This window comes from Pieris napi, chromosome 8, assembly GCF_905475465.1.
Source record: "Pieris napi chromosome 8, ilPieNapi1.2, whole genome shotgun sequence".
Classification (NCBI taxonomy): domain Eukaryota; kingdom Metazoa; phylum Arthropoda; class Insecta; order Lepidoptera; family Pieridae; genus Pieris; species Pieris napi.
The window spans coordinates 3,803,040-3,863,987 of record NC_062241.1 but is presented as its reverse complement, the minus strand read 5'-3'; the positions used below and the strand labels follow the sequence as shown (position 1 = coordinate 3,863,987).

Here is a 60,948-nt window from a genome sequence, read left to right as displayed (position 1 = left end):
GTATAATCCTATACAATAAATTTGTTTACAGATCCGAATTTTAAAATAAAATTGTATTCATATTTTAAATGTGGAATATAAAAAAAGTAACTATTTATCATCCATACTAATATTTTTTTTTAGCAGTTTGAAATAACTTTAATTATTTTCAAAATCTACGACGAAACGAAAGCCTTACAAATTTTTCAACAATAAATAATATTTACTAACGAAAATTTCGATAAATGCCAACTTAAAGAAAAATACTGGTCAATTTTCTATCACTGTGTTGGTATTGTTTGCGAGAAGCTCGCGAGAGCATTCGTTTTGAGAGTGCTCAATTGTGCGAAGCGTTGCTGTAGTTGGAACACTCGACGTTGAGCATTATGCCGCAAAATGCGATCTAGTGCTGTAATTGGAAAACGCACTTGGTGCTATCGTGCTGTCAAGTGTAAACTGTAAACTATCATATCTGTCAAACTTCAGAATGAGCGACGTCACGGGCTAATCATTTTCATTTCATCGTTCATTTTTGTGGAAAAGAATGATCATAGTGGTCTCGGCGTAGTTTTATTTTTATTCCTATTGGTGTAGTGAGTGAAAAGTAATAAAAAAAGCTTTGATATTGTAACTCAAAATGTTTAGCTGGTTAAAAAAAGAAGGTGAAAAGACAGAAAGTATTGAAAATGTAGTAGAAGGTCTCAAAAGGATATACAGAACTAAACTTTTACCGCTCGAGTTACACTATCAGTTCCACGACTTTCATTCGCCTCAGCTTGAGGAGCCGGATTTTGATGCAAAGCCTATGATACTGCTGGTCGGGCAGTACTCGACGGGAAAAACCACATTCATCAAATATCTCCTAGAGCGAGATTTCCCCGGCATTCGTATCGGGCCGGAACCCACCACAGATAGATTCATAGCTGTTATGTTTGATGAAAAAGAAGGAGTTATTCCGGGAAACGCACTTGTAGTTGACCCTAAAAAGCAGTTCCGACCACTTAGCAAATTTGGCAATGCTTTTTTAAACAGATTTCAATGCTCTACTGTCGCGTCACCGGTGCTTCGTGGTATTTCTATATTAGATACACCTGGAATCCTCTCCGGGGAGAAGCAACGTGTTGACCGAGGATATGACTTTACCGGAGTGTTGGAATGGTTCGCAGAGCGCGTCGATCGTATTATATTGTTGTTTGACGCCCACAAACTAGACATATCAGATGAATTTAGGAGAAGTATAGAGGCATTAAGAGGTCACGATGATAAGATTCGTATTGTTCTTAATAAAGCAGATATGATTGACCATCAACAGTTAATGCGTGTATATGGTGCACTGATGTGGTCATTAGGTAAAGTACTTCAAACTCCTGAGGTGGCTAGAGTGTACATTGGCTCATTCTGGGACCAACCTTTACGCTACGATGTAAATAGACGGCTTTTTGAAGACGAAGAGCAGGATCTTTTTAGAGATATGCAGTCCCTTCCAAGAAATGCTGCATTACGAAAGTTAAATGATTTAATAAAACGAGCACGTCTAGCTAAAGTCCATGCATATATAGTAAGTGAACTTAGGAAAGAAATGCCATCAATGTTTGGTAAAGATGGCAAAAAAAAGGATTTAATAAAGAATCTGGCGCAAGTATATGACCGTATTCAAAAAGAACAACAAATTTCACCAGGAGATTTTCCTGATATTAAAAAGATGCAGGAATTATTAGCAAATCATGACTTTACCAAATTCCATCCATTAAAGCCTAAACTTTTGGAAGTAGTGGATCACATGTTAGCTACTGATATCGCCCGACTCATGGACATGATCCCACAGGAGGATGTCAATATTGTGAACGAGCCACTCATTAAAGGTATGTAATTAATTTTGATTGTAAAACTATATACTAACAGTTTCTTTGACCCAGCGCATCTGTCAAGTGACTTAATATCTTTATCACAAGTGCCTTATTAGCTTTAATGAAAAGTATATTATATGAACGTATTAAATATTTCCTTAATAATGTTATCTGGATTATGTAATTTATTCTTAACACAAATAGGTTTTAAATGGAAACAGAAAATTTATGACTAAATTAACACAACCAGTATATAAGTACTATTTAACATGTTCCCAACAAGGCTATGTAAGCCAGGCAGTGTTAAAAATATGAAATCATAAGAATTATCACATGTACCTATATGTTGTTATCAGTTATAACTGTGGGACAGCTATGTTCAGGAAAACTTATTTTAAATTGACTAATGAGTTTTAAAATTTGACTAGATATGAAGTATGACATTACATTATTGCATGGTATTAATGTTATAAAGAATTTTCTCATCATGTTAGTATATTTTAACAATAGATAAAAAGAGGTTTCTGACACAAATTGTTTCATAATGATGCTTCATCACATAGTGAAAGTAAAAGCGATGTAGCTTATATTTATCTCAATAAACAATTGCAATTTAATCATATAATTTTTTGGAATGTCATGAAATATATAGTTATTACTTATGTTATTAAAAAGAAATACTATTCAGCATAGTATGTTTGATTGCTGAAATACTGCCCTAGTGCCTACAGCAATCTTTAAAAGTGTTAAATAACTGCTAAAAAATATGTTTAATTGCTAAGCTAACTGTAAGTAGTTCAAAAGAATCATTGACCTCAGTACTTTTAGAAAAATGGGCACATTGCTGCCGTTAATTCATGCCACAGTAGTTCATGTAAAAGTTGACCTTTTTTGTTGTTGATGCCACATGCTAACTTTGTTCCCATTTGTTTTTACATCTAAAATTTATATGTACATATCTGGTAAAAAAAATTAGTCAAATAGTAACAAATATTTGATTTTAGTCTTATATTTTTTAAGTAATAAAATTATAAATATATCTTTGTTATACTTAACTAACTAATATTCACACTGAACATTCGCCAATGTTAAATTCCATTGTGTAATGTAAATTAAGCCAAACTAATTAACTGACACATGCTGTTGTTTAATATTATCATGTTCAAAGATGGTATGTAGTCATTGACTAGCCGATCAAATATTTTTCAATTCAAACCAGTTTCTGAAAACAACCAAATTAAAAATATATATACACTTATGGATTTGTTGAAAACAATAATAATTATTTTAAAATTACCAGTGAAAAACATTTAATAGACTCAATAAATATATCGGCGTATGTCCTCGGAAAAAGCTAAAGGTTTTTATTTAATTAATAAAAATAATAATTCCTGTATCCAGCCGTGATTCACGCACTGACGTCATGCTACAACAAACTCCTATAAACTATAGTATACTTCATCATGTTAAACATGAACATGTAATTTCGAGGTCGCTATTAATTACAATCAAGTACTTTTACGTTATTTTTTTTAACAACGGGCGTGGTTATTAAATTTCAGTTGTTAAACTTCGTTATCAAAGTGACAGAGTTGGTTGTTTGATAAAATAACATCAATACTTATTAATACATAGGATACGGGCGCACCTGCGTTGGCCTTGTGTAGTGTACTTGAACTATATGTCAGTACTAATATTCTATTGATAAATATTGAGTACCAATCAATTGATTTGAAATATATACCTAATCAGTTGGAGCGATTTGTAGAATAAACCTGGTTTTAGATAATCAAATGTGCCATCGTTTGAATATCTTAACTAAGCAGTGGTTGATTACTATAACAACTCATTTATATATGTAATTTGTTAACTAGAACACGAGTTGTTCATTTCAACTTGTATGCTAAATCCTGAAATGTTTGAAGTTGTACTTTTTTTGGCGCGTTAGGCAAGAATGATGAGAGTATTTTTTTCTATTGTTGTTTATTCTATTAAGGGAGCGTTCAACGTTGGGAGGTAAAACGTTCCTTTTGTAAAACGTTACGATGCGGGGCGGGGATTGAATTACGGGTTATTGTTAATATTATTTTCGACTTCCAGTACATTACACCACATAATGGTAACTTTTAGGTATAAAAAGTCACTAGGTGGTTACGAAACGTTTTACTATACTTGGGTACCGTACTGTAGAAAAACGTTACGGCGCGTTACATGGGGGGGGGATTCAAAAATTGCGTGACGTAATACTTGAACGCTCCCTAACGTAGAATAAGGCGAAAGTAAAAGATTTTATCTAGTTACGTCCAAGAAGTATAACTTCTAACGCATGTACATAAGTATACACACGTTTTTTTTTTGTAGATGACTCATAGAATATAAATTTTATTATAATAGTTGCATGCACCTAAGTGAACGATTGATGTGGTACCTAATAATCAACCTAACCTACCTATGTCCCTATGAATTGGTGTTAGCATGTATGCAATAACATAAACTTTCCTCAAGGCGAGCCCGATGGCCCAGTGGCTGCGACTGTGGCGCGATTGCATGACAGACGCGGCTTCTTGGCAGGTAAGATCATTGTTCAGGGCTGGCTTTCCCTTGATACTACTCATTCATTGATGACATTTTTACATTCGAGTATTTTGTAGTTAAGTTTGTTTTAACATAAATAATATTCTTTTGTCATCGATGACTGATCGTGTCAAGGTTTGTGTTGTCAATGATCTACCTATGCCGTGACTAATTGACTTTTCACCTTTTTGCTTAAGGTAGCGCTTTGTAATTATTTACTAAAACTTTCTTTGAACCTCTTTTTTGTCTATTATATATACGAATATTTAACTTATAACAATAATTAACGTTCAAAATCCTTCAAGTCGAATACTATTTATTATTTAGGTTAGTAGATAATACAGATGGGAATCTAGGTTTTAAAAGGTTTAGTTCGAAATTTTATCAAAATTTCCCTTATCGTTATTATATCTGCTTCGTAACTGTCACGCTGTTACAGATAAGTTTCCAAATGATAAGGCACTCCGAGATAACACTTAAGTTATCTGCGGTAATGAGCTATTATACACGACGTGAGCAATCAACGAATCATTAATTAGTTACATTATAATGTCGCACTATTACTTAAAATCCTATTTGGATTGTAAGTAATAGTAATTTAATGATAGTTCGTAACGGAACAAGTTTAGCGATGAAAATTACCTTTGTTGCAAAGGTATGTAGAACCAATTACACAGCTTGAGTAATAGGTATATTCAATGAGAACGAGTGCACTTTCTCCTTCGTGTGATCAAGCCGATAGCTGTCTGCGCAGGCGCTATTGCAGCTGATTTATGTTGATGTCGACGCCCACAGCTTTATCCAGCTGTCTAACTATTGTCTTTGTGATATGAAAGATGTGTTTTGGTTGTGGTTTCTTCGTTTTGATTTATATGGTGATTACTACTTGTTAAGTAGTTCACTGTTATAATTCATTAAAACACTATGTTTTACGAAATTCAAGAGAGCACAGTGAATAGCGTGTGGATGGTAGATTGTATCGACATGGGAAGTGTCGCAAATGGCTGGCTCGTCGTTGCAAAATGACCGGTTCGACGGCCGACCACCCGTGACCGCGTGTATCAATCTATGCAGAATAAGGTTTTTACTATCACATTTTTGATAAGGGAGCGTTCAAGTATTACGTCACGCAATTTTTGGAGATTATTGACACCCCCCCCCCCCCCCATGTAACGCGCCGTAACTTTTTCTGTACCCAATAGTAAAACGTTTCGTGACCACCCAGTGAATCTTTATACCTAAAAAATACCATTATGTGGGGGAATGTCGAAAATAATATTAATAATAACGCGTAATTCAATCCCCGCCCCGCATCGTAACGTTTTACAAAAGGACCCCCCCCCAAAATTCGTTACGTAATACTTGAACGCTCCCTAAGCCCATAATGGCTTTTTTCCTTTGCTTAAGTTCTCTTCACGTTAATTGACGAAATGTAATGTTCAGGAACGGACTTTTAGTAGTATCCTCTTAAGACATTAAAAGTGGTTTCAGTACAAGAATAACGCGACTCTATTTACATAATCGTTTAAAATTGCTAGAATATTATGTGGGACGAGGCGTAAACACGCAAGAGATGCATTGATGCAGTTGACGCTATAGTGAGAGTTAATTGTCGCACGGTCATTGTTCGCACGTCCGTTGTGACATCACAGCAGCCCATTGAGACACCCACAGCTCACTTACTCTAATAAACGCATTGTATGCACCCTGCTTTACCAATAACATGTCTTTTGTGGTCACACGTATGCTTCTGAGACGTTTTTGCCTCGGCCATTGACATTGGCACCCCTATGTAATATACGCTAGTAAAAGTCCGCATTGAAGTATCTTTATCTCACTTCAGACTCATTAAAATTATTAGTTTAAAGCGGCAGTTAAAACTTTATAATTAACTAGGTGCCCCCGCGAACTTCGTTTCTCCTTAATGTGATTTTACTATCATTTAAGTACATAACATGGAACATTTTGCTATGCTACCCCAGAGACTGTTTGACAGTTTTCTTGAATGAACACTCAGAGATGTTAATAAAAAAATAAAAAAATTGGGGTTGATCATAGAGGGGTGAAAATGAAGGGTTATAAGTATTTTTGTATGCTGTATCATAAAAAATAAAAATGTAGGGGTGGACCAACTTTAACATTTAGGGGTTTGAAAGATAGTAGCCGATTCTCAGACTTACTGAATATGCATAAAAAATTCATAAGAATCGGTCGAGCCGTTTCGGAGGAGTATGGAAACTAACATTGTGACACTAGAATTTTATATATTAGAAGATACATACATAGGTCACCGTCCCCTATGTTGTAAAAATTATTACGAAATGCGTAAATACGATATTTTAATTCAAGTATTGAGAAAAATTGTCAGTGCGTCAATCACGGGCAGGCGTCAATCACGGGCAGGCGTCAATCATGAGCAGGCGTCAGTCGTCTTCTAGAATTTAACGAAAGCCTTCTATTAAAATACCAAATATTTTCGTTGAGGTTATTTCGAATTGTCTTGAAATTTTCTATTGTTGACGTATCTATTTACGGACAAAACAAAACTCCTGCCTCTTCAGTCTTGTAATAGTATCAATGAACAGTAAGAGGTCTCGATGTCATCTCAGTGCACTCAATTGTCATGTGTCTTTGTGCTCAGATCGCGGTCACAGGGATTGTGAGCTCGGTAGTGAACTACTGTAACACTGCTCTATTTGTGACTCCATTCATTGCTAATGTTTCCTGTTATTTTTGTACTTGAAATTGGTTGAGTTATTTGGAATTGGTCGTTATGGCAACATAAAAATGCCACATTCAATTACCGCTTTTAATGTATACATGTTAAATTAGCTATAGGTTTCACGTCGTATTTATTGTAAATGTAATTGGTTACAGTAATTATATACCATATATTTATTAAATAACAATAAAGTTAGTGAATGATTTATTTCATCCGTGAAGTAAAAATCCGATAAGCTGCGTATCGGAAGTGTTATGTGTGTCGCGCGTGCCTTGAATATTATAACGAATTGACATTCAAATATTAGCAACAATATTAGGGTAGGACGACCAGTTTGGCCTAGTGGCTTCAGCGTGCGACTCTCATACCTGAGGACGTAGGTGCGATCCCCGGCTGTGGACCAATGGATTTCTTTCTATGTGCGCATTTAACATTTGCTCGAACGGTGAAGGAAAATATCGATAGGAAACCAACATGTCTTAGACCTAAAAAGTCGACGGCGTGTGTCAGGCACTGGAGGCTGATCACCTACTTGCCTATTAGATTTAAAAGTGATCATGAAACAGATTCAGAAATATGAGGCCAAGACATAAAGAGGTTGTAGCGCCACTGATTTTTTTATTTTTATTTGTAGGTTATTTCCAGGTTACTATTTGTATAACCCGATAGGAACAGTTTAAAACCGTAATAAACAAACGCAATAGATTTTCAAGGTTGTACACAATAGAAACCATATCAGATATTAGTGCATTCCAAATATGTGCCGTGTAGAAAAGTAATGCTGTAGTTCGCACTTTCGAAACAATTTTCGAGATCCATATTAATGTTTAGTGCGCATCACGTCGGCAATGAATCATTGTGCGCTTTCCACGCCCCATATTTTGTATGCTCCACTCATCGTGGTTTAATCATTGGCTATGTTCTAATTACATAAACTTAAAATATAAACCTTTTAAATATAGAAGATATCGTCTCATGTCAAATATATACGTTGACATATAGACTTTAATCAAATATGATTTTATGTGTTGAAATAAATAAAATAAAATTTATATTCTATAAAATAACAGAAAGTTACATAACGCCTTTACTTTCAAAATTCAAAAATCATTTATTCATATAGGTAACAAAATGTACCTACACTTATGAACGTCAAAAAAAATTATAACTTAAAATCTGTGTAGCTTACTCATAAACATAATCCTCTTTATAAACATCAAATTACTAATAATGACATATTCTTTAAATTAGGATTATATTACAGTTAGGAATGACACGTCCAGTGATTTTTAAACTTAATTAATTAAAATTTTGAGAATATTTTATATGGTCCAAATATAATAGTATATTTCTTTTTATGTACGTTATTGAGAAGAATTATTATTTTCCTCATGCAAGTATGCATTATTATTGACGTTGATTACACAGAAGAATGCCTAACGGTTGTGAATGTTGCCTAGAGGTACATCATATCTTCAGACGTGTTCGGAATCGAACCGAACATCGATGTCACAGGAAAATAATCAGTTATACGCCTGCCCAATAATTTCGTTGCTATTAACTTTTAGTAATTTTTGACTATACATTTAAAATATGTAGGCATTTCCCTACCAATTCATTGGCCTGCTACTGTATCGTTAAGGTGCAGTTGAAGACTGAAATATTAATGGCGATCTACTTAAAACATCCAACTTGTTTAAAACCGATTCTATTTGACATTTTCGTTTGATTTTGTTTTTACGTGATGCACGCAAGCAATCCTCAAATTAAATCTTTGTGATACAGCTTTCTTATAAATGAACTATATCTTCGGCGGTCTAGTTACAGTAGCAAGTAGCGCAATTCTTATGTAACTGGTTTCATAATGAACGTGCTTGATCCGCTCAATTGCTTTACGCGTTTGTTTCCTGTTACTGGCTCGTGTCCGGTATTTGAGTACACGTCACTCTCTGTACTAGTATTATCGCCCAAAATATAAGTACGAAGTATCCACAACTCAGCTATAGCTTTATAATCTTACAAGAGTACATATTAGTCCTGGTCAGTCGACCTTTGATTAAATTATAACCTTAAATATGTGCAGCATTGCGATTTTTTGAAGTCTACTAAAAATTTTCATTCCTACGCTTCTTTGACATTAATTAGTGAATCGTATAGCTGTACTGATTAGACATAATTTATTTCTGTCACCTGTCAGGCGTCATTCCTAGCTGGCTAGGAATTCTATATTTAAACATTTATGTTTTAAATTAATGACGTTTATTAGAGGTAATTTTCATACGACTCTAATATCATAATTAATTTCTTTTAATGCTCTGTCAAAAGGCGTAGTGAGCTTATGTTATGTTCTTGGCGTACAAGTGGCAACCTTACCTATAAACAAGTTTACTTTCGCGAATATTTTCACTCGCCACATGTCCTGCATCGCAACCACCCTTTTCTAATGCAATCACTTTGTAATAAAATACTTTCGCTGAATTTTTTGTTGCTCTTGTTTTGTTAATGTTAATTACACTTCCGGTTTCACATCATGAATGCTTAAACAGGCGTTGGTGCGTGTTGTATTTAATTCTAGTAACAGTTTAAATGTTAGGATATATTTTTTTATTTAATTATCTTTGATTACATGTCTTAATGTTTAATAGTGCAAGAATTAGGTTTAAACCAATTATTAAAAATATAAATCTTTGGTTCAATAGGCAACATTGTAGATTATTATTAAATAAATACTTGCATAGATTTTGTTAAACTATTGGCTAATACTAAAGCCTGTAAGTCCGTTATCAAAAGTCAAAACCAAATGTTTGTCAAAATGTTAGTGCTATCGCGGCAGACCGAACAAATTTACACTTTTCAATGACAAAGATAAAACTAAAGTGATACTAAGCTGATTTCATGGAATCACTGACCGGAGTCAGGCTATTCAAGAGTCTACAATAATTTTTACTGTGAAGATATTATGATGATTTGTGCAAATAGAAGAAAATTGTAGTCTCAAGTCCTTGTCGTTATACAAGGACACGGCTGCAGTGATGCAGTGGGTGGCGGATGCGCTTCCTCATCACACCTCTATCCTGCAGCCTCGACCTTACGGTCACTCCACAATTGTCTTGTCTCCGCTCCTAGTACATGATACAATTATTTGTCAAATTGGCTCTACAATCTATGTAGGTATCTTAGATAACATTATACAATTCTTGTTCATACGGTCAACGGCCTATTGTTGTGCGTTTTACATTCCCATTTGAGATAGGTAATGTTATATCAACTGTTTTACTATACGGTGACTGACACACCGTAACGCACCAATGGCATTAGACACATTTTTACTTCAATAATATCTCTATATTATATAAAATTCTCGTGTCACAATGTTCGATCCAATACTCCTCCGAAACGGCTCGACCGAAACGTTTTTGAACTGTTTCAATGGTATTTTTGTGCATTTTAAAATGTGACCAGTAAAGTAGCATATTCTAAAATATTACGTTCATGTGTTTTGTAAAGAGTTAATGTACTTTGAACGTTTGTAAAGGTCGCAGAGGACCTTAATTCAAAACCTAGCATTTTATTAGCTTTGTTGGCGTGAGCTCAAATCAATCAAATCTAGAACCCATGTTTTATACGAATGCGTGTTACCAACTAAGGTTAATTAAACATATTTTAATTATATCGTTAATACAAATTAGTAGTGTATAGCATTTTCGAATCCCACTAAAAGACTCCGGCTGTAAGTCTAGACTAGACAAAAATAATTCGGTCACGAACAATAAACGCGTGACGTCATATTATTACCTCATCAATAAAGATTCTGAAATTGTATTTAGTTAAAGCCATATGAAAGACCAAATGTATTGTTTAAGTTCACCCTTTTTTGTTTTTCTTCTAGGCTGGTTGTGACCTCCGAGTTTTCCGAGCATCTTTGTATGGTTTCTTGCTTGTGTTTGTTTTAATTGGTGAATATAATAACGATTTCACCATATTGAACTTTCTAAAAGAATATATCTGAGCGTTTTGGTCAGCAAGAAATTCGGGGCGGACTATCTGTTTACACCAGTTTCTGTCTAGCCTCTCTTATAACAGTATAGTTTTGAGGACGATGTCTCTTTCACATGATCAGTCTGGTTAGTGAACGTACCACCACTATGTGGAACCAGCTGCCCACTGAAGTATTTCCGAACCAATTCGACTTTGGATCCTTCAAGAAAAGTGCGAACCAATTATTAAAAGGCTGGCAAACTTGCGAGCCCTCTGGCATTGATCGTGTCCATGGGCGGCGGTATCACTAAACATCAGATGCCTCCTGCCCGTTTGCCCCCTGTTCTATAAAAAAAAAAGTTTAATTTTTGACAGCGGGAGTTGTGTGTGTGTGTGTTATGTGTCAACCGCGTAATCCATATACTACCTTCTAGTTTTATTCCCTGTTCTTATGAGATATTAAAACACATCTCATGTGCTAATCTAAGTTCCTTACACCGGACGCCCGACGCCTCTTACATAACTCACTTGCATTCAACCGGTTTAATTTACTCTCCATTCGCCTGTTATGACTGGAGTACTTTTTACTATGAAAAGTATTTAATACAATAAGGTGAATGTCCTAACGAAACCATATCGTACAGACGCAAATTATTACTCTAGGGTAGATGCTACAATCTCACTTGTTCTCACCTTGTTTACCTGCGTTTATTTGGTGATAGTGATATCATATAGCCTTGATAAATGGACTGTCTAACATAAAAAGAATTTCTTAATTAGAATAGTTAGCTTCCGAGTTTCGCGCGTGCAACTAAATAAACTTCACTTTTATAATACTTGCTTTTCGAAGTTGTTTTTCTCACGACTATGTATTACGATCGAGATTTATAGAAAATTCGAAACAGGAACTTGAAAAATCAATACAGGTTCTATAAGTTGACGATAAACGCGAATTTTCCGCGAACCAGCGCCCAGTCTCAAGTGGCTCTCAGTTGCATAAGATAAACATTCCTTCGTAACTACTCGAACACTTACTTGAGGATATTACTCATCAAATTCTGTTGACTATTTCTTCCCTTTATAAAATATATCGATTTTTTAACACACAACGTCAAGTAGACTACAAAAATCAACCAGCCAAAATATTGTGCGGCAAATTCATGTTTCGATTTACTTTTTCTAAACGCACTTTTATTCTACATAACGTAGGTACTATGTGCGTGACTAACTTTTCTATTAGCGCGTTTATATTACTTTATACCATATAATATATAATTATACAGTTTCGACGACACAATAAGTAATAAATTTTATTTGTATAATATTTATAAATGTTGTTTAACAGTAGTCAAATGATACAATATTTCTAACTCATTCGCATTATATTCTGTTCTATAGAAATTCTTAATCATTAGCTGATATCATGTAGTTATTTTAGTTGGTATAATATTTACACTTAGCTCAGTAAATTTTTGCTCCATAAGAATCTGTTGACAAAGATCACGGTCATAAATAATTAATATTTATATTAAGTCTTGCTCTTTAAATATCAATCTTGTCTACCAAGGTAGTAATTACGATTTTCTATATATATAAAGGATTGTATTACTACCAAACATGTTTTCCGCATTTATTAATTAATAAATACTTGCAAAGCAAGCAAGTTTTTTCAATATACGCATGTTTTTGCAATGCAGTTTAAATTTCTTGCTTTTTTTATTGTTGTTGTGGTTTTTTAAATGTACGTCTTTATCATGTGTTCGTCCTTATTTTGTAGTCCAAATAAAAATATATTATAGTCTAACTTTAAAGATTGTGAAACATTAATATATTTTTGAGCTGTATTACAAATCTTACTTATAAAATATATCCTTTAATAACGAATTAATCTATAACTGGCCATTGATAAATATGACCCAAATACTCGAGAGATATTAACTGCAATCGATCATGTTCATCAATAAATGATGTATTCTGAGAAAATGTATTTGATATACATTAAAAAATTACGCAGTAATACTAACCAATATATATAAAATATAAAGGTTGTTTATTACGATGGATGGTTTCCACAATAAAAGTAAAAACACTACTAAGAAATTGAGTTGTTCCTTTGATTTGTTACTACTGTTTCCATACTCAAACTATACTTTTCTATTCGTGAAAATCTACACTTAGCCATTTCTATGTTGCTATATTCTTTGTCTTCCTTGGAAACAATAATTTATGTTACGGAGAATAATATTTTTCAACTTCGCTGAAGTCGAGCATAATATGCTCAATTATTGCATAGGTCCTGATGCTATGGCCTAATAACTGTACTGTTTTGACTAAAGAACTCTTTCGTTTCTTTTAATCAGACCTGTTAACGCTGTGATGAAAAGAGACAGAAGTACTTAGTTAAAACAGTGCAATACTGACGTATATTGTATGAATAGGATGAATTGTGTTTTATTACTATTACACTGTGATAAGTCGAGGTAAACCTACCAAAAATGCGTTTTACGGTTTTTTCCTTTGAGGTATGTGTTAAAACTCGAAGTACAGTCATGTCGATATTAAATTATTACCTATAATTGATGAATCATGTTTTACATATATGGCCAAAGATATTTGCGCAACAGTTTGTCATCTGTTAGTAAAATAGCTGATGTGCGGTTTTGTAGTCTGTGTACCGTTTTTCGTATGTAGAGCATATCTTTTGCTATAAGATCACGTGCTTGTGAAGAGAAATTAGTAATTAAATTTGTTTAGTTACAAGATTCGTCTTGGTATTTTTTAAAGGCAAGGTCAGGTCACGTGGCTTATCCTCGTTGGTTCTCGACGTTGATAAGCCGGTTTCGGTTTCAACAATTACACAGAGTAAGCAGCATCATCAACACCTTGATGGCTGGAAGTCTTCCACAGTCCGCTTCAGAAGACATTTTCTTTTGCGAGCGAGTTCTCTAGGAATTGTAGAATCGTTTCGGGGATATTCTCTGGGAGATACGACGTCCAATTGTTTAAAGAAAGAGTATACTCCTCCTTCAAAGGCCATTGGCTGCAATGGTGGCCGTTTTTGGGCTTCCCGTAGGCTCGTTTGTTCCCTTATCCTACAAAATTGTGTGGCTAACAATGTTGAGATAACAATTGGAATTTTTTACTTTTGCTTCAGGTGTATTTGGAGTCTATATTCTAGTACTGAATACTTTGCCAAACCCATTGTGTACTGCAGTGCGAGAACTTCCGCTAAATATAGTAACCATTGATTTCACGGTTCCAGACGAATGCTTTAACTATATATAAATGTATAGATGAACGAATAAATACGTAAACTGCTCGTAGTGTGTAATAAAATGAAAAATATTTTTAATAAATAACACGGAATATTATTACTCAATAACAATATTTTCTATCCGCAACCACACTGCCTGGTACATGTTATATATCTATATGGATATATGTATGTATATATATGTTATATGGATTTTTTTGGATTCGATTTAAAGCGAAGTAATTTAAAAAAAGTTAAAATAGATGATTTAATGGATCAATGTTTTAGAGTGTGTCTGTTCCATGTTTCTATTAAGCATTCTCAATACTTAATTCAATAGTTTAATATTTTAATTGATATAATTCTGAAATAACGTGCAGACTTATGGGTTTTCGGATTTGGCCCAGTCGTAATGATTAATATGTTTTTATATGAAATAAGGAGTACGTAAGTGCAAGGCTGACTCAATGTAGTGACTTTCAACTAATAGGTATTAATTGTTTTGTTATTCACCGTAACATATCGCGTATTCTAGGCTAGGCAGTCTTTATTCTAAGATATATTTAGAATAGTATAACCATTATTCAGATCTATCACGAAAGAGAGTATTTTTAATTGAGTAAGTTTTTAGTATAGAAAAACAAATGACTATCGCCCATGTGAAGCCTTAATTATGATATAATTAAATATTTATATGATGTAGAGTTTTTAGTTTAAATGTTTATATTTATAATGCAACTTTTCTCTGTCAAGAGTAGTGCATAAGACTAGTGGTCTAATGTTAGGATCTTTTTTAAGCCAAAAATACTTTGCTCGTGTAGACTAATAAATAAAAAACGTGTGTGTACTTATGTACACGCGTTAGAAGTTATACTTCTTTGGCGTAACAAGATAATTTTTTTATGTTTCGCCTTATTTTACGTTTGTACAAAAAACTACACTAACAATAGAAAAAAATTTACTCTCATAATTTTTCCCTAACGCGCCAAAAGAAGTATAACTTCAAAAAACTAAAATGTTGACTAGCTAACTTCAGGGTGTTGGTTTTGTTTGTGACGGTGTGCGCGCGCATCATAAATATTTATTTTCATCATTTTTCCTTAACGCGCCAAAAGAAGTATAACTTCAAAACTAAAATGTTGACTATAGCTAACTTCAGGGTGTCGGTTTTTTGTGACGGTGTGCGCGCGCCTCGTAAAAATTTGCTCTCATCATTTTTCACTAACGCGCCAATAGAAGTATAACTTCAAAAACAGTTAAACATAGATGATTCCGTCTCGGTCTGTCGCTCCGCAAAAAGCGTAAACTATAAAACTGTTGGTTTTTGACAGGGGCGGCGGCCGCGTGACGGAAGCCTTCGTTTTTGCGTCTTCCGGGCCCACTGACCCAAATACTATCAATTGTTTGTCATTAACACTGAATAATTATTTCTTTTTGCTACAATTTTCTATTACCATAAGGTCATGAAATTATTAAGAATTAGCTGTCTCGTATCGTATTAAAAAGTACGTTTTAAATCCTTGTTTTTGACTGTATAGAGTTACAGATTATTTGAAGTAGTTAACTGCAGTCACCTTGTGAGATAAGCGACACATTTATCACACTGTCGGGTCGTCTCACCTTCGAGTTACTTTGCGCGGACAATAAAACGCATTTGAGGACCATTTGTTATGCGATTCTTGTGACAAATCACACTACGAATTATCATACTGTATATTTTAAATTTGAATATTATGGAGATAGATGTAGTGTGTGAGACAAACATTAAAGCGAATTTATTAGTTGATTCGCAAGACCCAGATTATATGCTAGATCAAATTAACTAATTGACTAACTCGAAATTAGTGTTAGACTATTATTGAGTGTCTACAGCGTGCGACTCTCATCCCTGAGGTCGTAGGATCGATCCCCGGCTGTGCACCAATGGACTTTCTTTCTATGTGCTCATTTAACATTTTCTCGAACTGCGAAGGGAACCTTAGACCCAAAAAGACCACGGCGTGTGTCAGATAAATGATAAATGGTCATGAAACAGATACAGAAATCTGAGGCCCAGACCTAAAAAGGTTATAGCGCCAATGATTTATTTTTATAATATGCATTTATTGTTTTGAACACAAATTTATACATTAACCTTTATTATTGGGAGACGTAAGTTAATAATGTTTTAAAAAAGTTCATCGACATTTTAAACGAAGAATGAACTTCCAATAAAGTTTAGTTTTACGTGTCGGCATTCGAACGACCCAACTGTACCACCGCACCGTCTGGAGTTGCGTGCTATCAATACTAATATGGTTCGGCATTTGCTTCAACAAAATATATATTTTACTAAATTCTTCTTCGTTATATGGAAACAAAGTCCAGATTACGTAATCATAATAAAGCTTTTTCGATATACTTAATGCGTAGTACTATTGTTAAATGTAACTTATAAGTAAAATTAAGGATGCCTTTCGAGTTACCGCCTTCTCAGTCTTCTTCCTTCTGTCTTGCTTGTATTTATGTCTTCCGATATTGTCTATGGTATTCTCAGACCAACTTTATGATCTACCATGTCGTGTTTTATGACGCGAATACATATTTAAATAAGATTTTTGTTTATTATAATTCAGAACATACCAACATTGAAATTTATATACAAAATACAATAACATTGTGTTGCGTTTATCAATACGCATTTGAAATAGTTATTGTTATATTCATACTTCGCATTACGTGCCGTTTCGTTTAATTTAGTTCCGTTTACTGAATTTTAATAATAAAAGGAAGCGTATAGACAGGAAACAACCAGCGCCCTCTACGCTTCAAAACTAGAAGGTTTTGCCTTTATTGAAACTGTGACGCTACAACCCATATATAGGCAAGTAGATGATCAGTATACATACCTTGTCTGCTAAATGCTTCTAATTTTACATTTACTGCCAGTTCTCAAATCAAGGGCGTAGAACGGCCGAGAAGAACTGGCAATAAACTCTCCGCCACTCTTTTTAATCGCCAAGTTTTTTATTTTACACAATGTTTGTAAGAAGCTGCCACCATTACACCATGTCCAGGATTTTTTTTATTGTTAGACGTACTGGTTTACACATTACTTCAATGTATAAGTATTAATTACGTACATATTTTGTTTGTTGGTTGCATTGCTGGTGTCTTACCTATTATATTAAGATAATGAAACATAATTAGGGTCATATTAATATTTAAACCAAATTCAACTACGTAGAACTATTAGTCTTTATCTTTGTTCAGAAAATAGTGCCAAAGATGCACGAGTCCCAACCAAAAATACTTAAATCAGATTCAGGCGACTTAATAATAATAAAGCCTTTTTTCAAATATTTTAATTAAATAATTATAATACAAATTCTTATCTCTAGATTCTTCTTTTAGAAGCCATAGGGCATAGACCTTCACCAAACATAATAAGTCTTTTTATGTCAGTTACACCGGTTGTTGTCTTGCGTTTCTAAAGGTCTCCCCTAGAGTTAGCCAATACTGCATATTATAAGTCTTCTTTGACTAATTAATCCTTGCTACTTATACTCTTTCACCTACAACATTGTCTGCCATAATTGTATGTTGTTAATGAATCGTATATATTCTATTAGATATTAAAAAACTACATATATAAATCTAAGAATTTGATCTGTCTTCACAGTGTACAGTCGTAATTAAATGCTACAATGCGATCGGTTTCGTGAAGTGTACCATCTCGTTGCATCATACTCATTTCTTTTGAAATCGTTCCGGTAAATTTGTTGCATAATTATAATTACAACGCAGATAGCGATCGATTTGGTTCCCTTTTGCATTAGATTATAAAGATGATTTAAAATTATATTTTTTTACACAATCATGATGAATGCATCAATTCCCTTTTTTTCTACAATACTGATTCCCGTGTTGGTGTTTGCAGGTGGTGCATTCGAAGGTGTTGAAGACCAGGTGTCGCCGTTTGGATACGGCCGCGGCGAGGGCGTAGATGCAGGCCATGGTGATCCCGAATGGATCTGCAGCAAGGAGAAGCCGCGATACGACGAGTTATTCCAATCACTAAACCCCATTGATGGAAAAGTCACCGGAGCCGGTACGACCCTATCACTCGCTCACCATTCACGCCTCTCAATCACAAATCTTACGCAAAATTTATCTTTGGCAAACCATTCACCTCTATCACTTACACTTCTTGCCGCTAATACTGCCTGCGCGAACCTCACACGTCTCTGTCTCACGACACAAGACCCACAAACATACATCAAACTCACGGACACTGTGGCCTTGGCTTTACAGAACTGCTCAAATATTTCCCAGCTGTTACAAGCAAACGACGATGGTGTCTCGATCCACAGTATTTACGATACCAATGTAGATGACAGGCGAGATAGTCAATATAATGATGACGAGAGCGTCTCGGAAGCGAATATTGAATCGCCCACCTTTAGTTTTCAGTCGATTGTTTCTTCTCTGATGTATTTCACTAAAGCTGCCTGTATACTAGTTCTGAGTTTTGTAGTCGTTATAATTCTTGCCGACGTAATGTTTGTCAGTATGGCGTATATATTTACGGGCAGATTGTACTTAGAGTTCAGTGTAGCAAAGTCACCACAGGGTTTGTTAGAAGAGGCGAAAGTGTTAATGTTCGGGCCGCAGCAGGAAATTGTTCAGATACACTCGATATTTCAGCTGCTGTATCGACACACCGTTGTCAACGTTCTTAAACATTTCCTGCATGCTCTAACCTGAGTTATTAATTTTCATCAGCCTGTTATCTATTTGTTATTATGGTTTTAGCGGGAATACTTACATTTATACATTTCATTATTGCCATTGCTTTATAAACTTCTTTTACCTCCAATCCTAATTTATTTATGTATATTAGGTGTAATATAAATTTTCTTTCCCTATTTTATAATAATCCAAAACGTCGGTGTTTAGTGGTGGTATTAGTAAAAAATATGTATCTAAAATAATAAATCAATATTTTGAATATAAACAGAAAGCACGCACTTTTCTGGTCTGAAAAAATAATGACTTTATATGATATATAGTATTATTTTTATCCTCACTTCAGTAAAAGAACAATTCTGTATCAGAAACATACTGTTTTTTTTAATGGAAAAAAAAATACTGAAAATTAAATTACATTTCAAAATGGCGGCTGTGGATTTTTTAAATCCTATTTCATATATAACTTTATTGGAATATACATGTTAGCGTTAAAATTTTACATGAATTAAATAACGACGTTTGCCTGCATTTTTTTGTAATTGCAAAAATATAGACAAAAATTAGAATTGAAAGTAAAACTAACTATTGTGGTAAAGTAGGTAACTATACCTTTTTTATCTTATATATGTATTACTGAACTATATTTATTTATCTTATAATGTTTCCCAATATATAATATCTCTCTGTGAAAAACGCCGTCTAGACACACTATTCAGGAACTATAGAATTAAGTTTGGAATTTTAAATTTACACCTAATTAAAGATCCATTTAAGGGAACTTAGAGATAAAGTTAGCTAGAGTATCGCTTGTCCAACAGCCGCAAAAACGGAGATGGTGAAATCGAAGCTGCCAAATTCGGTGCTGGGCAAGATCTGGAAATTGTCCGACATCGACAAGGATGGATTCCTCGACGAAGAAGAATTCGCGCTCGCAATGCACCTTATAAAGGTCAAGACCGACGGACATGACCTACCCCAAGACCTTCCTCCCCACCTCATACCCCCCAGCAAGAGGAACTAACAACTTGTTGTGCTTCCAGACTCACTGTAATTACAGTAGATTAGCTGGGTAAGAATGCAAAAGTTCTGTATACAAAAAATATACTGCCTGTTTATTGTTAGAAATTACTAGTGTTTTTACATTTGAGATCTGGAAGATCTGCCCAAAATCCCACTTCTCTAACATTTGCTGTCGCCCTCGAGTCGCAATAATTCGAGAGGTTTAGTTGTAATCTTTTGAAATTAATTGCAATATTTTATCCGATCTACTTATAAGATGGCAAATGTTTCCGAACGTATATTTCTATGACCGCTGAGGGCTTGTTATGATTTAGCTGTGTTTAGTAATTGTAGAATCGTGTTTAACTTATTCAAACCAATAGATAGCGGTATGTTCAACCACTATTTTATTCACGATGACAGCGATTCTAAGTTGTAACAAGTGCTCAATGGTATGCACTGTAGAACGCATACATGCATCGCCCCATTGCTATTTATTGCTTGGTTTTTTTTAATAAACAAATTCTTCTTTTTTTCCTAATGTTAACCTTATGAGAGAGCGTGATTTGAGCATACAAATGGTTTTTTTTCATTCACAACATTACATTGTGCAATACATGAAGAGAAATTTAAGAAACATCCTCAAAATGTTATGGTTATGTTACACAATAACAAATAAAAGATGTTTAAAGTTATTTGAGATGTTAATTGAAGTTAAATTAGTTTAGATTTTACTTTATTTATTCATCATACATTTTTGGTGCTTTTATATTTTATGAGTTCATTTAAATTGATCCTCAGATATTTCTTATCATCCATGCATAATATTCATAAATTGTTTTATATTTATTAATTTTAAGGTGTTCCTATTAGTGATTTTTCTAAAGAATAATCCATGAAATGCATAATGGTTATTAATTTTCATTTTAATAAATTATGTCCATTGTTTAAACACTTTTCTATAACCTATTTTCACCTGTCAATTGTTGCATTTATTTAATTGTATGATTGATAGTGCATTTTTCTCTCACAATAATTAGATAAATATTACATAAACTTTGCTGTATACTGTCTGAACAAAGGCTTCTTATACTTTTTCTATGTAAATATGGATTTATATGATTATGTTTTGAAAGGCCCCTCTGCATTCACCATGGAGATGCAATCATATATTTTTACATTTTGCTACTGTGTGTACATAAAAATAAATGTATTTATCATAAATTATACACAGAGTGTAATAAATAGATAAGAAAAATATTAACTTGGTGTTTTATTTAATATAAACATTTTTAATTAATGTTAAGTATGTATAAGTGTTTTTAAAACAGATGCTAAGAAGTGAATCATAGTACAGATTGAAAGAAACTATTAATTTTGTATGGGTAATGCATGAATTATACGTAGCTTGACAAGCATTGCTGTCTAATTATCATAGACAGAATGTACCAAATTCTAAAGTCAGAATAATCTCCACATGATCTTTTAACTTGTGCCCACAACTTAGCGAAGAATTTGCACTCTAGTTAAACAAATTGAGCAATTCTGTCAAAACTTTCATTCATTATCAAATGTCTTGCTAGATCAAATTAACTTATTCTGGATGGATCACTATTGGGTTTAATCACCAAAACTCAGTGATGTACAGCTAGCCTTGGCTAAAATAGATCAAAGGCTTTAGTAGGCTAATTTACATCCTGCCAAGAAAATTATGTAGTATCTACAAGCCGTGTGTAATTAAAAATAAAAACCAAGACAAAAGCTTGAGTGGCTACTATATTTTTTAATATAATGTTATTTAACTAATTTGAAAGAAATTGCAAGAAAACTCATACTAATTGTATAAATTAGATTTTGAATTAATAAACAAAGTATTTCCATAGTACATAAATTTTTATTTAACACCACATCATATTTAAATACAATTTATAGTCATTACTTATATTAGAAATATTTTAAAGTGAACAGACCTTGTCTTGTCCAACAGCTTACAATTAAAATCAGCACAGGCATTTTAGAGTTTAGCTAAAAACAAGTCATAATCAGGTCAAAATAAATAAACAATCCTTCAGATAAAAGTAAAGTTTAAACTTTTAACATAAATATCAAAATAGAAGACTCCGTAACTTGTAACACATATCAGTAGACGTCTTGATGAGGTGAATTTGTAAATTATATAATGGTAATATATAGAAATTTTTAAAATGTGTTCTCATGAATAATCCTTATATTTTACATTTCCATAAAAATATAATTCAACTATCAAATTAAAATAAAGGACAACAGCATATCTCTGTTAAACCCTCTCAACTGTAGTTGACTGTGCCAGTATGAATTAAAAACACTATTGTGAGGTAGGGGGTGGATTTCCTCCACCTGTGCCTTGAGGAGGACGGATCTGTCTCCTTAGTTGCTCCACCAACTCAGGATTTACTGCTTGCATCTGTTGAGCCAAAGCTTGACCAGCTTCTAGTAGCGCATTAACATTAGTTCCCATACCACCGGCAGCTGGAGCACCTGTGTTGGCATTCATCAATCCTGATAACATGTTCTGCATGTTAGGATCTGAAAGCATTTCTGTTGCCATATTCAACAATGCTGGATTTTGCAGCAAGCCGCCAAGGTCCATAGAAGGACGGCCGCCGCGCTGCGCGATTTTCTCTTCGGCAATGCGCAGGTTGTCTTTATAAGATTCATTGTCTGGCTCTAATTGTACAGCTCGAGCAAAGGCTATGCGTGCTTCTACATGTCTATCTAAGGCAGTTAAAGCTAGTCCCAGGCGACCGTGTGCTTTGCCGTAGTTCGGTTGCAGTGCTAGGGCCGCCATACAATCTGCTACAGCACCCTCATGTTCACCCAATTTGAAATGAGCGGCGGCTCTATTACAGAAGTAAACAGAATTACGTGGATCTATTTCTATGGCCTTACTGTACTTTTCCATAGCTTCGCGAAAGTTTTCAGTCTTCATCAATTCATTTCCCTCGTTTTTTAGTTTCTCGGCCTCCGCTAGATCAGCTACAGGGTTACTCGTCTGTTGCCGCATTAATTGCAAAAGGTCAATTCCCTTAGAGAGCTGCTCAGGTGTAAGTTCGTAAGCGGTCTCGATGCACTGCGCCGCAACTTCTATACTTTCCCGGGATTCTACACTGAGGGTGTCCCCATCGAGTTGTTGTTTCAAAAAGTTCACTATACCCGCCGCAACTGCTTTGACCTCCGACATTTTGTAGAATGTATAAAGATAATTAAAAAATGATAGGATTCTTCTAAATCAGTATTAGGTTGTGGACAATTATTGTGACACAATTTTTTTAATTTTTCAGTGATGGATATGAACCATAGATAATAGCACGGACATGAATGAACTACAGAATATATTAAATATCTCAGAGTTCTGACCACAGATGAATAATATGGTTCTAATAAAAACGTACTAGCTGTCACCATGTATACAGAGTAAAACATCGTAGAATTAGAGGTGGCGATTAATCTCAATAATATTTCACTTAAATGATGTTTTCAATTTTCATATTTTCCCCCCAAAAATTGTATTATGCTATACCTGGGAAATGATAGCATTATGAAATATACTATACAGTATTTGAGTATTCCAATTCCATCCAATTCAGCCTTTTTGATAATATAGTATACTATATACTATACATAGTATACTTTCAAAAATAATCAAAATGTATATTTTCAAGATTCCTTAATTATTGTGTTCTATTCATCTTCTTTACATGTCTTGTCTTCGAATGATAAAACAGACTCGGCAATCATCAATCATCTTTGATGGCTATGAAATATATATTTTATTATAAATTAAAAGTAAAATATAAGTGTCTGACAGGCATTGATACATACATCACAATGCTATTAAAGAAATAGTTACAAGCGAGGACGCTGCCATTGTAAATAGGATCGAAAGCTAAGTAGACAAAGATATAATTTTCGCCAACTCGAACAAGCTCCTTTCTTGGATCTTAGATGCGTTTCAGACAATTCATGGACAGTGATGGTGATGGTCAGGCGGAGTGTTGTGTAGTAGACAGGCCCAATCACGTAGACGTCGCGTTCGTAGGTAGACGTCTCGAGGTTCGGCGCGGCCCCCACCGTCCGCCCCTCCACACACTGCACCTCCAACCCACGCACATACATTATCTTCACATGGCGACGAGTGGAACTTAAATGTTTTTATGTGAAGCTGGTCTCTGTAAGCCACAATAATATATAAACCTAAATAAAACATTACGTGGCAATTGCGACTCCAGCAAAAATTATACAAAAAAATATTTAAATATTGTAAACAAAATATTTTTTTGTCATTTTGGGGAAACCATAAAACATGACAGATTTGAAAAAAATACTTATAATATTTCATACAACATGATAAACTTGAACAAGTTTTTGTATGATCCAATGACTACTTTTAAATTCTTTAAAAATATAGTTTAATTATTATTTATTTTATATGTTAGCGGTTTTTCTACGTACTTATATGGCTCCACGGTGATTAAATGTCTCAGCTCATGTGCTAGACGGGCCTTAAGGCCAGGTAGTGCCGCTCCACCACCCGTTATTAATATATTCTCTGCCAGAACACGACGTGTGTCTCGTGGACATTGTGTCAGACACTGCAGCACTGCATCCGGTAGAGATGCCATGTCACGATCTCTTTCAAACAAAGGTTCGGCGGCAAGAGCCCTTGCTCTACCCGTAACGCGGACAGACATGCCTGCCCCCCCGCATACGACACTACGAACACCATTACACCCCTCACTAGCCAACTGTATAGCTAGCTTGCGACTTGGGACGAAACAGGTGCGAACTGAAATTGTATGATTAATAATTGACATACCAATTATACAAACATATTGTAATTTATTTCTACAAATATTACATGAGTACCACTAACTTCATAAAACCGAATGTCCTTTATAATGAACATAATTCCAAATAAGTTTTATAATTTACTTGTAGTAAATTAGTTGAAACAACAATTTCATATTCAAATTAGCGTAGTAAAATTGGTATGTTTTAATTTTAACCAGATTAAAATTGTTTTACTGCATACTTAAATTTAAACACCCTATTAAGAAGTTCATCTATAGTTTGTTGGAATTTAAAAACTATAGATGCGAATCTAACTAAGATGCAAGTAAATCATTCAATCATCATCACAAACATCTTCCTAAAGAACATGATTTGTTCTGCGTGTGTTAGCTCTGAATAAGTAAGTAGTGTAATCAGCAGTAGTATACTAAATAAGTCTTATTGGTTTTTTGAGTTGTGATAAAGTATTAAACAACTATCATACCTAGAATATCTTCCAGAACATTGTCATCAAGCTGTAACTCAGTTTCATTATCCTCCTTCAATATAGCAGCAAGGTGCACCCTCACAGCTTGCATGCCTAGTGGAGGCACCTGAATGGCATGAACTAGCGGTGCAGCATGTACCACAGGCGTAACTTCAGCTTCTCGTGCTCCTATGCTAACCACCAGTGCTGTACCCACACCCAGTGTTGCAGCACATGCCCTACCCGTGTCCCACCATGTAACACCTGACACCTATGAAACAGAATTTCAGAACATACATGCATCATTCTTTGTACAATACTAAATTAGTAATAATCACATTTTGTAACTCAGCGGTACTTTAAATATCTAAGAATATGTTAAAGTTTGATATGATATGCTATATAAAACTGAATAGTAATTCTAAAATACATATTACTAATTAGGGATATGTGTAAGATACATGAGGCAGTGCAAATATTACAAAAAATTGATAAAAACAGTAACCAATTTATTAAACTTTAGGTGAAAACCATTGAATGTTTACCTCATAATGCATATAGAGAACTTTAGCCAGCGTCTCCCTGAATTGTGTGGTTGTAAGCAGTGACTCTATGACCACAACTTTACGCTCTTTTGGATTCACTAGCACATGTCTGAAATAAAATGCATATTTTATAAACATTAGATTAAGTTAAACTCTGCTTCGAGATTTATTCTTTTATGAAATGGTAATTTTATCAATAATTGCTTCTTGTAAAACATCCTATAGCAACCTGAATCTGAAGACTATGGATGCCAAGTTTTGAAAATCTGAGAACTATGCAAAATAAAAGCTTACCTACTTATTATCATCATAATTTTTTACATTTTCTTTAAAACATAATACCTGAAATACAGAAGGTGCAGCATCTGCACTAGATTATCATAGAGCTCTTCAGTAGTATTGTAGTCATATACTCGTTTGTACTGCCTCTCCATTGGACACCAAAACTCTGATTTGATTATACATCTCGGGGCAGCTTCACCAGTAAATCCAAACCTTTACAAAATCAGTAGTGTAAATGAATATGAGTCACCATGTTGTATTATATTTTTTCGTATTACCTACATACACAAACAACATAGTTACTTCGTTTAATTTTGGAATATAATGCTATGTTGATTGTTTTAAAAGAAAATATTGTACTTGCAAGTATATTAAAGGTATAATTTTACATAGGTTTGCTTTAATCACCCCTTCAATAAGTAGAGATGGGAGGTTTCTTAACTTTCGTAACAGAAAATGGAAAAAGTGTACTAGTTCTTAATACTTCGAAAAACATACTTTGTATAGTCGGCGCCCAAATCCAACACAACGGCTTGCTTTTCTTGAATAAGAGCTATTCCTTCATAGAGAGTCATTTTCAGTTTTTTTTTTACTTTCTAACACATTTCTTTATAATATTAGTTAACTTATATTTTAAATAACATATTAAATGTACACAATACACAAACGATTGACAATTGACAAGCAATAAGAAATTAAGAATATATGATATTGGGTATGTTCTGATATACACTGCGACCACTGTACAGAGTACCGACAATTTAGTATACTGTGAAACTGTTTCTCTATAGCCAGCTATACTGGTTACAATTTAAAACGGAACGCAGTCCAGTATACTAGTCAGCTTCGTTTTTCGACACAGTTTTCAAATGAGTGCATCAAAGTTTTTCAATTCAACAAGAAAAACTATTATTGGAGTATTATCGCATTAAAAAAATCTCTATTAATATTAACTGTCAATTGAATTAATATTACAAAGAAAGTAAGTTAGAATTTTAAATGTTTGTTATTAAACTGTAAGTTATATCAGCCGTTAGGCGTTCAAGTGGTTTTGATTGATCACGTGATCAAAGCACTGCGAGTACCTTACCTCGAAAACGCCAGTGCTCGCAGTAGAAGTATAGCGGGGATTTGTGACGTCATATATTTCCCTAGGACGCTGCGGCTGTATACTGGCAGACGGCAGTCCATAGCGGAACGAATTTTTGAACAGTGGGAGCACTATACAGTACTCGCAGTGTATATCGGAACATACCCTTAATTTATGAAAACTTATTTTATATGTAAATTGTCACTTTAACAACTGACACAGATAGAGTAAACTTCAAGACTACAATTTCTTTTTCGGGCAGGTGGCTAATTTGTTTTTATATGAAACCGCTGCCCATGGACACTCTCAATGCCAGAGCGCTCGCGTGTGCGTTGCCAGCCTTTTAAGAATTAGTACAATCGTTTCTTGAATTGTCAATAGTCGAATTGGTTCGGAAATACTTAGTGGTTGTTCGTGGTAAAAACTTTTTTTAGCGTAAAACGCTCAAACTTGTATCTTCTTGGGTTTAAGTTGGACTAGATTCTTTCGATCCCAGTCCGAGACTCCAAGTAGCAGAGTTTCGACTCCAGAGACAAGGTTCCGATACTGATCGACAACCGTCCGAGAAATATCTGCACGGACAGTGTAAAGAGTATCCCTAGGGCTGTCGTTGTAGATACAGGATCGGAAAAAGGACACAGCCTTGTGGGACCCACCCGTTCACGGGTTTAAGTTCGGAACATATACCAGAAAGATACAACGTCGGCCAGAAAGCTGGAGATCCAGTCGCCTAATTTCTCTGGGAGACCAAACTAACCACTAGCGCCTTCCCCCTTGAACTCAATTGCTTCTACCCAATCTGCGTGTAAGGTAGAGTGCTTTTCATGAAAGAAGTCCCGCGGTGATTTATGGAACTAAATTTGACAGGTCGGCAATGTTGTCATTCGTCGATGTTATCAAGTTCGTTTGTTGTGGTAGATTTTTGTGAATTTTTAACTAGCTTAGTGCATTTTAAAGATTGATTACAATGCCAAAAGTTGTAAAAAGTTCGGCTCGAGAAATGATATAAAAGGTGAAAGAGTTCTGTGAAGCGGAACATAAGAATCAAGGTGTTTTAATACCACTAAACAATGTTCGGAAGAGAGTTGCCGCCATAACAGGTACTTTTTAGAGTTGCCATTTAATAATTTTTTGCTGTATTGGTGGGACTTTTATGATATAAATTAGTTTTTGCGACAAAATTGAATAAATACATAACGTGATGAAACTAGGTAACTGAAATTAAAACATATATTACATATTACATAAGCATTATAAACTTAAAGTTACTATTATTTTTAATTGTTCATAATTTAATTGCAGGTGTGTCAGAGAAAACTGTAACAAGAATTACAAACGAAGGTATAACAGCGGCGTGTACCTCGAAAAAAATTGTAACCCAACAATTATGCAATAAAACTCTAAATAAAAAATTGTATTGCTTTTCTTTACCCTATTTTCTCATATTTTCCCTGTAAGTAGGTAGAACACCGCTAATATAAGTAAATAAAAATATACTTTTTACATAACAGAAATATTGTTTCATCGAAGTATGCAGAAAATAATATTATTTGATAAATTACATCTGCTAAATGTAAATAAAATAGGTAATTTTTTTACTCATAAATGGCAACATTACGTCATGCGATTGCAGCGCCGCGTCTGGGGGACTTCTTTCATGAAAAGGACTATATACAAGAAGTCTCAAGGGTACCAGCTGATTAGCGATTATAAGTACGGGTTTCGTCTAGTCGCTCAGATAGCGACCCTTTAGACACATCAGGAGCTGTCCGTTAATAATGGTTTCCATTATTCTGAGATAACAAGGAGGTTATAGCTATTAGGCCATAGTTGGACGGATGAGAGTTTATTAAAGTTTAAATCTTGTTTTTGTTTTTTATATTTTATTACCTGCTTTTATTTTTATAATTATTATTTTGATATGTTAACAAATCAACTTAATAAAGGTAATATACTATTGTTTGCCATATTTAATATCAAACTGGAAAGTAACGGAAATACATTATGTACAACCATAGATAGTCATGTAATAAATGAATAAAATAATACAGTAAACTATTACGATGTGTATATAGATACTGTTTGATGTCATCGCAGGGCATTGATTTGGTATTGACATAATCAGTCTCCTAATATTATTATGTCAAAATAAATTTCCAGTGGCAGTTTAATAGAAACTCCGTAATTTTGATAACTTTATATCCTTAGATATAATGTTTAACTAACCATTTAACATAGGTATCAGTTTTGGTGTTTGAAAATGGGTATTCTTCAGAAGTGTACAATACCGCCACGACCTAGATTTCATACGGTGAGAAGACCTATAGATCGGGCTTGCTTGCCACTATCCCCTTGTATCATCCGCTCCACGCCAACTGCACTACCCCGGCACAATAGCAAGCTATCAAACAGAAGGTGCTATGTGGGATGTATGGCGAAACTAATCGATTCATTTCTTACGAATTATTCATGAATTTCGAATATTTAACAATTATACGTTTTGAACATAAATTAAGCATTCTATATTTTTAAAAGATACGAGGGGAATTAAAAGATTGTTGTATCTATTAACTAGGTATTCATTTATTTTACACAATTAATTTCTGCTATAATACATATTTACAAAGGTAAAAACGAATCGAAAATGTCACGTATTATAAAAAGCTTGAGCAAGACGGCACGGCCGCCCCCGACCTACTTATAGTCTATATAATTAATAATACCTATCATCTATACTAGGCTTCACTAGGCGAGAGCCGCGGATCCGCTCAGCTAATCACAGACCGACAAACTATAACCACTGTAACAAGTAACACTATGTTATAATATACTGGGAAAAACTTGAAGGTGTCTGGCAATGTATACAATGTTAAAGCGTCAACACTTTGTTAGCACAGTAGCAAGAGGTAATTTACACAGATAATTAATTACATGATGACATGATGTAGCTGAAAGTGTAATTAAAATGTTGAACTATCAAATTTATATAACCAATACAGTTGTACTTTTAAAAAATATTTTTTAAATACACAGTGTTAAAACAGTTTGAGATAGTCGTCTAAAAACTTAGTATTCGATTTAATTATCACATGAGGTGCTAAATGTACAGACTCTGTAGTCAACTAGACCAAGTTAGGTACTCACTAGCGATTATTATTATTAACTAAATAATCTGCAGTGCTCTCGTAACCCACTTTATTTCACATTAAAGTGTCCAGTCCACTCACTTTCCGTAATTACATAAATATCTGAACTCGTTGCAAGCTCATACAAAGTAGAACTTATACCCTTATGTAACTAAAGCAAGCTTAACCGCGCACCGCAAACATATATAACTTAAATAACAAAGCAAAACACACATGGTTATAAGTTCTACTGAGTTTTACATTTTTATGTGTAGTCAGGTGGAAAGTTGAGGAACTGGATTTACACTCGGCTGAGTTTCCACGGCTATCACACTGAGTAGGCCCAGCCGGTCAGATCTCCAACCGAATAGGCGTGTTATAAAAATAAAAAAAATTGAAGATTTGTACCGATATAACGAATTCGCATATGCCTGGAATGTCTCTGTATAAAAACTATTCAGAGAGAGATCGGACCGCGGAGGCAATTTTTCTATGTTGGAGTCGCTTAGATGATGGAGGTGATGAGTCTCGCCTTGAAGTTGACTATCCGCTCGGAAGTTTGCGCGATACGGAGAATGAGGTCCTGGATGAGATTGGCAACACCGCGGTTGGCGATGATGAACAGACGTGTGATGGGACCGGGGACTCCCTCGGTTAAACCATCACCTTTCGCGCCGTCTTCACCTTCTGCTTCTCCTCCTGATGATGACGCGCCTGACGACGATCCCGCTACCAGCTACATTAAAAAACTCGCATTAGTGATGAAGTACTAGATATATGTATCCAGAAAGGAACAATTGACGCTCAATGTGATACTCAACTTGCCCTTCAGGCTTTATAAAACTTTCTCATTAACATTCCGCCTAAATATAATTAATCTACGTACGTCTTGTAATATACCAAGGTTTATTTTTATCGTTAATATACAAAATAATCCTCAGTTATATTGCTTATTCCGGTAATTATAACAAGATTTGTCAGGTGGCCTGTGGTAACGCTTTGCAAGTTGCAAACCGCTCTATTCGGACTTTAGTTGAAATGAAGAGTATCACACCGGAAAATTTGCTTCAAATGTTACAAAATGAATACATATTACATTGGATTTGCCATGCAAAGTACTAAAAGCTTACTCAAAATACAACGTTGGTCATCTGGAAGAGTGTTAGTAACGAAGAAAGAAAATGTTAGTTGAAAAACCGAATCTACAATGTCTACAAACAACTTACTAAAAGCATTTCGTAGTACTACGGATATTCTACCTACTAGCAAATACTTTGTGTTGCACTTTGAACACCTATCTACTTTGTTGTGCATATGTACAATGTGTGTATGCATGTGTGTGTACTTGTGGGTCGTTGGGGTCAAAAGTTGCGGAGTGTTGCGCGGTGAGGCCAAGATTTAGCGAGTCTGTGCCCGCGAACAGACGAAACGCAGAACCCGCTGCCCGAGCCACCATTTCCGCCGGACGCTGTTCATTATAATTACACAATTTCATAGGGGGAGTTTTTTAATAAACTCCTTTGTTTTATTTTATTTTTAATAAATCCTTCAAAAACGATACGCCATTATGATCTGTGATATCAGTGTGCTTTGAACACAGACGACTTTTGACGACTCATTGGTCTAATGGTTAGTACCCCTGACTGCGAATCCATGGGTCCCGGGTTCGATCCCCGGCTGAGGCGAACATCGATGTGATGAGCATTTGGTGTTGTTCTTAATTCTTGGGTGTTTAAATATGTATTTATATGTATATCTATCTATAATATGTATGTATATCCGTTGCCTAGTACCCATAACATAAGCTTCACCAGCTTAGCATGGGACTAGGTCAATTGGTGTGAATTGTCTTTTAAAAAAAAAAAAAAATTGTCATTATTATATTCAAATAGAGGTTCATGTTAATCAGACATTTATAATGTGACGTATAAGATCGATCAATCGATCGTGTTTTAATGTAATGCGTAATGATATTAAATAGAAAATTAAATGCCTAAAGTAACTAAATTATGACGAAATTTTATTTACGCTGTTTCGATTTCATTCCGATAACTCATATAGGCTTCAGAAAAACTGTAATAAATCAAGAGTTAAGTAGAAAGAGAAGAGTAAGGTAAGACTAGTAGCTTATAAACATACTCTGACGATGTCGAAGAGGAAGTTGCCTGAACCTCCGCCAGATGATGAACCACCTCCTCCGAAGCTCAAGAACCTGGAATTGAACATTATGAATATCAATTCGTTATTTTTTAATTTGACTTAGGGAAGTGATACTGTTTTAGTACAATTTCAAATGTAAAATCTTACAACATCACATGTTTACAAGTATCACGATATGTTAATACTAATTAAAATGCTGAGATTCTAGGATTTTTTTTTGCCGCCAATAAAAGTATATTTATTCTTAATTCTATTTTAGAACAGAATTTTTAATTTTTGAATAAACGTATCACTTGGGTAATGTATGTAGATATCGCTAGTTGCGATATAGTTACGTGATCGAGTTAAAGGTATTGTGCAGTTCGCGGTTTTAGCGAAAGGAAAATATAACAATATCGTGTGAACCGATTCACAAAAAGGCAAGTAATGTTCTCGCTCTCAGAGTATTGTTACCTCTAGCTGTGAGATATTACGAGATATCTCAGTACCACGGCGGACTAATTGTCCAATTGAAGGCGAACATTGACACCTAAACATTTAATAGGTTATTTTATACTTTTTAATCTAACATGTCGATAGTAAATAATAGCTGATTTCTATTTCTATCTTTCTCGTACACATGAAGTATGTTAAGTGTACCTCTTATTCCTGTTTTCTTCGCTGTCGTCAGCATCATCTAGTGTGATTTCATCAATGGTAGCAGAATTAGTCTGAGCAGCGGTTTGTTGGTCTCCGGCTACTGCTGGTTGCTGGTCAGAGGCTGCTTGCTGGTCTCCAAAGGCGACGCGAACTTCCGCTTGCTGGGACTCTGCACCTGATAGCAGTTGATTGTCCTCAGCGATGGAGTTCTGTAAGCGAATGAAAGATTAGAGACGGCGGGGGCGTGGGGTGAAGTGATAGTGATGGATGGGGTGCGGTCTGCGCGCGCTCTGCCGTCTGTGGCAGGCTGGTGAGCGATAGTGCGCGTGTACCGGCGGAGGAAAGAAGAGCGCGCGTCGTCTTCGCGTTGGTGCTATTGTGGTTGATTCGTCATCGTCATCATCATCGTCCTCATCGTCATCGTCGATCTCGACAGTTCCGCCGCCACCATTCGTCTTCCCGCTGTTGCGGTTGCCGAGGAAGACCTTCAGGAACACAGGTCCAAACACCCTGAGCACGGTGCTAGTGATCTCCTGCACCTTCTGTTCGATAATCTACAACACAAGCCTGCATTATCCTCATACTTTGCAAATACATTTAGAAATTCCACCGATTATATTTATTGAGTCATGAAATGTATAATGCGATACGGAAATTGTGTTTGCAAAGTAATGGAAGCACTAAAAGCAATGCAATATATAGTTCGTAAATGGAATACGAAGATGTTTAAAACATGAAATGTTTCAGCAGGAAGACAGTCGCGTTCATGTGATTTCTGAAATCTGTAAAATAGAACTAAAATACATAATTATTTTATATTTTTAGCGTATGACAATAGTTTTCAAATGCGCAAATTAAATTTGTGAATATTGAAGAATGAACCAATGCTTGCTAGAGGGATATTAAATTAGCGTGCTGATGAGCGCACGGATTTTTCGTTTAACGGTGATAAATGTAATGCAGTTGGAGGATGAGTGAAACTGAATTAGAATGAGCTATACCTGAGTGAGTTGTGGGAAAAGTTGCCTTAGGATGCCGACGGTACGTTTGTTTCTTTCACTGAGTTCTGATCCAGCCGCGCCCAGGTTTAAAGTCGCTAGCGTTTCCTGTAGAGTTTAAAACAATCATCAGGAGAAGGCTAAATTAGATTTTCACACAAAAATAGTTATTACAGAATCTTGATTATTTCTTCAAAAACGAGTGACTTTTACACTTAACAAGAGCTACAATTTTTTATGGTTGTTTTCTTTAAAATGTTTATTTAAGACTCAACCAACATTAGAAGTAATCACAGTGCACTGTAACAACATTCCTTTGTGCTATAAGTGCCATAAATAAACAGGAAAATACTAAATGATTTCGTCAAAATCGGAGCAAATAATTTAAGTTTAATATACAGGTACTACACGGAAGTAATAAAACCAGTCTCTTATAACTACGAATATTTGAATATGTTCAATAAGCAGCATTATTTAAATACATTCAAGAAACCTTCGTATGTGCAAAAAACGTATTTAAAATAATTGCACACAATTATGAAGAACAACTACCACGAATAATTATGAAACTGTATGGTAAGGCCAAGGACTTGAACTCTGAAAGGCATGCGTACACAATAAAGAGCCATTATTACGTCTCATATATTTTACATAACGTCTTTATAAAGATTCGCAGATGTGACACGCGATGCACTAATTTAGGAAGCCGAAGATTGGTCATTTATGAGTATATAATCGCGTTGAACAGTAGTAAAGTGCTAGTATATAAGTGCTTATGTAATGAGTTGCGTCACAGCAACTAGTGCGTGTTGTCGGAAATATATGAAACCTGACATTCAATTATGCTATTTCTTCGACTAATTTCGACATTACTTTAATAATTTAAATACTTTGCGGTTTAGTATTTTTGAGAACATTTCTGTCTGTGAATCGGATTAAGTTGTGGCAGGGTTATACGTATTTAGACTTTAATGTTATTGTAATAATGACCTTTTATTAGTAATCTATAAGGTACATAATTCAAATATAATAATATTAACATTATTAATAATAATAACCGCGGATTTATCCTATAAACAATAATTAAAAGTAATTCCACAGACCACAACAAAGTCAAATTATTGTGAACTTTATTGGTCTGACTCTATGGGCGAGTGATTTTAGGTTAGTCACAAACGTATTTGATATATGTTCTACTAACACTTTATTTATTTCTTTGGACAGGGTGCAAAAATCAAATAAACTAACTAAACTGTTTAACCTATAGCTTAATATGGAGTACACATTATATATTGTTTTCTGATTTGTGAAATCCTCATATTGATTTCTACTAATTATAACCTTTTATAAGTGGCTATTTGAGCATACCTGTGCGCTGGCTGCGGGTGCTATGATTTCAATGATTTCAGGCTGTGAGTCGAGGGCTGGATCCGGCTGTGGCGCGGGGTCTGGGTTAGCGGCGGGCTGTGGGGCGGGCGCGGCGGCTGCCAACGCTACGAGCGTCAACACGTACACTATGCTCCTCATATTGCTACTGTCGACTGCTGCTCTGTTGTCTATTGCTCGTTTCTCTCACGTCTATGTTGTCTCGGTGACTCACTCTGGAATCTACAAATTGTTTATTAGTTACAAATATCACAGAACGGTATAAGCAACCCTTTTAGAAATGAAAAAGAAAACCCATTGGTGTGAAGCCAAGGTTCAAACGCTCGACCGATGATCATAGACTGATACCTTCACTAATTATTCGATAATTGTTATTAAGCAGTGAGCATTGGTTGTGGTCAGTTTGGCGCGGGCCGGTCAATCGTGCGACTTTGAACTCATTCCAAATGGAAAGTTCGGCGGCAACCTTCACGTTTTTATACAATAATTTTATTATTCCACTTTAATTTCTTAACACGCGTGTTCGCTGCACTCCTTATTCCTTCATGTTACAAAATACCGAGGTCAGGTTCCTTGTTTGTCTCGCTAAGCGATACCTACACGTAACGTTGCTTAATCGTGTTAAATTAAAATGATTTTATCACAGAGTTCCGGTTGCATTAATTAATTAAAGCGCTGGCTGGTTGCCTTCATTATGATATCATGTTTAACAAGCTTGTTCTCAAACGCTCTTGTCAAGAGGTTCTCGTATGTAAAGATTTGCATTTGTGATGACGAGGTTAAGGCGACTCAAAGGATCGGATTGAAAACTATATTCGAAGCAATACTCATAAGCCTTGTAGGTAGAGTATCTTAGCTTATCAAAGTAATGCTAACGGCAGATATTTTTATGAGTAAGGTTTGCTTATTATCCACCAGGGGCGCTGTAATATTTTACATTCGTATATTATGTGTATTAGCGCTGTCAAAGCTACAGTACAAATCTCGTAGCTCGTGCTACAAATTTTGGTCTACGGTAAAAAAGTTATTATGAGTTACTCTTTTATATCTTATTAGTTCCCTCTGTGAACTTTGTTTCGCTTTGTTTAACATACGGAACATTTTGCTTTAGTTCATTTTTCCGGTATAAAAAACTAAGTAAGTAATAAGTAAGCTAAGTACTAAAAAAAAAACTATTTTTTAAAATCATTTTTCCTATTTTTCTCTACAAAAAAACCTTCCTCAGAAGTTCTAGAAATAAATTTAAAAAAATACTCGAATTGGTCCAGCCATCTTCGTATTGAGAAACATATTTTGCGATTAATTTTTATTTATATACATAGATGTATAATTAATACTTTAATATAAAAACTGAATTATACTATTGCAAGTAATGAATGAACAATTCTTTATTGTAAATGGGTTATTATGGTTTGGTAAATTGATGCAAAAAATATATATTGTCTTAAGTAATAAATAATGAACATTTAAATATATACTATAAAATGTCCTTGAATAACAAATGTACTTATTAAAAGTTTTAAACCGCAGTAGACTGTTAATTTATCGTAACGTTTGCCAGTTTTCATCGGGGAGTTATTGCAAAAGCGTGTTTTTGTCGTTTGATCATTGAAGCCGAGTTCCGGGCATCTCTGACTTTCTAGACTCTAAACTAGCGTTTTGTTTTTATAGAACAGGGTGCAAACGGGCAGGAGGCTCACCTGATGGTAAGTGATACCCTATGGACACTCTCAATGCTAGAGGGCCCGCGAGTGCGTTGCCGGCCTTTTTAGAATTGGTACGCTCTTTTCTTGAAGGACCCTAAGTGGCCCACGGAAGATGCTACGGCATTGGACTTTAAAAACAACATTCGAATAATAATAGAATTTATGTTACACTTAATGTAAGAGAATAATAATAAATATTTATTTATTTAATTTTTCAAATGTACTGAACTTTATTGACTTTAATGACTCCTGTTCCAGTCTTTGATTATTTAATTGTAATTAATTATTTGCATACAATAAAAACTATTTTTAATAATGCCAAAGAAGTATAACTTCATACGCGCGTACATAAGTACACGCACCTTTTTTTAAAATTCATATTTGTATAAACTTATTTCCCCCAAAATCTAGTATAAAAAATCAGTGATATCAAGTGTTAGTTGGGAAATATTGACATTAGCCAGTCAAGTGTTAAGGCCATATTTTAAATTAACACTTATCTAATGTTTATTGGATAACGTTGCGACACTCACTTGCTCAATAACTTTAAAATGCTAATTTTTAACAAATCTTGACTCTGGCCGATTCATATCTAAGTTATTGCGGCATACACAACATTTTGTACCGACGTAATAAATACTAAAGTAGGATTTCATTTAATTATTTACACCTCGTAACCTTATATAAACAGATATATAAAGCAGGTTATAAAAGTTATTTAGCAACGGGCGACCACCATCGCAATACATTAGGATGTGTACTAAGTAAATATAAAGATTATATTTATGTAAAATAGGAATATTTAGAATCATCTTTATATATAAATCTTTCGTGCGCGTGTGTTTTTTCACTCAAAAGTTTTGTGTGTATTCAAGAAGGTTCGAGAATTGTTGAATTTATAATTAGATTAGTAATATAATTATAGTAATATATATTTAATAGATTTTGTATATAACCAAGATGAACTTGCAAGAAATTGTACGTAAAACGAATTCAAATATAGAACATATTTGTATTTAGCTGATACGGCTGCTGTTAATTACGACGAGTTTAAACTTTTATGTATTTTTGAAGTTTTTGAACTTCTTTAGGCGCGTTATGAAAAATTGATGAGAGTGAAATTTTACGATGCGCGCGCACCGTGACACAAAATTAACAGAATGAAGTGCCCACGGAAGATGCTACTGCATTGGACATAATTTAAATACAACATTCGAATAATAATAGAATTTATGTTACACTTAATGTAAGAGAATAATAATAAATATTTATTTATTTAATTTTTCAAATGTAAACTGAACTTTATTGACTATAATGACTCCTTTTCCAGTCTTTGATTATTTAATTGTAATTAATTATTTGCAAGCAATCAAAAACTATTTTTAATAATGCCAAAGAAGTATAACTTCTTACGCGCGTACATAAGTACACGCACCCTTTTTTTTATATAAAAGTGGACTTTGAACTCAAATAATGCCTTGAATTTGTAAAAAATACGTAGCATCAAGTAAGGTGTAAAGTGAGTGACTTTTCTAATCATTATGTAAACTAATGACAGAGTGCTAATAATTTAAATAAATACCGTACACGGAGACGGGAAGTGAGATTTTCATAATTTTGCAGATTTGTTTATCTCAATACAGGTAATACTTGTTTTTAATACTTAATAGGCGTTATGGCAGCTTAGTAATAGAACTTTCATCACTCTATGTAATAATAATAGTCCAGCGGTACTAAGACCTTACATTTGACGTCAGGCGACCATTGTACATTTGTTTTATAGACATACTAACATATGGAACATTTTGCTACCCCATAGTGACTCTTCGCTTCGGAAAAAACCTGATATTTTTGAATATATACAATCATTCCTTAGAGTTCAAGGATTAGATTTAAAAATACTTGATTGGGTCCAATAGACGCTTTCTATGCCTCACATAATATGACGATTTCTGAGTTGTAGGTTCCTTAGGCTGTTTTCCTTTACAAAATCATTTTCTTTATACAATCCATTGGGACAGTCGGAATTCAAACCCACTACGGACGCAAGGGTGTTACGTTTATGTTTACCGATTTGATCACGTTTCCTTATCGTACCGCTTTTCGTTGTAATTTTATTTTTGCGCAAAATTGCTTTCGCGCTTGGCTGAGGCAATACCACCTTGGGCAGACCAAACCAGTACCGGAAGTCAATTTCATTTAATTTCATTGAGTTGTGTTCGAAGGTTTACTCGAATACGCATTATACTGTGTCAATACATTAACGCCAGTGGAAAATTTACTGCCAATGGGGCAGATTCTACGTCTCTATTATTAATTTATAGGGCTTTACAAAAATTATTGTTACCTCAGAAATCAAACAGAATATCCAGGTTCTATGGGTGTACAAAGGTCATACAAATTAAGTCAAATGTGTGCAAGCGTAGCATACACATCTGGCATTTCCGGGATGTGATATTGTGTCAAATAAATAGTCGCTCACTAATTATTCAATAAGCTAGATTAAACATTACAATCTTATTTGTATTGAAGCACGATTAGGTAACGACTTTTTCTAAGGAAAAAACTATCGCAATAACTTTAGAAACGGTATATTTTTAATTAACTACTGATGATGGATATCATCAGTGATGAATTGCTATCAAGATATGCCATCGTCCGGTGACCAGGGATAACCAATGGTAGCTACGACCTCGTTGCCTAACGATCACGTCAGAAAACACGATATATTTCTATTCACGTTCCGTATGACCTAGTAACTTTATTACACATCATAAAAAAGGATGTTTAGTTAAGAGAGAAAGCCCCCAAAAGAGAGTTAGTCTCTTCCATTTGACATATTAATGATTTTATGTACCTACATAACAATTACAATTTTATAATTAAATTACTGTTTCACAATAATAAGAAGATGCTGTTAAGGATTGTAAGTGAATGTACCAAATACAAAGTACCGACTGTTAATAGGATCAATACTCGATCTTGAATGGACTAATAACAGGTAAATAAGATAATTATAATTTGATACAACATCGCAATCTATAGTGTCATACTCAGATTTCAAACGATCGTAAACTGCAATAATTTGTGACATCGTGAAGCGATCCATTATTCACAGACGCGCGACATGTATTCCAATAAGGTATCTCACGCCACACGGAATTCTAACCCTTATTCATATATACAGAAAGATTATTTTGCCGAGTAAAAGCATATTAAGGCTGTCAGCTGTTGTGTGGTCGAATGGTCTCTGATACGAGTGTTCCAAATCATCTGAGCGGTTACTTCACCGCAACTCGAAGATAATTTAGTTGTTGAGAAACATCAGCGGTCAATCTACTGCTCTTTCAATATTGTCTAGACAAACGACACCCATGTATTGGTAATGTAGAAATTTTATATACGCAAAGTTGAGTGCTTATATGATAACATTAATTAAACGATGTTTGACTTTAAAGACAAAAGATTTTCGCAGCGCACACGATTGAAGGAAGTTTTTTGTTTATTTTTTACACCTTGGGTTAGATTATTCAAGTTTTAGTAAGCAACCCTATTTTTTTTTAAATGAAACATAGCTTATGTCACTCGGGAATAGTGTAGCTTGCCAACGGTGAAAGAATTTTTGAAATCGGTTCAGTAGTTTCGGAGCCTATTCATTTCAAACAAACAAAAAATCAAACTTATAATATTAGTATAGATAAATTTATGGTAATATAGTATGCGTTTATTGTTAAAAATTAATATATCTGGCATTGAAATCAGACATTCAATTATTGCAATAAGTAAGCAATAGATATAGGTGATAGAAATTCTCACGCGCAGGCCTTGAATATTTTTCTACTTTATTCAAATTATTAATTGAATAACTAATTTTTCTTTAGCAAGTAACGATTTCTATGTCAGCAATAATTAAAAACAAATCAGCCAACCCAAAACCTTCGGGATACTACGAAAGTACTTAAGATTGTGTAAAGATAAAGTTTTATTAATATATCTTCTATCTGAAAGTAAAACTCAATAGTTTTGTTACACAACGTCTTGCCCACTCTCTACTGTCGTGGTACCAATCTAAGAATGGCACGCCGCTCTAAATGGATTTTACTTTGGGCCTTTATCAATTTAAAATGTCATTTTACAACTTAGGCAACGTTTGGACAAAACAGAAACCAAATGATGAAGTCTTCTTGTGGGATGGTTTCTATATTTTTATCTATATGAATAAAAATACGAGATAAGATGAACCCTCCTCAGGTTTCTTCCAAGTTCAGGCCATATGTTGCATAATTTTTCATTATAGTCATGCCATCAGCCATCTGTCCAGGCAGATGTTATTAATTGTTGGGTCTAAGGCATGTCGGTCTTCATACAATTTTATTTTCACACACTAATTTAAAAAATCTTAACGACCCATAAAATTCGAACGCCAAACCATACTAAAGTATTTATAATCATTACTGTCTAACATTATTTTTAACGTAATAAGATTTAAAACAAATCAGCAAAGACGTCGCGATGCCTTCCGTTATTATTTAATATCTTCCTGTTCGTCAATAGTATACAATACATAATATTATTAAACACATATACACATTGTGTACGTATGTAGTGTATATGTAATCATTTTGTGCTTAAATAAATTTTTGTCCTAGAAATGGTCTTAGCATATAAGAGAAAATAATTCAAAATTTCTGAAGTAGATAGTATACTAAAGATAAGACTTGCTTCGAGAGTATTTATTTTGAGCAAAATTACACATATTTGGGATACAACACAAAATTAACTATTTTGTTTGAGGGTTTTAATATGTTGTGGCTATTACCTCTGGTGTCTTCTGTTTAAAAATAAAATATAGTTATTAAATAAATTAAAGTGATAAGATATTAATGAATCCGTGTATTCAATATAATTAAAACATGAAACCAATAAGTGAATCGGAAGACCTTAATAACACATATCATCCAGACCGCGAAAAGCAAAATAAATCCAAATAAATGCAAAAATTCCAAAAAACAGCTAACCTCAAAATGTCATCAAAAATCAAGAGTCAGTAGACTACACTACGACATTTTAAAAATAGAATATTACTCTTTCGCATTTTATGTCTATTAGTGGAAATGTCTAAGGAATAATTTGATTATACTGCTCTTGCATGTTTATAAAGTTAACAATCGCTTTGGGTGTCGTAAGTATAGGTGATTAAACCGTTTGCTTAAGTCGGATGTACGGCCCACTGACGACCATCGCTGATCGAATCATATGCAACCTTTCAACATGCTCTATATACTTACTACATATAATTAACACGCTCCTCATCCGTTCGTCCTTCGCGGATATTTAATTAAGCAAATCTTGGATATAATTTTACATATTAAAATAATTAGGAAATTATTTTTTAAGTAAATAGCTAAAAGGTAGTCGACTTTACAGCGAGAGCTGGTAGCTATCGTGGAGAAATAATGAGTCTAGCTACTCAAAGGGGGAAGGCTCCCAGTATCATCAGAACCTTTCCTAAAAGGACCCCTTTTAAAATTATATTTTTTAAGGTTTTGAGGTTTAGATTCAAAGAATGTAATTTTTACGTTGCTTTTTTCTTATATTATTAGTAGTGATTATAATAAATTGCAAAACATTAGGGATTGTTTTAATTATTTAATTTGTATGATGTTTTACTGTAAGGAATAAGATTGTATGAATCGATATTATCATTAGGATAAGTTACCAATGAGTGATATATGTATAAGTACATCCTGACTAATTAAAAGGATTAAATTTTTTAAGGTCATGATTTGTGTCACCAGAAGACATAATACCTAGAATTTTGGAAAGCTACATAATGTCGAAGGACACGACGTGAATAAGTAGATTGGAAATACTCTACAAAAAGTGCGTTATGATAGTTGTCACTATGGCGAGTAAGGATTTCCTCAAATACTAGTCAGTGAACAGACAAAGACGACGGAATCAACGGAGCGAAGAGTTATTAGGAATGAAACAATTTGTCAAATGTGAGTAACAATGATATTATAATAGCCAGTGTCGCTTCCCGTCTTATTATCTGATTCAACGTGCTGACAAAATAATGCGTAATGTAAAACTGTCACGAAGGCTTTTGATTATGTTAATTTAACGCTATTTTACATAATATTGTCTTTGTTTTTGGAAAATAATAAAACTCTATAGAATATTTACATAACTTAAAGTTTCGAGTGCTTTTCAGAAATCGTGGTAAACCCTAAATAGAAATCGTGTTTAAATCCATGAATGGATCTTATTTACATTTTTGTGTTTAAATTTGCCATTCTACATTTGATGTTTACTACAATAAGAAAGGGCCCAAAAGATCGTTTTCAAAAACGGTAAAAGGCAAGTTATGACGGAATAGTAATCAGTCTCTAAAGAATTGTTACGTTTAGGTTATAAAGTATAAATGCTTTTTACTGCAATTATTATTAATGGCTATAAATATAAACGCATATTATTACGTCGTACATGCAGTTGTAATTTTGTGTTCTATGTAATTAACAGTAATTATAAATCCTACAAACAATTTTCATTATAAAAGACAAAAGCACTGACTTAATCTACGTGCATATTATGTTTCAGTCATAAACATTAAGTGATTTTCCTATAATTGAGTACAGTCACGGCATTAGTGTCATTAAATTTTAAAAACAACCAAAAAAATTAGGCAAATTTTGCTTTGATATTCTGTGAAATTGTAAAAATATTATCTGTGATTTGAGTGAAAGAGGAATACAGAATATAGTAGATGTATATCAGTTCTTGACATATTTAAGCTTAAGGTTTATTGCCGTGGTCAATTGTCAAATAAAAATCGTATTGTGTAATATTTTTATCGTTTGTTTATACGTTTTGTGTTTCACAACCTGTTAAGTTAAACTTTTCATAAACTTATTACATACTATATTGTTCTAGGTTTTCAGGGATATACTTAACTACTATATTAAATTCACTTGTTCCATAACTGTGACTTTTTATTAAATACGTGGTAACATAAAGCATCATAGTTTAATATAATATTATTCAGTTTTACTCCAGTGAAGGATAGTTTTGAGGAGAAGAGGCATAAATCTACACGGACACACCTCTTTGGTTACTCGCAAAGTCTATTAGTGAGAATTTTCTAGATACAATTTGATTTGAGGTCCCTCCCAAAATAGAAGAGTGATATTGCGGTTAATTAGTAGAAGACGCGATTGGGTGTAAACTCTTAAAATAAGACTGAATTAAATAAATATAATAATTTAATTAATTACAAATAAGAACATTTCACCTTGTCATATTATAATCGCATTGCTGGTTTCAGAGCAAATTTAATATCGAGTCTTACAGACGGGGCCGGCCTTGTCCCTTTCGTTTCAGTCACCTTGTCATACTTGACGCTTTTAAAGTCAACATGCTAAAAACAGTCCAAAAAAAATATTTGTCCTTATAAACGGGTAAATTGTATTTATAATTGTTTGGTATTTTTTTTTAACTAACAAGGTTGATAATGGACTTGAACCTCCGCTTTTTAGGATTATTTAATATTTGTGCAGCGTTTTTGTCGAAGAAAAGGGAGATAGCGATTGAGAGAGAGTGAGAAGGGTGAATTACCTTATAGAAATTCTATTTTTAAAATTTCGTAAAGTTCGGATGAGGTGGTACAAAGTTACTAAACGTCTTAAAGTCTGGTATTGCAATCTTGCAAGAATGCGAATTGCGGCACATAATCAATTAGAGTGAAATATGTTCCTATTGTGTATGTGTATGTATCAGCATTGTTTGGAATCAACCAGGAGATTAGAGCGACCGGATAAGTAGACAATGTGCACATTAGATATAACACGTAAGTTTTACACAACTGTATTGTCGTTGCAAAACCTAATCAAAGCCAAAAATATCATTATTGAAATTTGATATTCATCACATATATTAAGATTCTAAATACATTATTTATTCTAATAAAAAACCTGCAATGAAGTAACGATTTTTTATCTGGTTACTGAAGCAGTGGTAAACCCATTTTAGCTTCTAAGTAACTAAGTAAGTAACTCAAATTTCTAAAGGATTAACTCGACTCTTTGTTGAATACGGTCGTATTTTAATAATTGTAATTGTATTGACTTAATAACATTGTTGAATACTAAAACCGATAACGAGAAACATGAGAAATAGAACCTTGTACTAAATTTAGATTTATCCAGTAATTTATCAGCCTTGATCGAGAACTAATAGAGCACTAAACAGTGACCACTCAACTCGATTACACACGGGTTGTCCAGTAAATACATTTAATTTGTTTTAATGTGTTTGTCTTGTGATAACTATTTTAAATAAAGAGTTTTATCCATCGTATTGCTTGTTGGCCATACAAAAGATATAAACGCGCTCTTCGCTTGCAAATTAGATTAAAAATAATATATTTTTTATATATAATTTACAATATAGTATGTTAATATCAACGAAACATTACTGGAAATATTCGCTTCCTCGTTGAAGTTTTTATTGAACAATGAAACATTCATAGATAATATATTATTATATTCCGTATGTGTTTATATGAGAAATTACAACTGATATATTAATTACTTGAATTTTATTTGACCTATAAATTTAAAGTACAAAGAGTATTTTTGTAAAATAAACAACTTCTGCAGCGGTCCGGTTTGAGGCAAGCAGCTATTACTTAACCCAACTCCTTTCGCTTTCAGTGACTCACTGACCGCCTTCTGATTATGCACCGTTTATCAACACTGAACCACATTCATAGACATAACATTTATTACATACGAAAACACACACACATAAACACACAAAATAACAATACTCAAAGAAAAAATAAAATAAGACATATCAAAAACAATAAAAAAAAAAATCGGTTCGCTTCAAGTGTGCAATGTGTGTGTGCTGTGGTTGTAATTGGCCCTGGTTCAGCATTATGCTGAGGAGCAGTTCCACAGCGCTGGTCATTCTGCCAGAGCAGCAGCTAGTTTGCGCGAAAGACTTTGGTCAAAACGTTAAGATATAGCTGAATTTAATAATAAAATAACGCTATTTAATTTTAACTATCTTGTGTTGAATCCAAAATCTGGATATTTTTTTATCGTTCATATAATACTTAACGTTTATTATATCAACGAATATAGATTTGTCGGAAGCGAATGTCATATGTCAGTTTTTGTATCCATTTTAAAATCAGGAGTGGCTGATTGACGGTCTTTTTTTACCTCATAATTAATAGTAAAAATAACGTATGGTCCGCGACCGTCACATTTAAATGTCCGTGAAGTTGATTCATTTAATCGTTATTAGCAATCGATACATATATTTAGAAATACATTATAATTCATTGGGGCAACTTCTCTTTATTACTTTATTAAGTGATTTCATATATCATATTGAAAATAACTAAAAATTTTGTCTAGTATATTGAATAATTGTACAATAGTTAAAATTCAAGATTGCTATTTCTAGTTTCAAATGGTCTCTGTTTATGATAGATAATTGCATCTTGCGAGGAGCAAAATATTTAAATTTATGACCCCTTACGTCGGTAACGTACAGCATGTTGTAAATTATTATTATGAGCTACTTAGTGCGAGTGAAAGGAAACCGCTCATTTTAAACTGAGAACATTTTGTAATTTCATTTAAAATGTATAATTGTATCGCGCAAGGCTGACGGGTTTAGATCGAAACCTTTAATTTGTTTATAAGTGTCGTACAATTTAAAAATATTCTTGTTTCTACATTTAGTCAACCTTGTTATACTATAACCAATGATATACAATAAATAAAATAAATCAGTGGCGCTACAACTTCTTTAGGTCTGGGCCTCAGATTTCTGAATCTCATTGATCATTTTTCAATCTAATAGGCAAGTAGGTGATCAGCCTCCAGTGCCTGACACACGCCGTCGACTTTTTGAGTCTAAGACATGTCGGTTTCCTCACGATGTTTTCCTTCACCGTTAGAGAGAATATTAAATGCGGACCTAGAAAGAAAGTCCATTGGTGCACAGCCGGGTTCGATCCTATGACCTCAGGGACGAGTGTCGCACGCTGAAGCCACTAGGCCAACACTGCTCAACATGTACATGATACACAATATTTGATCTATGTATATAAATATTAAGACTTATACTATCGAGTAATTATGTATGTAAAATCATAAATGAAATATTTTCTGTAAGGACTTATATCACCGGTGTGATCGTGGTGCGCGCGTGGCTGTCACCAAACGTCCAAATCAACGGCCTGTGTCAGACACAAAAGGCAACCCACGTTGCTTATGAAGATAATTGATTTAACAGAATCAGTCCCAAGAACAAAGACCATTGGTTTAATTATTAAATAACAGATAAGCATCTACATAACATCAATTGCTTCGTGTTTGTATGACCTTAATACAAATTCATTTAAACTAAATGCTCTTATTAATTATCATGAGTATTCAAGACCTTCCTGTCACTGTCTAATTTGTTTGAAAATATTGATTTATTCTGAACTTTGCTCCTGTAATGAAGGCTATCAGTGTGAGTCCACAGTCGTCATTCAGAATTTATTATATCTCAATTAATCTAAGTTATTTTGTTTTAGCCCGACGTTCGAAAAGTAAATAACAAATATTTGTTACAGGAATAATATAGCGTACTGAATTTTGGAAAAAGATTGTAAATCAAATCAAATCAAATTCGTTTATTAAATTTAGATGCGTCTTAGCGCATGCTTATGAATGTCAAAAACGTTTACAAAATTCGCGAAAGAGCAAGACTACGCCATCCGTTCGCAAAACTACCAGGAGGCCTTGTTCTGAGAAGAACGGGCAAGAAACTCAGCAAGTTTTACCCTCCCTCTACATTACAATTATTCAAAGGAAAATGTAATTCAATTGACCATTACTTCCGAAAACCCAGCAACAAATGGTTAGTTTTTACTCATTTAGGGGGGAAAACCGTATTTTGCCTTTGTCGACTAAACAATGCTTGCGTGATGATAAGTAAGTAATCTATACTAATTGTATGATACTTTTTCTGTAGTTTTTCAGTATTTTATATTATATGTGTTGTATAATCAATGGTTTAGAATAAGATTTTAGATCGCTAAATGTCGAAATCTGTTTATATTTAGTCTAGTATTTTATCATTTCTCATAAACAGAAATTACTTGCTTTATAATTTATTATCTATAAAGTTAATTGCGGTTATAAAGACTCGTTTGATCTGAAACTCAAACAAGTATAGTACTTTAGTCATAACTTGGTGTACATTAAAATTAACTCGCTAAAACTCGAGAATGGCTGGACCGATTTGGCTAATTATGATATTGAAATATGTTGTGGAGGTTCAGGGAACGTTTAAACGGTGGGAAACATAAATAATAATACTAAAAACGACAATTGAATTTTCGAATAAAAAGTATACTAGCTGGGAAATATTATGTCTTTTGTCTTTCTAGTCATTTAGGTGTCATATGTGAAGAAGGCTACAGAAATTTGTATTTCATAGCTACGAAAGATGTTATAATAAGTTTTGATACAAATATTTGAAGTTCACCGGATCATCTAGTCAATAAAAAATAATTGTAAATCGATATACCACCGTGCAATTATAAATTTAATAACAATTGGCCATCTAAATTGGAACGATTACTTTATATTTGATACAAAAAATTCATAATAAGGTGATCTAAAAATTAATTGAAAAAGCGGTAGTTAAAACTCACGTAATAATTATCTCAATCAAATTCAAGCGATTACAAAATCACATTGAATATCGGCTTCTCTATATCGTAACGATGAGGTAACACGGAAACTCCCGGTTGAATGATTTATCGGGTGTAATGTCACCGGGTCGCAGGTTCGGTGCCTGTTTGTGTGTGTTTGTATGCCTGTGTGTGTCCCGCGTGCGGACGCGGGAAAGTGTTCGTGATGTAATGGTGAGGTAACGGCGCGGCTCGATCGTATTATCGTGTTCTAGCTCGTTCCGAATCCCTTTAATTGTACTCATTATGAATCACAAGCAGATTATGTACAAGTAATGAGTATAGAGAGAGTATCTTGACAAAACGTCTGCCACCAAAAGATTTAGGTAATATTATGAAAAATTATATTATTAAGAGCTATTATTATATATAGAGAAAGATCAGATCACCACAGGAGACGACTAATACATATACAAAAAGAAATCAAAATAATATTAAAAAATAAAAGGGGAGCTCAAGTCGGGGCTCTGATGTTACCCGCCGTACGCCGTATACTATCATTTTGGTAATATATCACATTGCAAATAGAGAAACAAACGGCCTCGGATCACTATATATTCTCTAACTGTGCACTACAAACGCGCAATTCGGTAAATAATGACCTCACATCAAACAATGTCCACGGTGAGGAGGTCCTCAAAAGCCTTGTGTATAACGGTCGTGAGAAGATGCACACAAGGCGAAGGTCAACTGTGCGTCTGTACCACGTGCAGATCGCACAGTTTAATACTATATAATTACTTGTATGAGAGTTCATGTTCAATGTGTTATATTTGTCACCTCGACGTTCATTCGTTTATAACTATTAATTTATATTTCTAATACTGGCTGCTTATATATGATTACATGTGTTCATTTCGAAGGTTATACGCATTTTTGAAATAAGATTTCCCGGTTAAAGTTTATAATCTGTGGCGTATATGCTAGCCACAGATTCATATATCTGTATACCGAAATGGAGTTTATTAAATAATTTGCAACGTTCGTTTTATTGCAACGCATGATTTAATATCGTAGTATAAAATTAAAACAAATAGTTTGTATATTAAGCAGAGAGCAGTCAAAGGTGAGTTAAGTTGTTAAATTAAGTGCTGCCGCAAGTTGCAACACCTGCAATACGTCATTATTGCCTATTTGTAAGTGCCACTTTTAAGCAATATAAAAAGCGACTCATTTTACTAATAAATATCAAAAATGCTTATACTTTTCGAGTGCGATATTTAAGTGTTCCGTATAAACAGGTTGTATTGGTTCTAAGAAGGACAATGATATGTGTAAAATTATTATACTTGATCACACTTCACTGAACTTCAAGTTGGGCGAGTGACAGGTAACAAGCCGGGGTCAAGAGCGTGTCGGCCGCAACTACAGCACTACACAATTTGTTACGCTCTGAGATTTTCTTAAATTTTCCTGCTTCATAATTGTTTCCTCAGGCAATAAATCTTTTCCACATATAAAGGAATTCTTGGGCGATCATTAAAATAGTTTGAATGTTGCAATTGAGCGCTGGTATTATCTTATATAACTGTAATAAGGCGGCATTAGTTTGACAATGGAGTGAAGAAACACAAAAATATGCTTCACTAATATGAGGTTTGCATAATCGGACCGAGTAAACAGGAAATGAACTAGCTGAAAAGGTGTGATCACGCACTACTGCACTTTAATTTCCACTTCAAAGCTAATGTTATTTATTTGGACCCGGATATATAATATCTTTATGCCTTATAAAGCAATTGGGTTTCCTTTAAAATCTTGATTTATTATAAAATATGCGAAAACTAACAACACACTGTTATGTCAGTACTAAGTACACAATTAATGAACACACAATCGCGTTCATTTGATTCATCAGTTACGATTAATAACAGCATCAAGCGATTTTCATTATTTAATGTCTATTTGTATGAAAAAAGCATTTTGAAGTATGTTCGTAAAAAAAAAAAAATTATGAATATGAAGCATACTGTGGCGTAAATTTAGACTCATTTGGGTAAAAAAATCACTGACTGAATTGACCCTACGGTCAGTGATTTTTTTACCCAAATGTAAAAAATGTTGTAGCAACCTTTTTAGGTCTGGGCCTCATATATCTGTATCTGTTTGATGATGTCTGGGCGTCAGATATCTGTATCTGGTGATCCTCTGACACGTCGTCAACTTTTTGGGTCTAAGGCAAGCCGGTTGCCTCACGATATTTTCTTTCACCGTTTGAGCCATTGTTAATTGTGCACATAGACTGAATGTCCATTGGTGCACAGCCGGGGATCTAACCTACGACCTCTGGGATGAAAGTCACACGCTGAAGCCAATAGGCCAACACTGCACATTTGGGTAAAACCAATATTTACTACGAAATTCACGCAGACTTTGAATTGATATGATTCTGATACCTAAGTCGGGCCGGATCTCGTTGGAGCGCAAACTCAATATTCAGAGCATGCGAGTTAATCACACACAGTCAATGTCACCCGAACATTGCATATTGCATTACATTATATTTAACCTCCACATTTATTTATTATATTATTGATCTCTATATATACTCGTAAATGTCGTCTTAACTAAGAAACTGTCAACGAGTAGTTTTTTGTTATGAAAGTGACGTATGTCGTAAGTGAGGGAATGGAAGGCAATCTGTACGCGACGCACGTGTCGCTAGGAGGCAGTATTGCCTAAGACTTCGACCCTTGACGACCCCGGGGTATTACAGCGTCACTAAAACATACCTATTACTTACTAGCTGTCATTTACTAACGTTTTTATATTTGGAAGCATAACGATAAGCTTTGTTGCCAATGACTCAAAAGTTCAAATTAGGGGCCATCCATAAAGTACGTCACACGTTAATGGGGAGGGAGGGTATCACCGAAGTGTGACATCGTGTGACAAGGGGCATGGGGGGGTCAATACTTTTGTGATGTCACATGTTAAAATTTTAAATACTAAAACCATTGATATACAAAAAAACCAAGATACACAGTCTCGAATAAAGGTAACGCTCGAAAGCGTCCCGAAACAGTATTTCTGTCTCTTTCTATAAGTTACAAGCATAAATTATTGCAAAATCAATCTTACGCGAATTGTTTACAGTTGTTATTACAACGATTATTTTTAAATACATACATAAATTTAAAAAATGTGTGACGTCACATCAGGAGAGGGGGGGGGGTTATAAAAATGTGACAACCTGTGACAAGGACGGGGGGAGGGGTTCAAAAGTCCTAAAATTCGTGTGACGTACTTAATGGATGGCCCCTTAACCTAAGCTAATGTCATAGCGGGTCAATTGTCACACGTTCTCTCACACACTCCGCTAGGTCTGCGACTTTAATCTTGGCCTCCGAAACGAGAAACTTCCACCGCTCAATATCGCGTAAATGATTTTGCGTAAAGCACAGTCTGGTTTCGCGAATAAGGTATAACGTTTGATAGTAAGATAGAGAAAAGTATGTACTAGTAAGTGATTATTTCCAGTAATGTTTGTAGTTAACGAAGTGTAATTTCATGCATACACGTACACAAAGATTGATAATAACTAAGATTTTATACAGATGACCACATCTTGAAAATTATATATTTTTCTCCTGCATCGTCGGTATAAGAGATATTATAATGTATGGCTCACGTTACATCTATTGCCAGCGCAATCTATTTTGCAACATAGTTAACCAATTTACAACGTTTTGAAATTTATATTGTTTTGAAACATATTATTTACATGAATCTAAATTTTTTGTTGATGACAACTGCTAAAAGTACTCGAAACAACCAATACAAAGACAATAATAATATCAAAGAGAAGTAGAGTTTGTTTATGGAATTTCAATTTCTTTTTAATCAAACACGATATATTATTCCTGAGCTAGACAAGTTTCATACTTTAAAGGTTGTTACAGAAAGACGAATGCAGCAAACTAAAAAGACTAAAGTCAGCAAAATATATAAATTCATAAATCAATTAAACTATTAATCATAATGTAGCCGAAATATATTTTACTTTACGTGTAACGGATCTCAAGTATCAAAACTGTCACAATATTTTCTGCGTCTTATTACACAACTTTCACAGACATAGGTCAAGGGTTAAATTAAGGTCTCATACCCTTTGAAAGATACATGCAAAGACCAGACGGAGTACAGTCCTATGTTCTGCGTTCTTGCGCAAGAGTATTTTGTTTCTTTAATCGAAGTGTAATCGAACATCAGCGCATAGAAAGGTGCATGTTATGTAAGTGTGACGTCACATCGGGCAACAGTGACGCCGAGAGAGAATACACTCACCCACTGCACTATTAACACACATTGGCATAACGAAGTTAAAGATTTAATGAATACAAAAAAAATTAACAAAATACGTGCTGATCAAATAGTGAGAATCATAAGTACTCCCGTTAGGTTATTATTAAGATTAATTATCTATGGAAATCAATAAACAAAAAGGTGAAATGAAACCTTATTGTACATTAAATTCTATATTACAAAAACTAATATTAAAAATGTTAACATAAAAAAAAAACACTTTTAACTAATATCTATGCTTCATGAATATATATATATATAATAATTATGATTCCTTTTTTAAATAATATAGCGCAGGATTGATTCATATCGTGTGCATTGTTACTCTAAATAGAATAATCGTATAGACGTTCAAGTTTTGTGCGTAATCAAATACAGTGTAAACTCTTTATAACGAATTTCAAGGGACCGAGCATTTTTATTCGTTATAGGGTGGGAAGAATTAATGTATGGGTATTGGGTTAAACCAAGTAACTTAACTCATTTTTACGTTATAGAGAGTTTACACTGTATTTGATGAATTGAAGTAACCGAGACTCTTACATTTTTAAAATCTCTATCGCGTGTTTATAATTGACTTGTGATCATCGCTGACAGAGTGTAAAAACGTCGTTAAATAGACATAAAATTTACTTCAGACTATTATTCGTAACTGAACGATGATAATTTAACTAGAAACAACAAAAACTTATTATCACGAGCATAGTATCTTAACTTTATTAGTAATAATGAATTTTATAAGTAAACCCTACTGGTGTGCATTTTGGTGTCCAGAAAAAATTTTGTATAAACTTCGAATAAACTCAAAAACATCTTCGTAAAATTATTGACTCTTAATTGTCAAAAAAATAACTATATTTTCCCCTAGGAACATAGCCAATGCATGCGTTAGTTATGAATAAAGAAATGTTTATATTTGTTTCCTAGTGAAAAGTTTATGAAACCAAATAAAATGTATGTACCAAGAACCGACCGACTGAAAAAGTTAAAAATAGAGCATGCTCTTGATTAAGGCTGTTATTTATTCAAGTCACGTGTTATGTTGAAATAGTTGGTACGTGTCGTACTAACTCCATCACTACCAGCTACTCCCAGTACAGTTAATACTGTTTCAGTAGACAAGTCTTGCACTATTGCAAAGTTCTCGCGCAATATCAGCTTTCCGATACAAATTGATTTAATGTTCCGCCAATCAAAAGTTTCGTATTGATTCTATCCTTGACCCCGACAGCTCTTTACTCCACTTTTCAATTCCAAAACATAATTAAAAGTAAATTTATTAAGCAGTGATATGATCTTTGACCCCATAACTGACCGTGACCTTCACTCGCGACACCTCGGTTGTGTGACCTGCGCCGGAGTTCTTACGGAGAAAGTGCAAATAAATTGAAATGTAGGTTAAAAGTATTATGTAAAGTGACGACATCGCGCACGTTACGGTCGCCGTGAGCCTGCGTGGTACACCTATTATGTGAAAACAAACACTTTTTATCTAAGGAAATTTGCATATTCTCCGACGGATTGTTTAATATTAATTACGAAGCGTCCGCTGCATGCAACTGAGATACAATTGGCCCTTGATTTAAGTCTAAAACTTTTAAGTCTAGTTTCGGTTAAATAGAAAGGGCCTGCCCACCTTGATATATATTATGTAAACACAGCACAAATAAACACAAATAATTCGCTAAACGACCGACGACGTTCTGATGCTGTATCACTCTTAATACTGAATCACAGAAAGTGTTAACTGTTATTGATAGTAGTGTAGCGGCGTCAGAACGTCGTGGGGCGATTGCGGCACGTACGTACCGGAGTTTGGCGGGCAATGTGCGCGGGAGACGCGTGTCAGCGGCGAGCGCGGGGCACAGAGTGACTGCTGAACACCGCCACTGTTGCCGGCTTACCGCCCTGCGCCGCCCCACCCCGGCTGTACCAAACGGAAGCCGTCAAAGCCTGAGCGACACGGGTCCAAAAGGCTTGCTCTCAAGGCTTCAACTCTAACAGCTAAGGGGAGGCTTCAATAGTCGGATTTTCCGAAAGAAACGAAAAGCTTGGAAAAGCGAGAATGTATTTACAGCAAATCTTGTATTATCACTTTGAAATGCTCCAACTTTATATATGTTTCTATTTAAGCCATATTTTTTATGAAAAGATTATGGGCTCAATGAAATTTAAGAGAAAAGACACTACAAGAAAACTTGATTTAAATAACTCAGAATTAGGGACAGTAAAGTTTGCCAATCTATTTGCATACTTTAAAACAAGAATGTCGTCGCTACGATAAGAGTAAATAGGGTCTTTGCTATGACTTAAAGAAAAACCATAAAAATATTTCATAAAGTTTTAGGAAAAATACTTTCAAGTGAGTAAACTTTTAACCTACAATTAAACCTTACTTAATTTTTTAAACCTTGTAGGCCTTGAGTGAGCTTAAAATATCCTTTCAGAAAAAGGTTACACAATTCGAGTAAGTGCTCTTGATTTATATATAAACACCTTGGCTAATGCACAAACCGTGCCAGAGCCATAAAGGGAAAAAAATATAAACACCAAAAGGTTTCAAATAAATCCTATGGAAGAAGAAACGTGTTTAAGTGATGCTGGATTTCTTCTGCTCCCGGCCAAGTTAGTCAGATGTTGCATAAAAATACATAAAATATCTAGCTTGGCAATGATTTCAGCGATGATGATCCTGATTATTTTAATCATATGTCTATGATAAAAATTTTAACAGAAAAGAGAACTTTATTCTTGAATGTTCCACCTCCCCCACACGCATTAAACCAAAAGTGTTTCGCCAGAAGTTTATTAATTAGACAATGCTTAAGTCGTTTAACAGCAATATGTTATACATAATTCTATATAATATAGAACATATCGTGCAATTTAAACTGGGATGAATTAGTTTCGCAACTTCAGTTTTCCGCCGAGCATTTGGTGAAAAACTGAAACGATAGCGATAAATTTGAAATGTAAAAGGTCAAGTGGCGAAGGTAAAGTTATAGTTTTTAATAAGAGCCAATTGTAGGTCTAGGTTAAAACTGGAAATTTTTAATTAATGCCAAACACAAATCGTGCTTTAATAAATATATTTCGTAACACGCAGTGAGTCATTCATTTTGAATATAATAAATAATATTTTAATAACAATAATAACTTTATAATGAGTTATAAAGAGTTAAATAAGGGTTTGACATGGTTAGATGTGTTGACTGGCTGCAGTTTGTTTACTAGCCAATACTACCATAACATCTACGATATGTCACTTATCCGTAATTTTAAAACAACTCATTAAATCAAATCAAAATCATTTATTAATTTAGGTAACACAATGTACACTTATGAACGTCAAAAAGAAATACATATTAAATGTTTCTAATTTTACATTTACTGCCAGTTCCCAAATCAAGGGCGTAGAATGGAAGAGAAAAACTGGCAATAAACTCTCCGCCACTCTTTTTAATTGCCAAGTTTATTATTATTACTATATATTACTAATAATGCGACATTGTTACTGATTAAAGACTATAAACTAGCAGATGAAAATTCGACAGTTAAAATTTGTTACTCACTACAGAATATTGTGTGAATTTTATTTTATTTTATTACTATTCGATTATTTGTAATGAGTCGAAAGTTATATTTAAGTAGCAACAATAGTTAACTATTAACAAACATACAAAAGCTCTTTCTAGCTTAAGGCTAATAAAATAGCTATTGTTGAAGCTTGATTAGTGACAAAAACTTTGTACTGCCCTGCGATTCTGTAACTCACTTTTCAGAATGCCAAATCATAAAATGACTGCTTCAAGACTGATCTGAGAGCGACCGCCGATGCGAAAACCGCTGTGTGAGTTCGTGAAGTGAGTTACAGAATCGCAGGGCTGAACTGTAAAAATAGTCTATGACTTGCCACCAAACCAGAGACATGAGTTTCCAAATCTTAAAATGTGAAAGTTATATTATCTTTAGACAAAACTTGCAATTAAAATAAGCTTAATTAGGCGCTACATATTAAGATTGCCTTTTATTGTCCCTTATAGTGACAATATATTCCTTTTGACCCTTCAGTGATAGAGTGAGGTCTGATGTTGGGGTCGAGGGTGAAGGTTCTGCGTGCGCTGCTAATTTGTTTCCACTGACTTGTCGCTATTAATAACGCGATTATAACGAGGGCGTTTTAGCGCAAGAGGAACAGAAGCGATTTTATTTAGTTTTATAATATATATTACCTAAGACTGTTATAAAAAAATGATAAGTGATCTATTGATAAGGTAATAGTAAAACAATATACAGTCAAACCTGGATAAGCGAGAGTTCAAGGGAGCACAATATCATTCTCGCTTATAGAGGTTTCTCACTAATCCGAGTTATGATCTTATGCTTATGTTCTCGCTAAAGCAGGTACATGGGTAGCGTTTCTCTGTTATAGAGGTACGCAGCAATAACAAGTCACAGCAAGTTCGACCGTCTCTAACGCTTTTTAAGTACATAATATAAATAAATAAAGCCCGACTGTCGCTTAAAGAGGTAAAGATATGTAGCAGTCTCACTTACGGAGGTCCATGAGGGAAAAACGACTCTCTCTTACAGAGGTTTCTGTTTCTCGCTAATAGAGGTTTTGGGAGCTTAAAATGACGGGTGCCGGCTATTACTCTCACTTATAGAGTTTTCTCACTTATCCAGTTTTCACTTACCCAGATTTGACTGTATATAACAAGTATTATTCAGTATAGTTAGGTGTGTGCTAGCGCACAGACACAGCTATTCTTAACAGGGCGATAGAGTATCAACCACTCCTGGTGATACCATGTGATAAGAACACATTTTCACCAGGAAATATCATGTACAAATGAGAGAAGAGGAACAAGATCAATTGACCCTGAATGAGCACGTTTACTGATGGCTTAAAAACAGGGTGTGGCTTCGGCGCCGGCATATTCTCTGGATCTCAACGCCCGTTTTTATAACAAGGTTTCATACGGTTTGTAGACTTTTTGGCAAAAGTCTAAATTAGTATCAATATAATCAGTGTTGAAACCACTGCAGCTTGTGTACAAAAAAGAGTAGAATTAAACATTTCATTAAATAACGTGATAATCCAGTATATGTTTTATGTATACATAGGATGTTATATTAGAAATTATAAAGACGTTTATAAAATCAAATTGCATTTTATCTATCCCAGTATTGTCGGCGTTTAATAAAATAGTTTTAATGAGTAATACAGTTCAGTCAGTGAGCATATAATAGGTTTCAAATATTAATATAATTTCAAAATTTAATGCTTAACCGCTGTTCTACGTATGTTGTGTTCATACCTGCGCGGGCGTCGCACTACCTTGGCTTAGTTTTCTCCGTCGAGTGGTGTAAAACAAAAACCTGATTTGTCATAGTGTCATGTGGTACTTTGTTAACAAAAAATACACCAAACTGCGCCCTGTTGCCAAAACTATTATATTATTACCTAAAAAGGCATATTTCCGTCGTTTGATGTCTCCGGCTCACCAGAAAAAGCGTCTTGTTACGAAATTATGCTCATCAAGTGAGGCAAGATTTAAGTAGAAATAATTTCATAACAAGTTTTCCATAAATCATATTCGTTACATACAAAATGGCATTACTTTGAAAATTATGAAATGTATTTAGGCTTTTATACTAAGCGTTATTTATTTGATACAAATATAACAAATAGCTAGTTTTCCCAACCAAATCCTTTTCAATTTTACCTTTATAATTATTATACTAGAATATGCTTTAAATTTTTTGTTACATCTAAAAACCCTCACGTCAAAATTAAATAATAACTTAGGTCAGTGCCATTTGAAAAATATTACATATATATTACCTATTTAGAAAGGAAATGAACAACGTTATAATCGTTACTAATTACTACCAAAATAGCACGTAAAAGCTTTTAAAAATAACTCCATTTAATGTCTATATGCATGGGCCTAATTTTGATGTTGCTTTTCATATACCTAATAGATAATACACGAGATTTCATATATAAATAAACAATATTTATGTAATACAAATAACTGAGAAAGAGACCGGAATTACAAGGTTTCTTAATTACAAGCACGAATTAATATTTTCAGCACTTTATATTTCAGCTTTTTATATTGCAAAATTTTCGATTTTGCTTTGAAAGCGATGCCAGTTTATGATGCCGGTTTATGATCGCTTAGAAGGAGGGAAACCCAAAGATTAAAATTCACGTTTTAATTATTAGGTTTACACTGAACAACAACAATGCAAATTATTCTTTAATTAACTTTATTAAAAGCCTTATGTCACGATATGGCAGCCAATAAATTAATCATAATTAATTGGTTGGGAGGTATAGTAGGAACGTTTTTCACTAATCATTATTTTATTTGCATTATTAATATTTAATAATAATTGTGATGTTTGCAGTGTACCACACAAAAGTAATGTTTCAAATACCGAGTGTTACAGGGTAACTATAACAACAAAATATTTTAATCTTTTTTACGTACATTAGAATTACATATGTTTGCATAATAGTTGGGTTCGTGAGTCCAACCCTGAGGTCGTGAATTCAATGAATTTCTTTAATATTTTTTGTGTAATTTCGACACGAATTTTCTGAACGTTGTATATTCTTGACGTTATGTCGCTCAATAGCTCGTTTGACCGACTGAGGGGCTATTATGTCAGCCCACGTAAGATCTGTGACATACATTTCCATAATATAGCATTTATATAGAAATATTGAAAAATTTATTAAGAAGTGGTACCAAATACATTGAATATGAGACAAAACTTCTTACTTATAGAATTTGGTATAATGTATCTAAGTTAATGTAGGGATTAGAGTAATCTTAGGTATATCTGTTATCAATATAGAAAATAATCAACAACAGTTATTTGTAGTATTGGTAGGCAATTGCCATATTATTGACTCCAATAAAAACTCTCCTCGCTCTTTGATGTTTTAGCGAAATATACCGGTGACCCTAATAATTTAGAACATTCTAGATATTCTACGCTTCAAATATAATGCATATATCTCTCGTAATGCAAACAATAATGTCGTGTCGCAACCAAATAGCGGCGTGTCTCAACTCTAATCTTAACCGCTCGGAGCTAACATCGTAAAAGTCAATTTATTAATTGGTGTTACATTTATTGATGCAACGCGAGATCATCGCACTTTGACATTTGACATCTCGCTTTTATTTGGTATGCAAAGTAAAAAAAACTTTGTTGAGTGTTTATGTGTGTCTGGTATATATAATTGGATAAGTTAAATTTTGTATATGCTCTTGTTTGGCGAAGAAAAAGACGTGAAGCATTTCTTATATCATGATGTTATTTGTGACAGTCTGATATCAAGCCAATATAGAAAAATCTATAAAATACATGCAGAAATATGAGATTACAAGTATGAAGAGTTGTAGCGCAGAACTTGTTATAGAATCTGAATATTTGTGACATTTAAAAAGAAATGGACTAGCCACTATTAAGTAATTAATTTATTAGTTCTCTTAAACGATATATATAGCTAATTATTTTAAATTGTAATTTCAAGAGTTACAAAAA

At 34.1% G+C, this 60,948-nt stretch overlaps 4 protein-coding genes across 5 annotated transcripts; 1 reads left to right on the top strand and 3 right to left on the bottom strand.

Annotated features, from left to right (window-relative positions):
• The first annotated feature begins 492 nt into the window (after nucleotides 1-492).
• On the top strand, nucleotides 493-21,347 carry LOC125051947 (EH domain-containing protein 1). Of its 2 annotated transcripts, XM_047652577.1 has the most exons (4): nucleotides 493-1,841; nucleotides 4,332-4,397; nucleotides 18,273-18,443; nucleotides 19,903-21,347. In XM_047652577.1, exons 1-4 carry the CDS (start codon nucleotides 617-619, stop codon nucleotides 20,103-20,105), a joined length of 1,665 nt encoding a protein of 554 aa, XP_047508533.1. In that variant the 5' UTR covers nucleotides 493-616; the 3' UTR covers nucleotides 20,106-21,347. The 2 variants fall into 2 exon arrangements, with proteins under 2 accessions (XP_047508533.1, XP_047508534.1); XM_047652578.1 differs by lacking the exon at nucleotides 4,332-4,397 and having other exon boundaries at nucleotides 496-1,841.
• A 610-nt stretch (nucleotides 21,348-21,957) lies between these two features.
• Nucleotides 21,958-23,446, bottom strand: LOC125051950 (small glutamine-rich tetratricopeptide repeat-containing protein alpha-like). Its single transcript, XM_047652581.1, has one exon. It carries the CDS (start codon nucleotides 23,301-23,303, stop codon nucleotides 22,428-22,430), a length of 876 nt encoding a protein of 291 aa, XP_047508537.1. The 5' UTR covers nucleotides 23,304-23,446; the 3' UTR covers nucleotides 21,958-22,427.
• A 416-nt stretch (nucleotides 23,447-23,862) lies between these two features.
• LOC125051948 (actin-related protein 10) lies at nucleotides 23,863-26,897 on the bottom strand. The gene is made up of 6 exons (XM_047652579.1): nucleotides 26,705-26,897; nucleotides 26,267-26,419; nucleotides 25,925-26,033; nucleotides 25,398-25,650; nucleotides 24,575-24,908; nucleotides 23,863-24,291 (listed from the first exon to the last, which is right to left on the bottom strand). The coding sequence occupies exons 1-6, from the start codon at nucleotides 26,779-26,781 to the stop codon at nucleotides 24,084-24,086; spliced, it is 1,134 nt and encodes a 377-aa protein (XP_047508535.1). The 5' UTR covers nucleotides 26,782-26,897; the 3' UTR covers nucleotides 23,863-24,083.
• Nucleotides 26,898-29,857: 2,960 nt separating this feature from the next.
• LOC125051669 lies at nucleotides 29,858-55,287 on the bottom strand. Its single transcript, XM_047652156.1, has 7 exons — nucleotides 55,189-55,287; nucleotides 35,587-35,826; nucleotides 34,222-34,326; nucleotides 33,553-33,774; nucleotides 33,221-33,429; nucleotides 32,561-32,633; nucleotides 29,858-31,157 (listed from the first exon to the last, which is right to left on the bottom strand). Exons 2-7 carry the CDS (start codon nucleotides 35,743-35,745, stop codon nucleotides 30,927-30,929), a joined length of 999 nt encoding a protein of 332 aa, XP_047508112.1. The 5' UTR covers nucleotides 35,746-35,826; nucleotides 55,189-55,287; the 3' UTR covers nucleotides 29,858-30,926.
• Nucleotides 55,288-60,948: the final 5,661 nt, after the last annotated feature.

Excerpts from the sequence above, each read along its gene's own strand:
- LOC125051947 (XM_047652577.1), top strand. The coding sequence starts at position 617 with ATGTTTAGCTGGTTAAAAAAAGAAGGTGAAAAGACAGAAAGTATTGAA. Across the intron at positions 1,842-4,331 it reads GAACGAGCCACTCATTAAAG|GCGAGCCCGATGGCCCAGTG; the intron begins GTATGTAATTAA and ends ACTTTCCTCAAG. Across the intron at positions 4,398-18,272 it reads CAGACGCGGCTTCTTGGCAG|GTGGTGCATTCGAAGGTGTT; the intron begins GTAAGATCATTG and ends TGGTGTTTGCAG.
- LOC125051950 (XM_047652581.1), bottom strand. The coding sequence starts at position 23,303 with ATGTCGGAGGTCAAAGCAGTTGCGGCGGGTATAGTGAACTTTTTGAAA.
- LOC125051948 (XM_047652579.1), bottom strand. The coding sequence starts at position 26,781 with ATGACTCTCTATGAAGGAATAGCTCTTATTCAAGAAAAGCAAGCCGTT. Across the intron at positions 25,651-25,924 it reads TTCTCTATATGCATTATGAG|GTGTCAGGTGTTACATGGTG; the intron begins GTAAACATTCAA and ends TCTGTTTCATAG. Across the intron at positions 24,909-25,397 it reads TGTTCTGGAAGATATTCTAG|TTCGCACCTGTTTCGTCCCA; the intron begins GTATGATAGTTG and ends ATACAATTTCAG.
- LOC125051669 (XM_047652156.1), bottom strand. The coding sequence starts at position 35,745 with ATGAGGAGCATAGTGTACGTGTTGACGCTCGTAGCGTTGGCAGCCGCC. Across the intron at positions 33,775-34,221 it reads TTTTCCCACAACTCACTCAG|ATTATCGAACAGAAGGTGCA; the intron begins GTATAGCTCATT and ends CTTGTGTTGTAG. Across the intron at positions 31,158-32,560 it reads TCCTCTTCGACATCGTCAGA|CTGGTAGCGGGATCGTCGTC; the intron begins GTATGTTTATAA and ends TTTTTAATGTAG.